This window comes from Chiloscyllium plagiosum, unplaced genomic scaffold (assembly GCF_037043375.1).
Source record: "Chiloscyllium plagiosum isolate Xiang-an unplaced genomic scaffold, Cpla_swu_hap1 HiC_scaffold_11, whole genome shotgun sequence".
NCBI lineage: Eukaryota > Metazoa > Chordata > Chondrichthyes > Orectolobiformes > Hemiscylliidae > Chiloscyllium > Chiloscyllium plagiosum.
Window position 1 is genome coordinate 61,389,747 of NW_028270149.1, and position 72,089 is coordinate 61,461,835.

Here is a 72,089-nt window from a genome sequence, read left to right on the forward strand (position 1 = left end):
AATCCGGAAGATTCACCCCTACCTCAGCTTGCAAAAGCTGTAATTTAGAAAATTTAATTAGTCTGTGGCACCGAATAAAGGACCCTAGCCAACCATTAATCCTCCATAATACTTGTCTAGATAACAGTAGTGGGAGCATTCTTATGGGATATAACAGTCAGGGAAGGACATTCATCTTGATCAGCGCTATTTGGCTCAATGATGTTAACGATAATCCCGCTCATCACTGCAAGTCCTGTTTTATCCTCTCTAGTAATTATACAAAGTTAGCCTTATATAGCAGGTGGAAGGAAGGGGTAATAAGAATACTGAAATACAAATATAGAAAACCTTTTGGTGACCACCTAAACATGAATTGCATTTTATCCTTCCAGTTAGGCAACTCACTAAGCCTCCTACCGGCATGGCTTCCGATTTTGTGAAATTGATCCTATAACCCAAAAAACTACCATATGAATTAATTGTTTGGATCAGCCAGGGAATAGACTTCTCCCATTCGACCAAGAATAAAAGGACGTCATCAGCATATAGGGTAATCTTATGTTCCTCCATTCCACCTTTGGCGCTACTGTTTCAAAGTCTCTTCTAATAGCTCTGGCTAATGGTTCAATCACCAAGGTAAATAGTAGCGGTGATAAAGGACACCCCTGTCGACTACCTCTTTTAATATTAAAATTGCTTGACTTAATGCTGTTTGTAATGACTGCTGCCTTCGGATCCTTATACAGGACTGCCTCCCATTTGGCAAAGGATTCCCCCCAAAGCAAAACGCTCTAGAACCTCAAATAGACATGGCCATTCTATCTGATCAAAGGCTTTTTCTGCATCGAAGGAGACCACGAATCCTGGAATCAATCTTTGTTGACATACCTGTACTGTACTCAGTACTCTCCTAATATTGTTAGAGGAACTTCAGCCCTTAATAAAAACCTGTTTGGTCTTCTTTTATAATATGGGACAAAACCTTCTCCAACCTCAGAGCCACCATATTCGATAAAATTTTGAAATGTATATTCAGTAGCGAGAGTGGTCTAAATGAAGTACAATCTTCAGGGTCTTTCCCTTTCTATAAAATAAGGGAGGTATTAGCTTCCCTAAGAGTAGACAGCAGACAATCCTGTATAAGAGTATTTGTACATCCCCAGAAGTGGCTCCATGAACATGTTTATGAATTCCTTATAAAATTCAGTTGGGAATCCATCTGACCCCAGTGCTTTGCCATCTTGGAGATGTCTTATTGCTTCTTGCACTTCCTGTACTGTTAGAGGCACATTCAAAAGGGAAGCCTGCTCCTTACTCACATTGGGGAGGTCCAGATTTTCAAAGAAGGACTGCATTCCCATTGTACTATGTTCACTCCCCTCCGACCAATATAGCTCTTCAAAATATTCCCTAAACATAGCTTTGATCTTTTTCAAATCACGGGTAAACATACCAGTCTTCTCCATAACAGAGGAAATAGATTGGGAGGCATTTTTCTTCCTAGCTAAATAAGCCAGATATTTACCAGGCTAATCTCCAAATTCGAACAGTCTTTGTTTAGCAAAGGAGGCCTCTTTTTTAGCCACTTGTGAGTATATTGAGTCGAGGGCAGCCGGAGAGCTGTGACCCGCTGAAGTTTAACCAATGATAGTTTATCATAATGCGTTGTCTCAGCTACCTTCAGTCGGGCCTCCAGCATCTCCTGCTGCTCCTCCCTTTTTCTAATTGCCGAATATGAAATAATCAGACCTTGTAAACATTCCTTCGTGGTCTCCCAAAGTATTGCCCAGATTATTAGCCGTACCTGAATTAATATCCCAAAAGGTCCTGAATTCCCTTTTAATATATTCAATAAATTTACGATCCCCTAGCGAAAATGAATCCATGCGCCAGTGACGTGCATTTGCTCCACCGCCCTTGGCTTTAATATGTAAGTGTACTGGCGCATGATCCGAAACAGCTATATTCCATATTTTACATGTAAATATTCTGTCCAGACCATCAGATGGCATAAAAAACATATCAATTCGGGTATGACATTTGTGTGGGTTGGAATAGAACATGAAATCTCTTCCATTAGGGTGGAGATACACATCCACTAATCCCAACTCATCACACATGTCCACCAACTGTTTAGACTGCATGGGCGTACCTGCCAGGTCCTTTGGCACCCTGTCAATCTTTGGATCTATAAGGCAATTGAAATATCCTCCAATAATCGTATGATGAACCCCAAGATTCATTAATCAAAGTTATATACCATTCCCGCATGGGTGAGACGCAAGTTGGCCGGGTACCTCATGGAGTAGTGGATGTTTAAGTTCCTTAATTCTTCTTTAACATCATCAAATGTTCTTCTCCTCTTGACCAGGGCTCCTGAAAAATCTTGAAAAAACATTATCTTTGAACCTTTATACATTAAGACTGGTGAATTCTTTCCCAATCTTCTTGCTGCTTCCACTATTAACTGTTTTTCTTTATAATACAGGAACTGCGCTAGGACGACACGGTGACGCTGTTCCAGCCCAGACCTGCATGTTGTGATCCAGTCGGCCTGCTCCACATTTACCAGGCCTGACTCCAACTCTAACTGCAGAAACCTCGAGACCCATCCCTGCAGGAATCCAGCGAGATCCTCGCCTTCTTCACGTTCCGGGAGGTCCATGATCCGTAAGTTTTTTCTTCCATTTTTATTTTCTAGATTATCGACTTGATCCTGAAGGTCCCGAACCTAGCGTCTGGGTCCTTCCTACCGAGACCTCAGCCAGGGTCTCCGATGCCACGGTCCCTTCGTCCACTGCCTCCAGTCTTCGTTCCAGGAGCTGGATTTCCTGCTCATGCTTTTTTAACATGGCAGGAAGTGGCTCTACTGTTGCTTGAATCCACTCTCGGAGTTTAGCAAACTCTGAGACTAAGTATTGCTGTTCTGCTAGATCCAAAGGGGCTATCTCAGGAAACTGCGTACTGGCTGCAGGCTCCCCCCAAGTAGTAGGGGAGTGCCTTGTCTGCTGTCCTCCTTTAGGCCCCTTTCCTTTACCGGTCTTCAGCAGCTCAAAATAATCAGTAAGTTTAAATTAATACTTTTTTCTCTTTGGTGTGGTTAAAAAGGCAGGGTAAAGGTCCGCTTTGCCCTAGGGTATGGCAGAGAGCCCAGCACAGCAGACCACTCAAACTGCCACCATCTTGGATCCCCTTGTTTCTTTTCAATGCATTCATTGTATGTGTGGGTCAACATTTATTGTTGATCCCAAATTGCCTTTGACAAGGTAGTAGTGAGCCACCATTAAATTGCTGCAGTCCCAGTGATGAAAGTGCTCCCATAAGGCTATAAAGTAGGGAGTTACAGAATTTTGACCCAATAATGAAGAAGGAATGGTGATATATTTCCAAGTCAGGATGATGTACGGTTTCAAGATGGTTGTAGTACCATCTTCCCTTGCCCTTCTCAGTTAGAAAGGTTGCAGATATTGGAGGTGATACTGCATCTTATACCATCTTATCACAATGATAATCACTGCAGCTATGGTGTGTCAATGGTGGGGAAAGAGAAATGTGAGGACAGTGGATGGACTGTCAATCAAGTGATGCTTTGTCTTGGATGATGTTGGGCTGACTAAATATCTTTGGAGTTGTATTCATTTCGGCAACTTGAGAGTATTACTTCACATTCCTGACTTATGCTTTGAAGATATTGGAAAAGGTTTAGGGAAGTCAAAGTGAGTCACTCAATACAGAATATCCAGCCTCTGATCTAGTGTTTTGTAACCTATAGTAGCATTTATCTGGCGGATCCAGATAAGTCTGATCAATGGTGACTCCCATGATGTTGATGGTAGATGATGTGAGAACAGTAATGCCAATGAGAGTACAGACAACAAGATTTCTCCTCATTGTCTGATGGCAAATGTCTGGTACTTATGCAGAATGAATATTCTTTTCAAATTATTCATTTCGGTATGTGATCATTGCTGATAGTGCGACCTTTTATTACTCATCACCGCACAGCTCAGTGACATGCTATTCATTTTCAGATAACCATATTTCTGTGCATTTGCTGGAGTCATCTATAATGCAGATTGACTAAACAGTCTCAGATTGTCTTTTCCAAATAACATTCATCAACAAAATAATTTAAAATCACAACCTGGCAGTTTCACCGTCATCAATATTGACAATCAATTTTTAATGTCATATTTATTTGATTAAAAGAACTTGAAATTCCCAGTTGTCACCGTGGAATTTGAGTTAATGTAATGCAGTTCTCCAGGCTACTAAACATGGGAAGATGATGCATAGTAGTGATGTTACTGGACTCATAAACCAGAGGCTTCAGGGACTTGGGTTCAAATCCCAACATGGCAGCTGGTAGAAATTATATTCAACTAACAAATCTGGAATATAAACCATGTCTCGATGTTGATGACCATAATAATTGTGATTGCTGTAAAACTCATCTGGTATACCAATATATTTTGAGAAAGGGATTCAGCAATCAAGACAATACCTGGCATAATTTTGACTCCAGACACACAGTAGTGTGGTCAACTCTTTAACCATTGAGCTCAAGAGAAATTAGAGGTGGGCACCAAATCCTTACCTCATTAAACAAACCCACTTCCCACGAATGATTAAAAAAAAAACTAAAACCACGATACTAATATAACTCAATTAGTTGCCCCAAATCTCTTTCAACCTTGCTGCATGTAGGCACTATGTTACTGGAACTTGCACTGTGCACCATTTGCTGAACATCTTTTTGACCATATGACAGAAAGAACAAATGAAGCAACTAAAGAAGAATAGACTTAGGATAGCGCCCAAAGAAATTCTGCAGTGAGCCCTGGGGCTGGGATGATTGGTGTCCAGCAACCACCACAATACTTTTCTTTTGCAGTAAATAAAAGTCCAACCAGTGGACAGCATTCCTCAATTCTCACACCTTCACATGCAATGCCCTCAACCATTTCCAGCACTTTTGATGTAATTCCACCAAACATTTTCTTATTTTCCAACTGCCCAATGTCATTGCAGCATTCTGAAGAGAATTCCAAGTCACAATGGTCCACATGTTAATGATACAACTTTAAGGAGAGGAGCCCACCCAACAGAAGAACAGCTAGCCCAATTGAATGTTGGCATATACACCACTTAGTGACAAGATGTCCTTCCATAGAGAGCTGCTAGTCAGTAGTAGCCTCCTCAGTAGTAGCTTTGCTTACCAGGAGGATTGACCAGCATGAGTACTGCAGTCAGATAGCGATCCACTTCTGAATTGCTCTGACCCAGCTGATGTTATTATTGGACGAGTCAGATTTGAGCCTGAAATCAGGCTTGAGAGATCACATTGCATTTTGTTTAGTTTTAGCAAGCAGTCTTTCATCAAAGCACGAATGTGCAATGCTGCATATTTGGGAATCTCAATAAAATAGAAGTATACTATGAGAAAGTAAAATATTTTCAAACAGAATAAACCAAACTATTAACATATAAACAAATATTTGAAGATTTGGTAAAAACATAATCCAGTTGGTAACCCATTATAGTATTCAAACATGAGAAATAATTATCTTCTTCTGGAATCATAGAGAACAGGAGCAGGAGGAGGCCATTCAACACTTTGAGCCTATCATGGCTGATCATCTAATTCAGTTTCTTGTTCCTATTTCATCTGCATTCACTTTGATCATTTTGATTCAGCAATTGGGCTCCAACTCCCTTCCATAACAGAGAATTCCACTGGCTCAACACTCCGTGGCCAGAGCAATGTTTCATCATTTTCAATCCCACATAAAGTTTGAATGAGCAGTGGGCTTCAATTCCGGTCATGAAAATCTGATCGCCTCTTCTTTGATTCATCATATAACCAACCTGAGAGCTTTCAGTTTAACATAATCTCTTCAGGGTTTTAACCAAAGAATTCTGGTCCAGAATTTGAAACTAAATTTCCTTAGACTAAATCTCCTTTCCTCAAGAGTAACTGTTTTGCACATTCAGCCTCAGCCAAGACTTCTGCAAAATTGCCCAACTGCAATCTCAAAACATTTTTTTTTAATGTTACGAGTTAACCTAAGCACCCTCTCACCCAAAAAAAATCCTGAATTTTCTGAAAGTCTAATACACTATACTGTTTAATTTGCTTTCTCGTAAATTTTCCCAGCGTAAGCAAGACACATTAATCTCAAATACTGTGTTTTAAAAGAGCCACCGTAGCTAGCAATATTTAATTATTAAATCCTTCAGGCGCATAGACCAGACTCTCTTGCCAGTGGTACAAAAACCTTGCTGACAGAATTACATTGCAAATGTTTTGAAATCTCACCGGTGCCAAGTAAGGGCCTTAGGAGCCTATTGAGTTGGAAGGACAACTTTAGCAGGATGGTGACCCCTGGGAGAGTCTTCTGATGAATCTGGTTAAGAAGGGATCATCAAGGCGTGCCATGTGCTTCCAGCTGGCTGTTTTGTTGAGACTCTCCCAGTACTGTTTTGATTCCAAAATTGAGTTTGGTGACTTTTGACAGAATTGGTCAAAGAGTTAGACTTGTCTCTCAAGTTATAGTTTCCCTTGGGTTCAGTAATAGACAAATAAATGGATAAGAGTTGAAAAGTGTGGTGCTGGAAAAGCACAGAATGGCAGGCAGCATCTGAGGAGCAGGACAGTCGACGATTCAGGCATAAGGAATGTAGAGGGGGAAGGGGACTGCGAGATAAATAGAGGGGTGGGGGGTTGAGGGTAAATGGGATGGGGTTGGTGTGGGGCTTGCCCAGCCCCCTATTTATCTCTCAGCTCCCTTCTCCCTGCACATGCCTGATGAAGGGCTTATGCCCGAAATGTCAACTCCCCTGCTCCTCGGATGCTGCCTGACCTGCTGTGCTTTTCGAGCGCCACATTTTCCAACACTGACTCTCCAGCATCTGCAGTCAGAGTGACACATGGAATGGTTAGAAGCTGGTGTGTGGGTAGGGCAGCCACTGGGCAGGGTGGCAGGTAGGCAGGGTATTAAAGTCATTTAGGATGGTGAGGTGAGTAGTCAGTTTGGAAGAGCACCATGTGAGTAGGAAGGAACCAGGGTAGAGGTGGTGGTGAACAGTGAGTCAATCATCAGTCAGAAAAAAACATATCATGCTTTAAGGCCATGTCATACTTTTATGCATTGCCTTGAACAGATTGTCAACTATCTTTAAAATATAGGTGACAATTATGGGTTACTCATTCACTTAAGGAAGATAAAGACATCAACCACTATTAACCTCTGTCCATATATCACCTACTGTAATTATCAGCCATAAGGTTATATGTAGCTTCACCTATCTCAGAAATATTGCCTCCAAAAGTGTTTGCTTCAACAGCAGGGTGAAAAATTGAATTACCAGAGCAAACTCAGCATTGGTACAGTTCTGCAAGAGACTGTGGAGGAAATGAGGTTTCACACTTCTAAATAAGTTCTCTTCATAAAAAAATTGTCCTGATATCTATTCCTCTCCATACCTGGAAGCTGGTCCCGGGAGAGGGAGGCACAAAACGTATAAGACACGAGGCCTCTGTTCAAGGAGATGCATAAAAGTATGACAAGTCAGGTAGACTGCTGAGAAATCTTTCTCACAAATCAATAAAAATAAATCTTCTGGCTTTTCTGACTGATGATTGACTCACTGTTCACCATCACCTCTACCCTTCCTACTCACACGGTGCTCTTCCAAACTGACTACTCACCTCACCATCCTAAATAACTTTAATATGCTCTAGCAGTGCACTGGTGCAAGCTAATACTTTCCACACATAGAAGATTGGCAAATTGTCCTTGTCTATGTGAAAAGTTGCTACCGTGTATCATTAGGTAACTGTTCCTTGCATAACGTCCACCCGTACTTCCTAGGACCTACAATTGATTTCCTCTGCCAATGACAAGTGGATATGAATGGCAAAGTGTCATATAGCAACAGGGAAACTGCATCTGATTGATGTGAGGCTTTGGCTCTCTTTTGGTCTATGGCATTGTCTATCGATTGAAAATGTGCATAGAATTGTTTGGAATCACACAACTGTTAAATGGACAGGTAGAACAGAAAACATTAGCTGAGGGTGGTGCCATACTGTACTGTGGTAGTGGGAGGCAGTGACAGAGCTGAAGAAGTCCATCGTGAAAAACAGAGTACATTGTGTGCAGTATAATCCTGTTCTATGCCCTCGTGCCCCATTGTTTTGCTGTATGCACTAGGAAGGCAAAATGTAACTAAACAAACATTGACAAATCCAGCTAGTTCACCTTTGGACTTTAAGGATTCAAGATGCAGATTCTGGAATTTACAGAGGGATCATATTTGATCTGCTATTTTCATCTCAAATTCCTCATGTCGTTGGATGAATTGTTTATTTGATCTTTGAGTATTTGGAAAGAATAAACAGGTATTTATTTACCATAGTCATGCCAAAATGATTTCATGTTTGTGCTCAACACCATTTGTCAAATTGTAATTAATTTGAATTAAGTTGCTTGCATTAAACAAAACTTAAAGCTTTTACATTTATTTGCTGTGAGTTTTGCAATAAGTTAATTGACAGTTAATTGAACAAGTTGGTCACACTGTAGGTTGAGATTGTCTTTAAAGCTATAAATGTAGTCACATTTGTATTGTGTCTTATATTCCAATAATTTGGAAGTATATTTTGAAGTCACATCTGGGGTTTAATGAATATGTAGTTAGGTCTCTGGATACAAACTGTGATATCACTGTAACCTCAATAGTGCAATCTCCACTAGGAGGTAGAATCTGTACAGCCCAGAGCATGCTGCTCTGTAACCTTATAACCAAGAATTAATAAACATTGGTTAACATTAATTTCAACATCTGGCTTCACTTTGCATAAGAGTCCCAAAGAAAACTTTTACAAGACCGCAGCAGCACTGGAGACACCAGTTATGGGAAATGACCATTTTTTCTCAGAGGAATTTGAATTATGAGGGAAGTTGTAGCCCAAGGCAAAAAAAAAACACAAAATAATTCCTGTACATAGTATTTAGAAGACTTATTATGAATGAGGTAAAGATACGCATTCACTGAAGCGCCAACATGTTTCTGCCAGGAAAGTAGCCTTTACATTTTTTTCTCCCCAATGCTGTCAGAAGACAGTTACAGGGACTTAGATGGGAGCTGTGAAAGATAAATGAATATTGCAGAGTAAATCGTGCAGAAGTAGTATGGGTCTGCATTTGAAGAAGCAACAAATGCAGATCTGACACCAAAGAGCCTACTTGTATTACACCACATGACTTTGTTTATGAATATCTAGTGCAAAGCGAATTAGTGATATTATCACTAGACTATTAAGTTCAAGTCCTAACACAGAAGATGGTTGAATTTAAATTAAAAAGTATTATTATGGCTAATCATGACCATGAAACTGTTGCTGATTATTAGAAAACCTATTTGGTTCACTAATTTCTTTAGGGAAGGAAACTGCCATTCTTACCTGGTCTGGCCTACATATGGCTCCAGACCCACAGCAAAGTACTGCCCTGGGCAATTAGGGATAGTCAATAAATGCTGACCTAGCCAGTGATGCCCACAATCTATGAATGAATAAAAGCTAAAGAGCTTTTGAAACTACTCACTGAGGGATTGAAGACAGAATGAGGAAGTCTACATCACAGAGTTCTGAGAGAGATTCTCACAAGACTATGAAATGACCTACAGAACAACTGAAAATCTCCCAAATACTGATGAAACAAAATGCAGCCAAGCATGAAATGACCTGAAACTTTCAGCCAGGACACTTGAGAAATGCACTTAGAGCAGCTGAAAGTCCCTTTCTGGAAAATACAGCCACCTGATCTAATGGTCAATCTTGCGAAGAATGCATCCGCTAAGGCTTAGATGATCTATGTAGGACACAAAGTGGGTCAAGGATACACACTGCCAGAGTGGAACGCTAAAAGCAGTAGCACATTTTATCATTCCCATCACAAGACAAGAACTTACGAGGTTCTTGGGAATGTGTAGAAGTCCATCCTGAGTTTTAATGCAATGCTCATGCCACTGACAGACCTAGTCCAGAAAAAATACACATGGGTAATTTGGACTGAGAATTTCCAAACATTTTTTTGAAAATCTGAAGGTCATTTTAACAAGTTCACCTGTATTTGCAGCTTCAAACTTAAACAAAAAAATTAAATTAGAGACATGGCCTCAGGTTAGTGGCTGCGTTCATTGAGGAGGATTAATTTTGAACACTGAGACCAATCTGGTGCTTCTCCAAGACAACCGAACAAGAATCAGAGATGGCGATAGAATACTCCCTCCTGCATGGATGAGTGCAGCTCCAATAACACTCAAGAAACTTAACACAATCCAGTAGATAGAAGCCTGTTTGGTTGTTTATGGATGGTGATACCATTCACTCTCTACCGTTAACAGTCAGCAGCTGTGAGTACAATTTACATGGTGCACTGCAGAAATTCATTAAAACTCCTTCCAAATCCTCAGCCACTTCTATCTAGGAGGACAAGTGCAGCAAACACAAGCACACCACAGCCTGCAAGTTTCCCTCCAAGTCACTCACCATCCTGAATTGGAAATATATCACCGTTCCCTCACCGTTCCTTCAAGGTCAAATCCTTCAGCTCCCTCCCCAACATTTTTGGGGGTCTACATAGCAAATTACCTACAGCAAATAGGCTGCAGTGGTTCAAGGAGGCAGCTCACCACTATCTTCCCCAGGGCAACTAGGGATAGGCAGTAAACGCTGAGCCAGCTAGCAATGCCCAAATTCCATCAATGAATTAAACAAAAAAATCAACCCAGCAATGAGGAAAATTGCCCAGGCATGTCATATCCTCAAAAGAATAACAAGATACATCCAATCCAGTCAATTACAGCCCTATCAGTCTACTCACAAACTAATGAGTGGAGTAATTGATAGCTCTCCAAAGCAATAGTTGCTCAACAATAACATGTCCACTGATGAGTAGCTTGTGCTTCACTAGATCCATTCAATTCCTGATCTCATTACAGCCATCGCCCAAACATGGACAAGAGAACTGAATTCCAAAGGAGAAGTGAAAGTGACTGACCTTGATGTCAAGGCAGTATTTGACCAATTGAGTCAATGAACCTAAGCAAAACTGGAGTCAATGGGAATCAGCAAGAGAAAATCTCTGCTGATTCTAGCCATTCCTTGCACAAGAGAAGACAACTGCGAGTTTTGGAGATCAATCTCTGAGTCCCTGGACATCACTGCAGGAGTTCCTCAAGATAATGTCCTAGGTCAAACTATCTGCTTCATTAACCATTTTTTCCCCTTCATAAGGTCTGAGATGGGTTGACTACTGGATTATTGTGTAACATTCAGTACCATTCGTGATTCTGTGGAATACTGAAGCAGTCCATGTACATATACAACAAAACCTGGATAACAGCCATGCTCGGGCAGATAAGTGGAAAGTAACATGGATGTTACACAAGTGTGGAGCAATGTGCATCACCAAGAAGACAGAATTGAACCATTACCCTTCACCAGATACAGAATTGGACTAGCCATATTAATACAGCAGTATGGTGACAGGTCAGAGACTAGGAATTCTGCAGCAAGTAACTGAACTCCCACTTCCTCAAATCCTGTCTACAAGAATCAAGTCAGCAGTGTGTTCAAATACTTTCTATTTGCCTGGATGAGTGTAGCTCCAACAATACTTAAGAAGCTTGAAACCATCCAAGATAGAACAGCTTGTATCCCAATGATTGACATCCAATCTAAATCAATAGTTACTCCCTCCATCACTGATGCACACTACAGTATTGTGTACCACTTATAAGAAGGTCTGCAACAACTTACTAAAGGTCATTCAATACTAATTTCCAAACCTGCAAACTCTACCACCTAACAGAAGCAGATATTTAAAAACATCAGCAACTAAGAGCGCCCTGCCAAGCCACATGCAGTCCTAACTTGGAATGATAATTATCATTCCTTCACTGCAACGGAATGAAACTAACAGCACTCTCTTCTAATAGCATTGTTGGAATACCTATATCATATGGACTGCAACAGTTTCAAAGGTGGCAGTTCACCACCACCATATTTCAAAGTGCAATTAGAAATAGGCAATAAATCCAGGCATAGCCAGAGATGTCTACATCTCATGAATGAATAAGAAAAAAAGTTAAACATTTCAGCTAATTTTAGGATAATAATTTGAATTAATAATGTTGAAAACCGAAGAATTTTGGGGAGATCTATTCAGAGGCTTTGTTGTAGAAGTTGATAAACCTCTGCAGTAAGCACACCAAAGTTGGGCAACATTGAGGAATAGTGGGAAATCATCAAAAGAGGAATTAAGGAAAGTGCAGAAGGCACAATCAAGCAGATGAAAGAATCAAAGAAGAACAATGGATTACTGATGCAACATGGGTATTGATTGGTGAGACACAACTGGTAGAGAGATCAGGAAAACATGATCAAGCGAAGATGATGAGATGAAGACCAGTACGTAGCTAAGGCCATGAAGAGGAATGTGCAGAGAGACAAATGAGGAAGGGTAGAGTTAGAGGATATAAATGCGTAAGAGGAAGGAAATCGTAATGATTGTAAGTCAGTGAACAGAATTGCAAAGAAACTGTCTAGTACAAGACTCATTACCACTCTACCCTTCAGGCAGGATGGTAGACCACTACTGATGGAGGAAGATCAGGACATAACGTAGGTAGAACACTTTTGGGACCTCCTCAACCAGCTACATTCCCTAATCCAGTGACTGCAGCTTGGCAACTAAACACCAAACTGGGAGAAATTGCTAGATCAGAGATCCAAAGAGTCAACAAGATACCAGCAAAACTATTGAAGCATGACAAGGACACCATCACATTAGAGCTCTCAAACCTGTTTAGCAGGGCCTTACTTGATAGGATGTCTGGATGATTGAAGATGAGGAGCAATCATTAGGCTGCCAAAGCCAGCTGTTAATGCTGCAAACTCAGCGGCATAAAGAGCATGCACACTGAAAGACGTACTGTACATAATTCTTAAGCAACAGCCAGTCTCAAAGATGTATTGCTGGAAGATCTGAGAGAATACTTTCAGCCAGATATTATGTGTTTTCCAGTACTTGGGGAGGCCAGAGATAAACTCCCCACTCTTCCTGCTGCTTTACATTGTGTTGAAATTGTCAGAATGTATGGTACATTATGAAGGATTCCTGTCCAATCAGACAACAATATCTCAAATAGAATATAGACTGGGATATTAAATACACTATCGCTTTGCTAGCCAAAGCAGCACCAAGGTTAGTCTATACCTCAGCTATAGTAAGATGAAGGCACTGATGATTGGAAGGCAAAATAGGCCTCCCAACCAGCATCAAACAACAGAACACTGAAGATGTTGATCACTTGTCCTACCTCAGGAAAATATCTCTCAAGAACATGACATAGAGGTAATATAGATTCCTGAAGAAGGGCTTATGCCCGAAACGTCGATTCTCCTGTTCCTTGGATGCTGCCTGACAGCTGCGCTTTTCCAGCAACACATTTTCAGCATAGAGGTAATATAGCAGTGTCTATCTTCCAGCATCTTCACATGGTGTGGGTATCCAACATCATCAACATTTTAGGAGCAAGTTACTGCAGATGCTGGAATCTGTAGTGAAAACAACCAATGCTGGAGATCATAGTGGGTTAGACAGCATCCACGGAGAGAGATTAAGCTAATGTTTCAAGTCTAGATGAAGAGTCTGATGAAGAGTCATCTAGACTCAAAACGTTAGCTTGCTCTCTCTCTCCATGGATGCTTTCTGATCCACTGTGATTTCCAGCATTTGTTGTTTTCAGTATCATCAACACTGTTATGCAACTCTGCATTTCTTTTGCAACATAAACTTCAATCTGAACTGCTCATGCAACATGCGACAGCAAAGAAGTCACATAAGTTGTACTTTTCCATCAGTGTTGCCTGTGAAAGAACCTGGGCATTACTTGAAGAGAAAGCATTAATGGATAAGTAATATTTAGGTCTGGTCAGAGATATCTACAGGACATTGTGACAGAGGGCTCACTGTGACTGGAAGAATATGGGTTTCATGAACTTCAAGCAGTGGAGTCACCGGGGCGGCAGTGTGGCTCAGTGGTTAGCACTGCTGTCTCAAAGCACCAGGGTCCCAGGTTCGATTCCGGCCTCAGGCGACTATCTGTGTGGAATTTGCACATTCTCGCCGTTTCCTCTCACAATGCAAAGATGTGCAAGTCAGGTGAATTGGCCATACTAAAGTGCCCATAGTGTTAGGTGCTTCATTCAGAGGGAAATGGGTCTGGGTGGGTTACTCTTTGGAGGGTTGGTGTGGACTGGTTGGGCCGAAGGGCCTGTTTCCACACTGTAGAGAATCTAATCTAATCAGAATGGACACCACTTGATGGCAAAAACATAACAAGGTCAGTTAAAGAACCGCCTAAATATATTTGATACAGATCTTCAAGGACAACTGTCACTTGGTTGAATGAAAGAGATCGGATGGATTGGGACTGGTGGCAGAGTCCAGCTGCTCATTGACTCACATGGAAGTGAAGCAACTATATCTAAGTAAGACTCATTGAACATTTGTTGCCAAACTTTCTAATGTAAGGCTTTTGCAGCTTGTGTTAGCCAACATTATCATTCTCTTTGAAAGCTTGTAAGCAGTTCACAGCTCAGTGCGCATTGTTAAATGATTGAGGTTTGGAAACTGGCCATGCATGCTCATGCCTCTTCCATCTGGTTCATTGTGCTTTGTGGCACAAATTATTTTATAGCTTGTCCTTAGCATATCCTCAGAGGGATACAATCAGGACTGTTACTGCTTGAAGGATCAGCAGAGAGGAAACAGTAATTGCTTTGGGATAAGGAAAAGAGCAGGAGCTGTTCAGGGAGTGGTAATAACGAAGGAAGGAGAACCTGAAACTCAGAGCAGGATCTCTAACCTATTAATTGTGATTATTTTTGTGATAAAGCTGTGGGGTCTAGAAACAGCCTCAGGCTGTGGAGACCTGCAGTCAGGTTCAAATATAAATTCCACACAAAAAATATGAGCCATTTTAAAAATGTGCATTCTTTTCTTCCTATACTTTGTATAACTGTATGTCAAGTAGAAACTCTTGCTGCATAATATAGAGGGTGTAACAAGTTTGGGAATCTCTGGTACAGGTAATGTCTGTCTTCAACCACATAACGTGGTGATAGGTCACCAATTAACTGAAAATGCTCTGCAATGTTGCGCCTAGTAATGCCAATTCCACTCACAATCAAGTAGTCAACTGCTGTTCTTTTTTTTGAAGTATGTGATGTTAGAAGGAGCCAAACAAAATAATGATGAACAATGTAGAGCACAAGCAATAATGCATTCCTATCCCCTTATTTCATTTGGCCACAGAATAACTCCCATGGGTCCTCTAGATCTGCTTACATGCCTGTTAGCACGGGTACCACCGGCACTTAATTGGCTGCATTCTGCTTCTACTGTCTCTCACCACACAAAGCATCTTCCACATAAAATACTACTTGAAGAACAAAATACAATATTTGTAACTTTTGCTACAGCCGGTTTGATTCTAAAGCTAAAAGTTTAATCATTTTCAAAGCAATTATAATATTTCAAGCAATTTAACTTTATTCATTCATCACAAAGCTTGCAATAATGTCATGTTAGAACACAAGGACATTAAAACAATTATTAAGCAAAGAGTCTTTCAATTGAATTAGCATTCTCTTTTTACTAAACAGACACAATGTGCACTGTCATGATTTATGTCAAACACAATTAATCTCTTGAGGGTACTGAACGCTATCATAAAATTTCTCAAACACCAAAACCTTGAGAGTTTACTCCCTGACCTTGATGAGAATTTATGTCTGCAGGATACCAACACATAATTACAATAGATCTTATTTCTCACTCTTGAATAGTTGAATTCCATACATGATGATTTCATTGACCTGACTTCGAAACTACCCATCAGTTCCCCAATATTTCTTGCACGCTTTTTCAACAAAAACAATTTTCATTTAAAGTTTTTAATAAACGTTAGGCACAGAAGTCAGGAAAACATCAATTCCCAATTTGCACTCTGGCAGTAGGACAATAGAATTGATGATGCATTGCATTTTTCAAAATCAAAAGAATGGGGAGATATACTTACGCACTGAAATACCATAAATTATCCTTGATTTAAAATACAATAGTGCAATCACTCAACTACAATCATAAATGTTAATTACAAAGTTAGAATTTTACACATCTCCATCAACCATACAATCCAAGCTACAATGTTATGCCTAGTTTCCAGTAATGTAAATGATTATAAGTTTCTGTTGGTTCCAAAATATTTATACTCATGGCCTTTCAACTTTAAGACTACATCCAATGACTGAGGATTAAATGCTGACGTACAAAGTCTTAACCAAGTATTCCAGCATATAACTCTAACTTTATTAGTTGTTTTGATTATCCTAATAATAAAATCATGACTCGATTCAAAGCATGGAGCGATACCAGTCAACATGAATCATAAGTTAACATCAACCCAAAACTTAGACATTGTGAAATGTATACCCAAAGTAAAACACCTTACATTGCTTGATTATATAACACAGCAATACAGAGGAACCTCGATTATCCGAATATCAGTTATCTGAATTTTGGATTATCCAAAGAAGATCTCAAGGTCCCAAAGAAACATTGCATCAAAGAGGTGTTTCCAACACTGATCATGTCTTTTGTTTACAATGATTAAAAATGAATTTGGCTTACTGAAATGCTGCTGAGAACAGTCCTGGATATCGATGGGAGCCCAGGCACTGCCTCCAAGTGACTGACCGCCCGTGCTCTCTCTCTCCCCACCCTGGAGTTCTACACAAGGGTATACCCTAAACATCCCTTCCCCAGATAATCTCTCCAACATTGTCCTATGCAGGCAAAGGTGGAACTTGTCAAAATGTTGCAGTGAAAAGTTTTGTGTGTGCGTGTGCATGCACGTGCTATTTTGAGACTCACCCCCCCAAATGCAGCAGCAGTCTTGCTGTTGGTGTCTAGTCCAGCTGCCCTGGAGGGGGGAGCGGACAGTGGTTGGGGGCGGACAGGGGGTGGTTGGACAGGGTTGGGGGGTGGATGGGGGAGCAGGTGTGGGGACGGATAGGGGGAGAGATGGGGTGGGGACAGATGAGGAGGTGGGGGTTCATGCACGGTGTGCTGCTGCCTTGTCTCCTGAATGGGGAGCAGACTTAGCAAGCACTCATTGTATAAATCCCATTGAACTGATTGGGGTAGTGGTGAGAGAGACTTCAGCAATGCTACAGGTCCCTTACATACAAGTGTGTGTCTGCTCAGAAACAAACCCTGAGACAGAGAGAGGGAACAAGACAGGCAGAGCAAGAAAAAAGGAAACTTCTGAAAACTCCAAGCCCCAGCGGAGAGGCATTGAATCAATTAATTAAATAATCAATTACCTGAACGAAATAGTGCCCGCCCATCTCGTTTGGATAATCGAAATTCCTCTGTACACATAAAAATCATCTTATCTGAAACAAACAAATCCAGACATCATATGTAGGTTAGAGTGTGGCAAGTGAACCATTCCAAAGCACAGTATTTTCCATTCCTGAGCATACTAGTCCATTTTCTCCATGGGGTGTTTGGTTGTGGATTGGTCTATTTTCTCCAAGGGGGTATTTGACTGTGAAATGACAATTATGAAATTATTAAAAAAGGTTAACAGAAAGGATATTTGCAACCAATTACACACCAAACACAGCATATCATGTTATATAAATTGAAAAAATAACCAAAGGATGGGTGAAACATAAAATAATTGAATGTCTTTTGCATTGGTGGAATCCAATTATTGTATGTATCAGAAAGATGTGGCTGGTGAGGAGGTGCTTATAAAGTAGATATTGGTAAATAATTGATTGCTTTTGACACACACATCTGAATCATAGCATCAAGAGTTTTGACATCATGGAAGCTACATATTTGGTTATCTGTGCATCACTCAGGAAGCAGACCCTCAATGAATGACTAAATGGAAGGAATTCATGTCATCAGATAATATGTAGAGCCTTCCTGTAGATGCACCACTAACTAGGTATTAATATAATGCAAAGAATATGCTGTCCACAGTCACTGCCCACTGTTCTTTCAAAGCCATTTAAAATGTAAATCTGACAAGGGAAGCTAATTTGTGTCAATGTCATAACATTTTGTAGGACATTTGGTCTGCTTAACTCCAGTCAAATTGTGAAAGAATCACATAAATTGCCCTCAATGATGAAGATTATTTCATATTCCAATGATTGACAGGTTCATCTAGCTGAAGTAATTCTTATGAACAAGTAATAGTGGTTGAACTGAGAAAGTACATTTTAAGTATTCAAGATATCGGGAAATTCAATCTTCAAACCTAAAAACTTGAAGTCAAGATACTAATTGTAAACATTATACATGTGCTCAAATACAAGCCAAATACACAAATCTGAGATTGCTGCATGAGAGGTAGTTATAATAAGGACCTTGTTCAGTGGCAAAACTAATTCCATTGACAATTGCACACCACTTGGTAGAGGCGAGCTGTGCATACAAAAAAAGCCAAATGATGTTTTAGTAAAAATTGCAGTTTTAATGTTATACAATATATTCAGGTTTGTAATATTGCAACACTGAAAAGCAATATTATATTGTGGCACTGCTTCCCATTCCTCTAGACTATGGGGACTGCACCGACCTGGGTGGTGACCCAGCTGTCAGAATCTGATGTCATTGCCTTCTCTGCTGGCCATTTGGCAAGATGACATTTCTCCTTTGCACCACCTCCACAGGTTCTCTGTCTTCTTCTGTTTGACATCTTCTAATTGAATATCTCTCACCAAGCAAGAAGCCAATGTTCAGTGGAGTGGACATGGCATGGAGCCAGGGATGTTAGTCTTTCAATGGATATTTCGTAACTGGTGAGTTATTCCGGAATGTCTTGTGATAAGGTGGGCCTAGAATTGAGTCTTGGAGGTGCAATAAGATGAGGTGAATGAAGTGGATTTGGTAAGATATAGAGAGAGAGAGATCTTGCTACGCGTCATGGTGCAAAAACCTTCAAATACTTACACAGCTGATGCTTAGCCAAAATAAACTTTAGACTCTGCACGTTGATATTAATTGTGATTAGTTCAAGCCCCAACACTGATCCCTGTGACACTGCACTCATTTTATCTTACCAATTGATAATGGCCCATTTACACCTAACGCCCTCATTCGTGTTAGCTAACCAATCCTCTAGTCATGTCAATATGCTACACCCAATGACATGAGCCCTTGGGGCTTAATGAAGTAACCTTTGAAACAGCACCTTGTTAATGCATCCTGGAAACATAAGTAAAGCAGATTTATAGCTTCCTCTTTATTCACATTGTTTGTTCCTTCCAAATCATAAGTAATTAGGAAAACATGGTTTCACTTTCACAAAACCATAGTAACTTTGCCTGACCATATTGAGAATTTCTAAGTGCCTTATTATAATTTCTTTAATAATAATTTCTGGCATAATTGTTTTGACATGCTAAATTAACTCATCTCTTCATGCTTTCATGCTTCCTGACTCCCTCATTTATTCAATAGAGGGTATATATATTAATTGTTTTCCAATCTGATGGGACCTTTCCAGGATCAAGAATTTGGAAAGTTAAAAGCAATGAATTTTTTATTTAATAGTCACTTCTTTAAAGAAAATACAATGAAAACCTTACAATTAGAACCTAGGGATGTATCAACATTTATTTCTAATGTTTTTCCATACCCTTTCCTCAGTGACTGCAATTGGTTTAAGTTCTTCAATCCGTTTCACATTTTGACTTACAATTATTTCTGGGATGTTATTAACCAATACAATTAAACAGGTACAAATTATCTGTTCAATTCATACACTATTTCCTTACTTTCCGTTATTAATTCTCCGATTTCACTATCTAGGGGACCACTTACTTCACTTAGCCTTTTCCTTTTTTAATGCCTGCAGAAAGTCTTCTTACATATTTATATGTTTCGAGTTAGATTGCTTTCTAATCTAATTCCCCTTTGTTTTAGTCATAATTTGCTACTACTATTGATAGTCTGTCCAATTTTCTGACCTCAGTCGGGACGAAGTGTAGCCACAGTAGCTGTGGGAGTGAATGGTTCTATTTGGTGTTGGTCTATCTCCCGAAACAGAGACAATGAAATTGAAAACAAGGAAGAGTCAGAGATGGGCCATGTGAAGGTCAAGCATGTTGTATTAGACAATAATTATAAAAATATGTTGCAGACTGCATTAAACTCTACCCAATCAGATGATACAATACCAATTTGGTGGGGATGTGGCAGAACATATCAGAATTTCAGACAGTAAAGCCTTGATCATGTCATAGTTTTAGTTACAATATATAATGGACTAAAGCAATATGTATCCATTTGTTATAAACCATGCCTGAGCTTGCAGCTGGTTCTTCTTGTAATACTAATCCACAGGGTATAAGGTGGTGAAAGTTTCTAACCACTAAAAAGTCGTCAGTGTATATGAGTAATTAGAGGTAGCTTTTTTTACATATTTGTAAGATAAAAAGGTCACAAAACCTTAAGACTCGTTAATTCCATTCATATTTGAAAAGGAAACATGCCTCCTAGAGATTGTAACTCGGTTTATGTTACCTGTTTGTGCACTATAGAATAAACAATTAACAACAAAAGAAGAAAGTGAGGGCTGCAGATACTGGAGAGTCAGAGTCAAAAAGTGTGGTGCTGGAAAAGCACAGCAGGTTAGGCAGCATCTGAGGAGCAGGAGAGTCGACGTTTCAGGCATTAACCCTTCATCAGGAATTTGGGATGGGGAAGGGGGCTGAGAGATGAATAGGAGGGGTGTCGGGTAGGGCTGGGGGCAAGGTAACTGGGATGGCTAACAACAACACGCAAACAGCTCAACCCAACAACAGTCAGTTGTACATCAGTGGGTAGAGGTGTTCCAAAGCTTCTGAGCTAACTCTTTCAGTTGAACTGTCTTATACAACATCTTCTGCTTTTGTCGTTTAGTTAACCAGTTACATAATTACTTTTAAAAAGTACAAATGTTGGTTATCCCCTTTAATTGCTATTCATGCAAATTATCCTGATGTGTGCAAAATGAAAAGCTTTGATAAATTGTGTCTTTTTGCAGCAATACTCAAGAGGTGTAAAACCTGTGCCCACACCTCCCCCCTCACCTCTGTCCAAGGCCCCAAAGGATCCTTTCACACCTGGCAGAGATTTTCCTGCACATCCAAACTCTTCATCTATTGAGTCCATTGGTCTCAATGTGGTCTTCTCTACATCGGGGAGACAGAACACCAACTTGTGGAGCATTTCAGGGAACATGGCTGGGACACACGCACCCAACAATCCTACTGGCCTGTGGCCAGCCATTTCAACTCGTCCATCCATTGCACTCAGGACTTGCAATCCCTCTACTGCCAAATCTAAGCCAATGCCATTACAAAATCGGACTCATACCCAACTCCGAGATTGGAGGACTGTATTGAGAAATTTGGACAAGCCAATTACATCACGGCACGGTGGCACAGTGGTTAGCACTGCTGCCTCACAGCGCCAGAGACCCGGGTTCAATTCCCGCCTAAGGCGACTGACTGTGTGGAGTTTGCACGTTCTCTCCGTATCTGCGTGGGTTTCCTCCGGGTGCTCCGGTTTCCTCCCACCATCCAAAGATGTGCAGGGTCAGGTGAATTGGCCATAATAAATTGCCCGTAGTGTTAGGTAAGGGGTAAATGTAGGGGTATGGGTGGGTTTCGCTTTGGCGGGTCGGTGTGGACTTGTTGGGCCGAAGGGCCTGTTTCCACACTGTAATCTAATCTAATCTAATCTAATCTAATCACCAGGTTGGACTTAATGCATGGTTATTGGCAGGAACCTTTATTAGATTCAGTGGAAGGAATTTCTGCATTTGTAACCCCAAATGGGCTATATTAGTTTAAAGTGATGCACTTTGGAATGAAGCACACACCTGTCACACTCCAAAGACTCACGTACAGAGTTGTACAAAGTTAAAAATCACACAACACCAGGTTATAATCCAACAGGTTTAATTGGAAGCACACTAGCTTCCGGAACATTGCTCCTTCATCAGGTGGTAGTGGAGGGCTCAATCCTAACACACAGAATTTATAGCAAAAATATACAGTGTGATGTAACTGAAATTATACATTGAAAAATTGATTGTCTGTTAAGCCTTTCATCTGTTGGAATACCATGACAGTTTCACTTCTTTCATGTGTAAATCACAAAACCTTTTTTTTTAAAAAGTTGCATTCTCAGGTTAGCTGTTAACAATGGTGATAGCTAGACAATATGTTGAAGGTGTTAGCCCCCGTGTTCTCTGTCTATGCCATGATGTTTAGATTGTTTCTATTCTTAAAAATGAGATAACAGTTTTACATGAATGCATGCAGTTTTTGAGCAAAGTACAATGTAACCCTGCAAGTACAAATTCACCCCACAAAATATATGTGTGCATGTGGGTCTTTGTCTGTCTGTGTGTGTCTGTCTGTCTGGCTTGGGGGTTGTGAGTGTGAGAAAGTGTATGTGTGTGTGTAGTAGTGAGTACAGAGTGTCTTAAGTCTGTGAGGGGGTGCATGTGGGAGTGTGTGTGTCTGTAAGGGTGTGTGTGGGTGTCTGTGTGTGCGTCTGTGTATATGTGTGTCCGTGTGTATAGGAGTGCCTGTGTGTGTGTAGAAGTATCTGTGTGTGTGTATCGTGCAATAATAGTCACTTGTAATGTGACATGAACCCAAGGTCCCGGTTGAGGCCCTCCCTATGGGTACCGACCTTAGCTATCTGATATCGAAGAAAGAGGTGCTTCGATTCTTAGACTCAACAGATTCTATCGAAAGTTTGTTCCAAACATCAGCACCGTTAACCGATTTGCTGAAGAAGAACACAAGTTTCGGTGAAATCAATATTAACCACCAAATCAGTTTTAGCTACACCAAACTTTTCAAAAACATTTAAAGTTGCCATCGATGCTAGTGACTTTGGAGTTGGAGCTGTACTCTTGCAGGAAGATGAGGATTGGATTGAACTGCCAGTTGGTTACTCCACAATCGAAAAAGAACTATTGAGTTTGGTACTGGCCTTACAGCATTTTAATGTGTATGTCACAAACAATGTGTCAGAGATGTTTGTGTATGCGGACCACAATCTTGTTACATTCTTTGAACGAGTTAAAAACAAGAATATGAGACTATTTGGTTGGAGTCTTATGGTTACAGACTTTTAATTTAAAAACTGCATATGTTGCGGATTGGAAGATTGTAATCGCAGATGCATTATCGCAGATTTAACTGATAGAGGTTAGAGGATGTTTGAGTTTATTTAATGTTATAAATGTATATATATATATATATATATATATATACAAGTATATGAAAAGAAGTTAAGGTGAACTTATACTGACATTATCTGTGTTTAAAAAGTAGAGAAAAGAAATGAAGCCATTTTTTCATTAAGATGGTTCATTTTTTTCTCAAGGGGGAGATGTTATGAAGATGTGAGTGTACTGTACCTTTAAGAGAGTTAAAAGCTGGTAGAGCTACCTGACAGCACCAAGTGTTCTCAATAAGATACAATGTTACACTTGGTCAAAAGCTAAATTAGGTGTTTGCCTGGAAACAACAAAACAGATTTGAATTAAGCCAATCAGTTTAAATTATACTCCAAAAAATATCAAACTCCAATCTAGTTTGAATTAATATATTGTCAATCTTAAAAAACAAAGACACAATCCGATGCTTTGGGGTATTACACTGGGGAAAATTAAACAGTTCGGAGGAGAACTGCCACCAAACCAATAGCTGTAGACTGCTAGTTAGAACTCTGTGAGAGGTACCTGTATAGAGAAGAAGTTTGCACAGAGAAAACCCCCGACAGTGACTTGGAGAGACAATCTACCGACAAAGATAAAGAGAAGATTCGACCGCTGGCTGGTTTTCTAATTTGAATTTTCCAGTAAACCTTAATTTGGAGTTTTTATCTGACTCGTATTATAGAAGGGAAGGTAAAGATAGGCTAGAGAAAGGAGGTGTAAATAGTTGTTAGTTAATTATTCTCTGTCATACTTTAAAAAATAAAGTTGTTAATTTTTAATTTAAGTAGTTCTTGGCCACTCGAATTTTTACAGATTACTGCACAGGATAAATCTTTTCTGTGTTGCTGATTTTAAATTAAGCAGGAGAATTTACCCCTTGTTGTAACAGCACAATATTCCAAATGTGGCCTAACCAATGTCCTGTATAGCCGTAACATCTCCTAACTCCTGCAATAGAATTGGACATTGCTTTTATTTGAATTTATTTTTGTATTACACATCTTGGATAGTGATGTCACATATTAAAAAAAGATTTGAACACTCTCTATATTGCTCTATGTGTTTGAATGGAATTTGTGTATCTTATTAAATTGGTAGGGCTGATACTCTTCTGTGCATGATAATGTTTGTATTTTTTTTCTATATCACAGCTTCTAACACAATTTTGATTATCTCTTTCAGCATGAGCTCTTCCTTTGACTGTTAAAACTAAAGGAGATAAATCACTGATTCCAATGACAATCCTGTCTCTAATTAATTATAAGACCATAAGACCATAAGACATAGGAGCGGAAGTAAGGCCATTCGGCCCATCGAGTCCACTCCGCCATTCAATCATGGCTGATGGGCATTTCAACTCCACTTACCCGCATTCTCCCCGTAGCTCTTAATTCCTTGTGACATCAAGAATTTATCAATCTCTGCCTTGAAGACATTTAGCGTCCCAGCCTCCACTGCACTCTGTGGCATTGAATTCCACAGGCCCACCACTCTCTGGCTGAAGAAATGTCTCCGCATTTCTGTTCTGAATTTACCCCCTCTAATTCTAAGGCTGTGTCCACGGGTCCTAGTATCCACGCCTAAAGGAAACAATTTCCTAGCGTCCAGCCTCTCCAAGCCATATATTATCTTGTAAGTTTCTATTAGATCTCCCCTTAATCTCCTAAACTCCAATGAATACAATCCCAGGATCCTCAGCCGTTCCTCATATGTTAGACCTACCATTCCAGGGATCATCCGTGTGAATCTCCGCTGGACACGCTCCAGTGTCAGTATGTCCTTCCTGAGGTGTGGGGACCAAAACTGGACACAGTACTCCAAATGGGCCCTAACCAGAGCTTTATAAAGTCTCAGTAGCATAACGGTGCTTTTATATTCCAATCCCCTTGAGATAATTGACAACATTGCATTCTTAATCACGGACTCAACCTGCATGTTTACCTTTAGAGAATCCTCAACTAGCACTCCCAGATCCCTCTGTACTTTGGCTTTACGAATTTTCTCACCATTTAGAAAGTAGTCCATGCTTATATTCTTTTTTCCAAAGTGCAAGACCTCGCATTTGCTCACATTGAATTCCATCAGCCATTTCCTGGACCACTCTTCCAAACTGTCTAGATCCTTCTGCAGCCTCCCCACTTCCTCAGTACTACCTGCCTGTCCACCTAACTTTGTATCATCAGCAAACTTCGCTAGAATGCCCCCAGTCCCTTCATCCAGATCATTAATATATAATGTGAACAGCTGCGGCCCCAACACTGAACCCTGCGGGACACCGCTTGTCACCGGCTGCCATTCGAAAAAGAACCTTTTATCCCAACTCTCTGCATTCTGTTAGATAGCCAATCCTCAATCCATACCAATAGCTCACCTCAAAAACCATGGACCTTCACCTTGCTCAGCAGCCTCCCGTGGCACCTTATCAAAGGCCTTTTGGAAGTCTAGGTAGATAACATCCACTGGGTTTCCCTGGTCTAACCTACTTGTCACCTCTTCAAAGAACTCCAACAGGTTTGTCAGGCACGACCTCCCCTTACTAAATCCATGTTGACTTGTTCTAATCCGACCCTGCTCTTCTAAGAATTTAGAAACCTCATCCTTAATGATGGATTCTAGAATTTTACCAACAACCGAGGTTAGGCTAATTGGCCTATAATTTTAAATCTTTTGCCTTGATCCTTTCTTGAACAAGGGGGTTACAACAGTGATCTTCCAGCGATCTTCTTATGGTTGTAATGTTTTACAATCACAAAATTCAGATAGTGTATAAAATGAATTAATGAAGTTGTCAACAGGTTTTCCTGGAAAGTGTTTATTTTATTGAATCTTGTTCTTTATATAATATGATTGGTTCTTAAAATGACATAGTTGTCACATACTCTTAGGACATCATCACATCTTCCGTACTTTTTGTCTATTATGTACATGGTTTGCTAAAGTCCCACAGAATAAAGCAGTATATTGATTTGTGCTACTTGTGATTTGGTGTGTAGACCTGAAGCAATTCAATAACTCAATAATTATTTCTTCCATATTGAGCAATTTATTTCTCTTTCATAATATCTGTTACTTTGACTCTACCTGGAGGTATAATACCTTCCTAAGCCTTTTCTGTTTCAATTAACTTGCTCACTTTTAAATCAGAAACTCTTTAAAATTATTTAAGTTCTGCTATATCTTTGGCTATTTTTTTCTATTAAGTTTGTATGTGGCTTCAGTTCAATTGTCATAATGTTTGTCTGAGACTCTCCAGGTTTCAGACCTTTTGTTTTGAAATTATAATATAAATTTCATTTACTGATAAAGCATTGTAAAATTTTCTCATAAAGCCTTGAATTATAATGGATTGTTGCTTTAGACAGTTTTAAAACAACTTTCTTCAATTCTTCCTATTTGGAAATGTTTCTGTATTTTAAATTGTTGCCGATTTTTAAACTCCAAATTGTGGAGGTGGTGACATATGGCTATGTTGCCAGATTAGCAATCGAGAACTGTAGGCTCTAAAGTTCTGGGGTATGGGTTAAATCTAGCAATAGTAAATGGAGTTTTAGTTTAATAAAGAAAAAATCTTGAAATTAAAATGTACCCTAATGGTGTCCATGTAAGCATTGTCATATATAACTCCAGACCACACAAGTGTAATAGACACATAAGTACACTCTGAAGAGGCCTGGCGTGCCATTGAGATCCAGCATAGCCAGCAACAGGCAGAAATGACAAAAGAAATCTTTAAATTGTAAATGTACTCCTTCAATTATGCCTTCAATCTATTCAAATCATTAAAAACTGAAGAATTACATTTTTGAACTGAAGGATTAAAATGGAAAATTTAAGTCAAATTTGCTCTACATGTTGGCTGATTTTCCCACCTTTCTGAGCAGGATTCACATCATTTCTCCTTCTTCCCTAACTGCTGAGAGAATGACGTCATGTGCTGTTTCACATACTCCAATAACTTTCATATTGCAATAAAATTGTCTATGTTTTGCCTCTAAGCTACTTACTTTATTGAAACCTTCTTCTGCCTTTAACTTCCAGCTTCTAATTTTACTAACAATGTTTCTGACTTTTTTTTAAAAAATACCTCATTTTGAAGATTTGTTCTGCTATATATAATAAACATTGATCACAATGATGCTGAATCTTGTTTCAGTAGGTTTTCCTGAATTCTGCTTTTTCTCAGCTTCCCAACCTAATAGTACTGTACAAGAATGCTTTCTAACCTTCCTTCTAGGGACTCAGCCCGGAGCCTGCTGTCCATTTTTGCTTTGCTGGTTCATAACATCAATCCACTCCTAATTACATATAGTTCTATTTAAATAGTTATATACTGCCCTCTTGAATGCCTTGTTTGAATCTGCCTCCACCACATGTCTAGGCAGTGCCTCCCAAACCTGAATCGCCTGCTGGACTGTGACAATTCCTGAGATGAAAGTCAGAGTCATAACTGGATGATTCTAGCTTGCCTCACCTCCTTTGGTATACCACCTTTGACACCAGACACCAACATTATGGTGGGGGGTGCGTGGCACATTCCATGGACAACAATTGAATGTATTCCCAACCACCCCATATCGCCATTGGCAAACTAGAAAACAAATTTCCCTCTATCCACCATATCTGTGGGAATTGACAGAAACTGTGCAGGGCAGCTCCAAAGATCCAGCCCCTAACATGGCGCATGGCGAGGCTTCAAAGCAGGTATCCTGGGACGGCCCAGCAGTGGTCAATACTTCTCCGATGGGTGGGTGAGTACACAATGGATTGCTACAATGATGTGATACACAGATTATGAGGCGAGTTTGGGAAGATGGCATGAAAAAACTCCCTAGAGCTAAGAGAAACCTGCCCAAACTGACACTTTGCCAATCATCGTAGAATCCCCACAATGTGGAAACGGGCCCTTTGGCCCAACAAGTCCCCATCAATCCCCTGAAGAGTAACCCATCCAAAGTCATTCCACTACATTTGCCCCTGACTAATACACCTAACCTACATAGCCCTGAACACTATTGGCAATTTAGCACAGACATTTCACATAACCCACACATCTTTGTTTTAGGGGAGTAAACCAGAGCACCTGGAGGAAACCCATGCAGACACAGGGCGAATCTGCAAACTCTACATAGATAGTCACCCAAGGCTGGAATTGAAACCGGGTCACTGGTGCTGTGAGGCAGCAGTGCTAGCCACTGAGCCACCGTGCCACCCAAATAAACAAAGGCTGGAGTGGTGAGGAAATGCTCTTTTCGCCAAAACCCGGGATTGAACCAGGGACCTTTAGGTAAAATTTAGCTTCATGATTTAAAGCTTCTATACTTGCTTCATCAAATTGTGCAATTATATCTGCTGCAATGTAAACCATTTTGGTGTGCTTTCCTTAGGTTAATTATAAGAAAATCCTGAAATAAACATTTACTAACACACTTTTATGCAACAGCAGACATAATTGGCAATTTTATTACACGATTTTTGTTGCATGCATCCATTCATAAGTTTATTAGTTATCAAAAGATAGTCTAATGTAATCAACTCTTACATTGCTCTTTTATTGAGGATGCTTCGTTGAAATCTATGCAGGTCGATTAGAAAGAAGAACCAACACTTTAATGGTTGTAACCATGCATTTATTTTAAACCAATTCACCAATGCTACAAAAATGCTCAGAACATATTACAATTTCACTGAATTTACAGACTTGTTTATAAAACTCTGTACTTGGCATTTTCTGTGCATGAAGAGTATGTGATACTACATAGGAATGTCTGTAACATCACATATTGCATTAACTCTATTACCTTAACAACAAGAAAGATCAAAGCTTTTAGGTCAATGTTTTGAGATTCTACACCTGATTTTTGTGATGGAACTGCTTTTTCAATGTTGAAGTTGAGCTTCATTTGGTCCTGAATTTTAATGCAGCCTCTCATAATAGACCTCACAATCAACCATCCAATTGGGCAGATATAGAAGATTGACTTCTGTGCATTTCAAGAAATGTTATCTACAATTCTATTTCCTACAAGTCTTGTTTACAGTTCCTATGTATTTATAGCAAGAAAATAGTTAGTTTGAGATTCTTTTGGAAGATTGTCATCTTGTATATATTCCTTTTATGAATGCTACAATAACTGATAGTTTAAGCCAATAATTTACCTCATCTGTTTTACATCAACTGAGAACCACTTTCAGCCATTTTATGCTGCTTCAGCCGTGAGCAGCTCTAACATGACCATGTGGGCATAGGATTCTCAGGAGAGCAATGGACATGTTGCCAGTTCAGAAGTGTAACATAGCTTAAATGTCAATAACCTTCTTTCCTTCATTCTTGCTGATAATCTGATTTGATGACCTTTTAATATTTTGTTTTGGTCATTGGTCCAAATATTGCTTTGTATGTGTTAGTTTTGTTTTATAGTACTCCTTTGAAGTTCCTTAGGATGTTTTATTAGATTACAGGTTTTGTATGAATACAGGTTATGTTGGTTTTATTAGAATAAGATGAGAGAGGAAACAAGCAGATACAAAAGAATTGTAACTAAGAATGCGGCTGCACCTGTCACTGTCAGACAACTACTTTCATTAAAGGTACCACTTTTGCAAATCTGTGATTCTCAACAAATCATCCTGGATTGCTGTTGTTAGTGTGTCTGAAATGATGGGGGACGATTGTAGTTTCACCTCTTTTCACGACTTGCTCTAAACTTTTGTCGATTCTTAGAAACTGAACTTCATTTCTTTTTACCTGCACATAGTTTAGCATAGTTTGTGGAGAGTTGTGTTTCCAGTATAAGAGCTTCAATTTTACAAGAATGAGTATAGCAATGAGTTACAATTATGCCATCCAAGGTAATAGTAGGAATCTCTGGTCCTTTGAAGACAGTGCCAAGAGATGGAGATTGAATTTGAAGGAATCACAAGACTAGTCCTGATCTTTGTGACATTCTGGGCTGAAAGCAAACATTTTACTGTTAGGAATCAGATGAGGGGTTGCAGTTTGTCTTTTGAGGATTAAAACAATGTTATAGATGTTAATCCATACTGAGCAGGTGTTAGCTGAGTAGAGGCTGGGAGCCTTGAGCTCATTCTGTTGTTCAGTGAGATCATGCCTGATCTGTGTTCTGATTCAACTCCAAATATCCAATTTTCTACCAAATCCCTTTGTATCTTTGGTTTGTAAAATTTATCAACTTGACTTTTAAATTTAATAATTAACTATATCTCAATTCCCATTTGTAAGAGAGCATGTTAAACCTCTACCATCCTTTGCACATAAAAATTTTCCCTAACTTTATTTCGGCAAAGCCTGATTCTAATTTTTAAATAAGATCTCCTCGCTTTAAGCTCCCCAAACTGTGGAAATTATTTATCTCCAGCTACCATACACCCAGGTTTTGAATGTATTTCCATAAAATATTCTCTCAAGAATAGTTAAAAGAAAGTCATACACCCTCTTTACTTTCATTAAGAATATGAGGGTATTCTACTGTATTGGACCACATTGAATAGTTGAATTTATTTTTAACATTCTTTCATCAAATGTGAGTTTTGTTGGCAAGGCCATCATTTTTTGTTCATTCCTAATTGTCCTCGAGAAGGTGATTATGACTTGTCTTCTTGAACTGCTGCAGTCCATCTGGTATATTTACACCAATAGTGACACTTCAGTGTTTATTCCAATGCAATGCTGAAGTGTTTTTGATTAGACCAATGCCTTTAGTTTTAATTTAAGTGTTTAATTTGAAGTGCATAAATATTGTACTATTAAATGTAATGGCTATCTTTTTAACTAATGGCGTATTCACTACAACAGAATGTCTGCAGTATATTGTGATGTACAGGAGAGGAATGCAGCTTAGCATTCATACCACAGTATAAGACAACAAGTACACTTCGAATCCTCTGAGGAAACCAGTTACTATATTTATGCATTCCGTCAGATATCGACTCAGAGTCTTTGCAAGTCTGAAAGAAGTAGTCCATTGGTATGGAATGCATATATTTGTGCATGGAGATCTAACAGTTCAGCAATTAATGCTTACGCTGATGAAAGCTGCTGTCATTACAACACAGATACTTGCATAGTAATATTAGATGACAGGCTGATGAAATGCTCACAAAGCTGATTCATATTAATTCTTCATATTCTTTTCCAAACATGCATTGTGATTTTGACAGCCTGTGCAATTTTAGATTTTATTTCAATGTTCAACTACAACAATGAAAACAACAAGCCCCATAACCGCAGGTCTACTGTCACATAATGCCTTAAGCAATATAATTGCATGCAACAGAAAAAAAAACAAGTTTTATAGGGATGGCCTCGAGCGGTTACTAAGTTCTTGACTGTAAAATTTTGCATAAATATTACATTAGAAATGTACACTGTATGAAATAATTAAAGTAGTTTATGACCAGTCAAGTAATGTGGTAAAGGAAGGTATAATCTCCTAATTAAAGTTGGGCCATTTAGCAACAAATAAGCAATTTTTACATAAATAATTGAATAAGTCATTCTAAAGAAATGAATGTTGTGTAAGAGATTCCGTGATTTGATATTATACAATATTTGTAATTATGAGAAATGATAAGCAAATGTGTAACTTTGAGGCAGACACTAGTCACGATCTAAGTTAATTTTGGTACAAGCATGAGGATCTGACAGACAAACATGAGGAGCTGAATGACCTGTTTCTATTTTCCTACAGTTTCTATATTGGGGTGGTATGGTGGCTCAGTGGTTAGCACTGCTACCTCACAGTGATAGGGACCCAGGTATGATTCTAGCCTTGGGTGACTGCAGTGATTCAATGATTCTAATAAATCAGTTTATCATAACTGTTTATTTGACATTGCATTGTAAATTTATTTGATAGTTAACAATTACTAAATTTAGTTCTCTTGGCCATGAATATGAGCTGGTACCTATTCATAGCAGGCCCTGTATCATGATTTTGGTGCAGAAATGAATCCTTAGCCTCAGATTTAACCACTGATCCTCAAGTCTGACAACCAAAGGCTTTCAAGTGTAAAAATGCATAAACAACAAAAGTTGCTTATACTTTTGACCACGTTTGTGTTGATAGCTAGTTTTGTCCATGAATCAATCATAGAATCCCTACAGTGTAGAAGCAGACCATTCGACCTATTGAGTCCACACCAGCCCTCTAAAGAGCGTTGTAACTAAACCTACCCCTCCTACACTAACTCTGTAACTCTGCTAAAGCACCTAGCCTGCACATTCATGGACACTATGGGCAATTTAACATGGCGAAACTGAGGACTGCAGATGTTGGAGATCGTAGTCAAGATTAGAGTGGTGCTGGAAAAGCACAGCAGGTCAGGCAGCATTCGAGGAGCAGGAAAATCGATGTTTTGGGCAAGATCCCTTCATCAGGAATCAGGTTCCAGATGAAGGGCTCCTACCCAAAACGGCAATTTAGCATAGCCAATTCATCTCAACTGCACATCTTTGAACTGTGGGATGAAACCAGAGCACCAGAAGGAAACTCACGCAGACATGGGGAGAATTTGCAAGCTCCACACAAATAATTGCTTAATGTGAAAGCTAGGTTCCTGGCACTGTGAGGCAGCATTGCTACCCACTGTGCCACCATACTGCACCAAACTGTCCATGTTTGCTGGAAGTGGTCTTCAGCCTTGTACATACATGTATAGGGAACAGGAGAATCGACGTTTCGGGCATAAGCCCTTCTTCAGGCTTATGCCCGAAACGTCGATTCTCCTGTTCCCTGGATGCTGCCTGACCTGCTGCGCTTTTCCAGCAACACATTTTCAGCTCTGATCTCCAGCATCTGCAGACCTCACTTTCTCCACATACATGTATATACAGGTTTGATATACTCAGTCAACATGAAACTTTGTGGTGTGGTTAATAACAAGGAGGAAAGCCTCAGTGGACAGGATGATTTAGATGAGCTGGTCAGTGGGTAGATAAATAGCAAATGGAATTTAATCCAGAAAAATGTGAGGTGACACAATTTGGGATGATTAACAGGCAAGGGAGTGTACAATGATTAAGTGGACTCTAAAAAGTTAAGATGATCAGGGGAATCTTGGTGTGCATATTTTCAGTTCCTTGAAAGGAGCAATTCAGATAGATAAGCTGATTAAAAAAGCATGTGCAGTTCTTTACTTCATTAGTTGAGGTATTGAATGCAAGAGCAGGGAAGTGGTGATGGAACAGTGTAAAACATTAGTGCACAGAGTACTGTCCATAGTAGTTCTTGCTGTCACGCTATCAGAAGGATGTAGTTACACTAGCAAGATTGCAAAGGAGATCTTCTCGGATGACACCCAGACTAGAACGGTTCCATTTTGAAGAGAGACTAGGTAAGCTTGGTTTGTTTTCCTTCGAGCTGAGAAGGCTGAGACACTTTTATTTTCTGCTGAGTACAAGAGGCAATATTCAGGGACTGTAGTTTCAAGAGAAGAGACAGAAGATTTAGAAGGGATTTGAGAAAATGATTATTCACCCAGAGGAGTGAAGTTTTCTGGAGCTCACTGAATGGAAAGGTGGTATCAGCAGGCACCCTGAGAACATCACCACCTCTGCCCTGGATGCAAATCTCACACTTGGCTCTGCTGCTGTCACCACGTGAAGAATACACTTGTTTAGGAATTGAGGTGTTTGCTGAGCAGTAACTGTGGTGTAGCCTGAGCCTGTTCCTTAATCACCTTGTGACACAAGGACACAGTCTTCAATGTAGAAAGAGCAAAAGAGAAAAAAAGTCAGTGCTTTGAAGTTATAATCCACTTATCACCATAGCAATATTGCTGATGTAACAGGAGAAGTAATTACAAATTGCTGCAGACTTCCTTTATCCCTTGTGTTTATCAGTGATTTTGCACAGGTACATGTGATGTACGAGTTCTGTTACATTGCTGGAACATGGCTGGTTCAACAAAACAGAAATGGCTCTTCCCTGAATTAGAATTGTGAGTACGAGAGAAAAACATGATATTTCTCATCCCCAGCCACAACAGACCATTGGCAAGTTTGCTGTTACCTAGACTTTTACATTTGTATTAATTGCAATGCAGACTGAGTTACATTTTTGTTCATTTAACTTAGTACTCTCCAGATTTTTTAATGATTCAGTTTTTCAATTTATAATTCTGACAGTTAATAGTTAGTTGCTCTTATTTAATTTTTCTCATTGTTCTTACCACCACACATCTGATTCCACTCGCTCTGCAACCTATACCTAACCCCAAAAGATAGTTCATATTTGTCAATGCAGCTACAAAAATATAACATTCCAAATCGTATTGTCTGTACTTAAAAATAAAGTACATGACACAAAGTACTTCAGATGAGAAATTTCATTTACTTTTGTATCTTCTTTGTGACAATGAATTTCGCTTGGACTTCAAATTGTTCCCCAGTTTGTGATTGAATTTGTTACTTTTCTTCCAGATTCACAGTTGGATATTTGTCCTCAGACCCTGCCAACCAAGGAAGAAATGGTTAGAAAGTTATTGCTTCATCAATTATAACATTAGCATTTTTGCTGAAGTAGGTGCTTTTCTCAAAAGGTTCAACCATACTATTTCTATTATTGTTATTGTCTCAAGATTATCTGCATATCAGATGGGTTTTCGGAGCCATCAAATCCTGAATTTTAATCACTTAGTCGGTGAAGCTCACTTTTTTGTTTTGTTTTTGACGGTAAAATTAATGGAACTTTGAGTTATATAGCTGTAAAGTGAAGGCCAGGGATTGAAACTAGTCTTGGCTAGCTGCTGCTATCTATTTTTTAACGTAAAGTTGCATTGCAACTGTGCAGAAAAGTGGAGAAATCGATCCCAAAAGGAAAGTAATAAAAATATTTATTTGTTGGCTGCTTCTAATTGTCAGAATCTAAATATGAAAATTCAGTCACAGGGTAACAGAGACATATTAAAGTGAACAGTTATCAACTTTATGCAACCTTGAGGATCTTGAAAGAGCTAATTGGAACACAAGGTAAGACAGAAAAGGGCAGTCAATTAATGTATCTGCTGATGTGGTTCCAACAAAATCCCTGAAGCACTGCCAGTTTGAACTCACAAATGTACAAGTACCATTAAGAATCTTAAGTTTATTTCAAATGAGGCCTAAGCTACATAATGCATTGGAATGCCAGGCAACCTTTTTCACCAGTCAATGCCCAAATGGCTAATGTTACAGAACATCAGCTATCTGCCCAAGATTTATGTAATGTTTCATCCCGGCAATTATCTTCCTGTACGACCTTATTTGGGTTCTGCTACACGTTCTGCATCTCCAAAGGCTAATCATTGAAAGGCATTGCTGCTGTCTCGATAACTGTGGTAGGACAATATTACAAGCGCTGTTCAGGACCAGTCCTTTTGCTGCTACCTGAATCACTTTAATCTTAAAGTGGTTCCCAGAGTTTGAAGCCTTAGGCACCAAGTGCACTGCACAATTTTGGGTGAAAGCTGACCTTGTGTTATGGATGCAAATTTGAGAAGTACCTTCACATGCAGTGCTGTCAACACCAGCCAATCAGACTCCTAGCACTGGCCTGCTTTGGAAGTGCATTACTTCTTAGGATTCGCTTTCATTTGCAGAGGTTTTCTTTTTAAAATTTGCTAACAACGTAATAATACATCATCACATTCGTTCATCAGATACCTTTAGCACTGGAGTTAAATTTAGCAGAGCTGAATCAAATAAACCTCAGAATTTCACAAACTCCTGGTCTCACTAAAACAGAAAAAGGTTTTCAACAATTATCATGTTGTTCATGTTCAATACACAGTGAATATGGAACAAAAGCCTTGAACACTTCTAATAGGTAACAAAATGCACATCATATTGGCTATATCTCTCTAAGATCAGATTACTTATTGATTTGAAAGGATACACGTTCATTGAGTATTTCCTTTAATCCGAGGTTCAGACATATTCAAAGGGCAGAACTGTGATCTGAATTGATATTTACAGAAGACACATTGTAAGTGTATACATGAGATTTGACATTGCTACAGACACTAAGAGATTTAAATTGGATAAACCCCAAAATAAGTATTTAGATAATGGTACTGAATTACCTTGAGGGCAATTGTGGTAGAGTGGTTGTGTACCTACCTCAGGGTTCACATCCCATGTGCCACAGAGATATATCATAACATTTCTGAACAAATTGATTTAAAATATTTACTTGATTAACCTGTGCCATCTCATTACATTAAGGACAGCATATTAAATTAGTGCTGCCAGCTGTTTTATATGATCGCTGTATATATCACAAGGAGGTCTGGTAACATTGCTAAAAAGCAGCTTGTGCTTCCAAAAGTGGAGGAACATTGTAACTGCAAAAAAAAAGTGCAACTTCTTTTTTTCAAAGGTCAAGATCGCGTCAGTCTTCAATTCCAATATGTAAAGAACCTTCCAGGCTGCAGCCAGTGACGTTGTTAACATTTCAGTTTGCCATGAATTATTATATTAGGGAGAACATAGAGATCCAGCATGTAAATGAAGGGAACTCAGAATTGCAGGATTCCAATAATCCAGAAGGTTATAAAAGTGGAACAAAAGAGCAGATGCTGCAAATCAGAAACAGAAACGGAAATTGCTGGAAAAGCACTGCAAATTTAGCATCATCAGTGGAGAGATATCAGAGTTAAAATTTTGGGTCCAGTTACCCTTCTTCAGAACTGATGGTTGCTCAGAAAAAGTTGTTTCTTATGCAGAAGATAGCGTGGTGGATAGGGGGTGAGGAGTAAACGATAGATGGAGGTAAAGTCCAACGAGAGAGAAAAACAGTTGGACAAAGAAAGGAATGTATAACAGTCAGCCTAGGAGAATGAATAGATACTAATTAGGACTACTTGGGGCTAAAAGTGTGCTGTGTGTAATAGCAGACCAAGTGATAACAAGGCCTAGTGGTGTGTGGGTGTAGGGGTAAGGATATGGAAGAAGGTGCCTCAAGACCTAAAATTGTTGATGACATAGGAAGTGCCAAATTGTTGTCCATACTAATCGTAATCCTGAACTAAACTAATCCCACCTGTCTGCACATGGCCTATATCCCTCCAAACATTTCTTATTCATGTACTTACCTAAGTGCTTTTTTAAACGTTATAAATGTACCCACTTCCTCTGGAAGGTTATTTCACAGACAAACAATTCTCTGTGTAAAGAAGTTGTCCCATGTCTTTTTCAAATCTTTCATCTCTCACCTTAAAAATATGCCCGCTTGTCTTGAAAAATCCCACTCTAGGGAAAAGACACCTGCCATTCACCTTATCTATACCCCTCATGATTTTATAAACCTCTATAAGATCACCCTCAACCTCCTACACTCCTCAGAAAAAGGTCCCAGCTTATCCAGTCTCTCCTTATTACCCAAACCCTTCTTCCCAGTCTTGCAGGTTCCCAACTTTTACCAACCTTTAGACAGGGAGTTCCAGATACCCATTATCCCTTGGGTGAAAATATTTCCCCAAGTTCCTTCTAAACATCCTGCACTTTACCTATGCCTCCTGGCCTTGACTCCTCTACTTAGGGGAAATGTTTTTCTCCAACTACTCTATCTATGTCCCTCATAACCCTGTACACATCAATCAGATGTCTATTGCTGACACCCCCATACCCTATCTTCACAGCTTTCTGTGCTCTAAAATGAAAAAAAGGTCCTGCTTACCGAGTATCTCTTTATAACTGAATCACTCTAGCCCAGGTAGTATTTTGGTTAATCTCTTCTGTACCCTCTCTAATGCAATTGCATCCTTTCTATCATGTGACAACCAGTACTCCAACTGTAGCCAATCAACTTTTTATATAGCTCCATCATAGCCTCCTTGCTCTCATATTGAAAACCTCAGCTAATAAAGACAAGTATCACATCTTAACAATCTTATCTACTTGTCCTGCTGCCTTCAAGGATCTACAGACATTCACAGTAAGTCCCTTTGATCCTCTTTACTCCCTAGGGTCCATCCATTCAATGCAATTTAGTCTTAACCATGATCCTGGAGATCTGGAATACTTGTCTAGTGCCATTCCACTATGCACCATCTCCCCAGTATCTTTAGTGTTGGGCTGTACATTGCAGTCATGTTGGTGAGCAGGCAGTGTGAAGTTTTTTGCTGTCTGAATGTTGATGGGTATGGATGAACCAATCTCCATTCTCAAAAGCCAGCACCATTAGGTTTTTAGCACAATGTGCTTCATGAGGAGAATGTTCTATTTCCCACTTACAGCCGCTACTTACATGAGCACAAAAAATTCCACCAAGGCCATTTTTCTTTGTAGTTAGAATTATTATTGCTATGAATAATTGACCTGTACAAAATAACAAAAGTTTGGATTTACGTCTACTATGTGCCAGCAGATGTATTACCACTCTGGTGTTAAAAGCCAGATTCTTTTATCTCAGTGTGCAGCTTCTATTCTGGACACTAAATTATCTGTCACTGAATGTTCTCTCAGGTGGAGTTGTTTGAACAGAGTCATGGCCAACACAAACACCCAGCAGAAATATATATATAATGATTTTTTTCTTAACAAAGGATATTGTGCTGTGCAAAGGCATAAAAGCTTCCTGCAAGCATATATCTATGATGTGAGATTATCTTGAATGCTGCAGGTGGTGAGAGCAGTACAGTACAAACGGTACAGAGAACATACTGAGAGCTAAAACATTTGCCACATTTATCGAAAACAGCAGGGCAGGAAAATTAAACAAATCAGATATAAATAACCATTCTTCCAAAGCTGTTTCTAAGTTTGGTGCTCATTTTATCTGCCATAATTGCGTGGCTGAATACTTCATGAATGGAGAGAAATTCTGTAGAGTGAGGCCCATTGGAGGCATCAAAAGATGATGGGTGTAAAGAGATAATGGGAGGGAGTGAAGAGAATAGTGCAGTAGAGAGCTGGCTGGAGAGAGAGAGAGAGAGAGAGAGAGAGATGGAGTGCAGAGCCTGGGGGAAGGAATAATGATTTTTAATGGACCACTAAAAGAACTCATTCCTCAGATTTCTGAGGGATTTCATAAACCATGCTTTATGTAGCCACCTCTTGTTCTTTGGCAGACAGAGAACAATGTTGCCTCCAAGAGGTGGAGGGATCAGATCAGTTGCAAGATGAAAGCTTCATGGCAGCTCCCTAGAAATCTTGCATACATTTATATTTTTTTTCATGCATTCACAGGATGTGGGCATTGCTGACAGGTTCACCAGTTAATGCCCAGAGAGCAGTTAAGAATCAATTACGTTGCTGTGGGTCTGGAGACACACATCAGCTAGACCAGGTAAGGATGGCAGCTTCCTTCCCTAAAGCATATTAGTGAACCAGATGTCTTCTTCCTGACAACCAGCAATGGTTTCATGGTCATCATGAGACTCTTAATTCCAAACTTTTAATCAATTTAAATTCCGCCATTTTCCATGGCAGGATTCAAAGCCATGTCCCTAGAACATTAGCCAGGCCTCTGGATTAATAATCTAATGATAATACCAGTAGGCCATCACTTCTCCATGATTGTTGCAATCCAACTACACATTGATAGTGTGACAGCCCTCGTGCTTGAGAAGCAGTGCACTGAGGTGAGTACTGGGTGCTCTGTTTGCCATATTTCACCGTCAATTGTCCCTTCCACTTTGGGAAGCCAACAAGAGCTAAGCACCCACTCATGCTGAATGGCACTATCACAATTCCTGGTGAAAAAGGAGTTTTTGTCATTTGTGGTCTGACAGCTGTAGGGAGCTTGCAAATGGCTCTGACAAAACTGTGTAAGGATCCTGAGTCATTGCATTTGTAGATGGTCCTAGGTTTGACAGCCAATGGGAAATCAGAACATTAAGTTCCAGTTAGCAGCAGGACACATTCCAGGGAGTTGCAATGGTTGCCAGTGAGACAGTAGCCTCCATATGAAAATAAATACTGTTATTTGAAATGTTGACTAAATTACTATCATGCTTTATGTGCTGAGAATCGTTCATTTTCTGCTCAAACTTGCTGAATGCATTATTATGTGTTTGTCATTTTTTTTCCCAGATAGAGCTATCAAAGTGATTAAAGCCACACAGCAGAGTTTTCCTTTTCTTTTTTAATGAAAATGGTTTGTCAAGTGAGATTCATGGAGCCCTGTCTACCATGGCTCATAGTACCTTTTCTCACATGAGCTGTTGCTCTTCACCTATTAATTATACTATCAATCTCCTCAGTGTCTGTCTTGTGGAATCATGCAGCAGAAGAGGTGCTAGTGCTCCCCACTGTCAGGACCTTATGATATTCATGCCATTGGTGCCATATTTAAATCTTGAGCTGCACACCACTTCAGAAGCTGCAGGCCAAGAACTGTCCCTCACAGTGGTGCTTGACCATTATCTTTGAGGCCATAATGCTGAAAGACAAGTCAGTTCCCTATTTTATGCTGGTGGATACTATGGTGGAGAAAAGGGCCATCTTTTTTTAAGGCTGTTAAAAGAGACCACCACATCGCTGGAAATGGCCAGCCTGGACAATGAGAATGGATCTATACCTGTGCTAACCAGGTTAAATGCAGGGAAAGGTCAATGATCTTCTGTGCTCCAAGGATAAGTGTCATTGTTTTCTCTCTTCTACTTAACACTCATAGTGCCACCAATTCTGTCACTGCAGACATGTCTCAGCCGGGTTAATTGACTACAACTCTCAGGATTGCTTGCATCATATGTACTCAACAGTTTGCATCCACAACATCCTCCTAAACTAATAACACATCCTGCCTTCTGTGCTACCTACTCACTCACTGAACATGTCTCAGTAGCTTTCCTGTACCTGCATCACCCTGAATGAATAGTGCTTCCATTCACTTCCCCCATACTCAATCCCTCCTTTTGTCTCATTGCAGGAAACATTGGGCCATAATCAGACAGAGAGGTCCAAGACCAGCAGGAATGGGTGGTAGGGGGAATAGAAGGTGAATACTCGTGTGGGATATTGTACTATAGGTCTTTTTACTAATGCACTCACAAGTGATTTATATTTACTCATTAGTAAAGTAACTCCTTTACTAATGCAGTCACAAGCGAACACCGTGTTTCCATTTCATTCATTCTTAACTCCCTACTATAACATGGTTTCATTTATTCATGCATAAAACCGTGGTTCTGTAGTATATTTTACTGTTACAATATAGGCAAAATTAAAACAACCCTTTCAACCCATTACTAATCAAAACAACTCTTTCAACCCATTACTGCTTTATTGCACCTTCAATCCTTATCAGCCCTTGCTACAAGCAATGTTTAGGCCTAGTTACCTCTGAGTAAGTGTAACATATTCAGAACAATACCATTCCCATCATCCTATCTCCACAAAAGATTATAATATTAATTAGCCCTTACCGACTGTCTATCAGATGTTAATAGATTGCAGAAAACCAAACAGTTTCCCCAATTAGTATGTATTATTTAAGAATATTTTAACTGGGTCAATCACCCCTTAAGAAACTAACTACGAAAATAGTGCTTATGTGATGTTGCATGAATGAATGAAACTCACATTGGCAAATAGTAAACAAATCTCACAACCCAGTAATCAGTTTAATACCCTTTATTCTTTTATTAAGTACAGGTATAATTTCTAACTTGTTTAGAATATATAGGCCTAGTATTTTAACTAACATTTACTAACTTAAAAGACAAAAGGACTAACAGCTCTTAATTATGGAAGCAGATCTGGCAGACACTCTTCATCCCATCAGAAGGAGCAGCTACCATTTAACGGATGTTTAACCCATCTGCTGTCTCACCAGAACAAAGGTCCCTCAAACCTTTGTGTACTGTAGGTACACAATGTACAATGTAACAGCATAGTGGTGGAGTTTTAATATATTTAAGAACTGTGTATAATGAGGCTACTGTAAGAACTGTATTTTGAGGTTCTATTGTTGCGTAAAATTTTTGCTGCTGCGGTTGTTGAATAAAGAGGCTACTCACTGATTCCAATCATTAATTGAACACAATCCCACACTAGGTTCCTCGTTCCTTTGGAGGAGAAGATATTGGATTTGACCAGAGAAGAGCAGGACCGCTCACCTTGGGGATGTGAAGATTTCAATGGCCAATCCATCCAATATTGCACTGTACTGCAATGCTGTCCCATTAATACCAGGGCTAACTCATTCGTAATCTGTCCACGTTTTTACCTCTCCAATAATTCCCTCTCCTCTCTTTTTCAGACATTAGCAGCCCCCAACAGCCCTCAACTAAGAAGAGTCAGAGATGGCACGGTGGCTCAGTGGTTAGCACTGCTGCCTCACAGCACCAGGGTCCAAGGTTCGATTCCAGCCTGGGGTGACTGTGTGGAGTTTGCGCATCATCCCCGTGTCTGCATAGGTTTCCTGCAGGTACTCCGATTTCCTCCCACACTCCAAAGATGTGCAGGTCAGGTGAATTGGCCATTCTAAATTGCCCATAGTGTTAGGTGCATTAGTCTGAGAGGAATGGTTCTGGGTGGGTTACTCTTCAGAGGATCGATGTGGACTTGTTGGGCTAAAGGGCCTAATTCCACACTGTAGGGAACCTAATCTAAACCCTTTGCACCTGATCTATCCCTGAGAAGAAAGCCCCTGAGCCCTCAGAGAATTTACTGGCAACGCTTCACCTGCACTATCCACCAGCTCTGGGACTTGCACCTCGGTAAGTTCGCTCGCAGGGCTAAACTCGGCAGCACAACCTCATGAGAATGTTACTGATATGTCTCCATAATTGGTTGATAAAGTAATGCCCCAGGTCACTGATACTCAGAGGAACTGGTTCAGCCCAGACAGGAGAGGGCCTCATGGTTTCGATAATTAATAATATCATCAAACTAGGGGTGGCACGGTAGCTCAGTGTTTATCATGCTGCCTCTCAGAGTCAGGGCCCCGGGTTCAATTCCACCCTTGAGCAATTATCTGTGTGGGTTTCTTCTGGATGCTCTAGTTTCCTGCCACAGTCCGAAGATGCACAGATTAGGTGGACTGGCCATGGTAAATTGCTCATAGCGTCCAGGGATGTGTAGGTTAGGTGGAAATGCAGGGTTACAGGAGTGGGGCTGGGTCTGTGTCAGATGCTTTTTGGATGAAAGGTGTGGATGTAATGGGCTGAATGGTCTGCTTCCATACTATAGGGACTCTATGGTCTATGGTCAAAATATCTAGACAGGCACAAGAACAGCAGGCAAGTTTGTCGTAAACTGCATCAAAGAGATTAGCAGTACTGTGTTAGCTCTACCTTTCTCCACTTGATGATGACCATGGAGTGTCAGCTCCAGAAAACTCACTCTCTACCACTGCACACACCATTGTTCTAGCCATACTGGCTGTGTGGCAGAGATGTGGCAGTCCAGTCCAGAGGTACTTGGTCCCTCCACCTGTCTGTAATGCTAAAGTATGCAATGGTTTCAACCAGGAATGATAAGCCTGCATCTGCACAGGACAATTGCAGCTCCTCTGGGCCCTCTAGGTCAGGCACGAGTGCGCAAATGTTTTTCAGACCATCAGGGCCAACTACAGAGAAGGCGCCCACTTCTCCACTTGTGGAATGCACATTGTGGTAAGGATTGAAACCATATAAAAACATACTGGGAGCATATAGTTGGCATGGATGACATATAATTGTAAAATACACACCTATGTGAAAGATAAGCAGCCTCTTCACAGATCACAAAGATGAAAGCAATTGTAATGGCCAAGCACTACTCATCTCTCACAAGTAGCTAACTCCTTGACTGCAGATCGACTCAGATATCTGGCATCCTTGAATTTTGATGTTGATGACAGCAGCCAAAGCACTGCACTCTAACATGGAAAATGCTGAAATTAAACACACCGTGTATTAAGCCTGACCTACACACTTATGCCCATCCTTTGAGTGAGAGTACAGATTCAGTGTAATTCTACACATTCCCTGGAAGGAAAGGTTAATTGTATGTATAAGCTGTTCAAGGGAGTGTATTGCTAATCAAGGTTGGAGATGTATCAAGGGAGCTCACACATCCACTCTCCATAGTTGGTAAGTCTGCTGAGAAAAGCGGCACAAAGCACTGCCTCTCACAAGTTCAATATGCCTTTATAGGATGCTCAAGCATTTCAGAGAAATGTATCAGTTTTCACACATGCCGAAATGTTGACTAGTTATTTGTGATAGAAGGATCAAAAGGAGATCCACTAGGATTACTCTCAACTTGCTGACTACTATGAAAGATTTCCCTGCAAAACTCTGATACAAAATGCTGATGTAGACTTAAAAACTACTCAGCCTTTGTGTAATGTGAATTTACTCCAGCCTCTCATTGACTACTGTGTTTTTTTTCTAACAGTTAATAGGACATATAGTGTGTGGATGGTTGAAAGTGGGGTCATCTAAAGATATCAAAGGTGCAATCAGATAGAAAATGAGAAACGTATTGAGCAACAGTGAGCTGGTAGCAGCATGCATATCATTTGCATCTTTGAGTTTTAAACTAAATTGCTGAATGGTTAAATCGGTATGTGAATTGGTCTGAGAGCAGAAATGTTCGGGTGGCTCGCTAAATAAAGGGTTAAAGAGGATGATGGTCAGATGAAGTATTTGGTGAGCTGAGGAAAGTTGACACCACGAAGTTGGTGCCTAATATGTGACAGTGACCATTCTTTCCTTCATCACAAAATCACGACTCAGTATGTTTGCTGACGATGGTCAGTACCATTCCAAAGCCCTTAGATATTGAAACAGTTCATTCATGCAAGCAGCAAGACCAAGGCAGCATTCAATCTTGGGGTAACAAATGGCAAGTAATATTTGATGTGGAGGTACCGGTGTTGGACTGGGGTGGACAAAGTTTAAAAAAATTGCACAAAACCAGGGCATAGTCCAAATAAACCTGTTGGAAGATAACATGTATTGTGTGACTTTTTACTCAAGTAATAGTTGCAACACAGGAATGCCAGAGAACATCTGTGTAATACAGAAATTTAAAAGAAGTTTCATAAGTTGATGGAGTGGGTGGATTAGTAGAAAATGAGGTTGAGTGCAGGGAAGTGTAAGTTGATATATTTTTTCAGATCAGGCTCACAATATGACCCAAGTGCAAGTACTGGAAGTGTACATATATACACTAATACAACAGGCCTGCTCTTTGTAGACAGAAAAAAAATACACACTGCACCTGTCTCAAATCAAGAACCTGACATTTAAATTGTTAATCAATATTAACTGGTACATTCTCCATGGCAATGCCATTACAAATCTGAGCCAACAACTCAACACATTCCTGCCATGTGTTTCTGCTTTCATGTAACCTGTAATCCAATTGCAAGTTGCAAGCATTTTTACAAATGATCTTCTCTGGTTGGTCAACTACTTCATTCTCATTGTATCCTAGAATGACCAAGATCAGAGAAGGGAAGGCATTGCCTAATGGTATTGTCACTGGACTGTTAATCCAGAGACCCTAATAATGTTCCACAGACCTGGTTATGAATCCCTTCATGGCAGATGATGCAACTTGAATTCAATAAATATCTGGAAGTAAAAGTCTAATGATAATGAATCTTGTGTTGATTGTCGGAAAAAACATTTGGTTCACTAATATCCTTTAGGGAAAGAAATTGCTATCCTTACCTGGTCTGGTCTTCATGTAACTTCAGACCCACAGTAATGTGGTTGCCTCTGGGCAATTAGGGATGGACAATAAATGCTGATCTAGCCAGCAATCCCCTCATCCTGTGAATGAATAAAAAAAGATAAGTCTTGATTTTTTATTGTCTAGCAGATTGTATGTTCTAATGTACCAGTCGGTACTCTGCAGAATGATCTACTAGACAATTACAATTATTCCAGTGCAGTGAGACAGTTCCATTGGATTAGATTTGCTAATGATTTGATAAAGCTCTTGGTACTTACAAGTTTTCCTGAGGTTCTTGGTTGGATGGTTTATCATAGAGTCAGCATTTTAAAGTGAAATGTTCAGCATCTTCCAGACTACTGTCCAACAACGTGACAATGGAAACCTAAGTGATTGTACATTCAAACTATCCTGCAAAGTCGGAGAAATATTTTTTGATTTACAGCAGTTCTTTTAGCAAATCAATGTTATTGACCTATTCGCTTCTATACATTGCCAGAACTGTCATTTCGGAATTAAGACTCAAACGGAGAAGTAATCCTATTAGGACTTAAGTGGAGCATCATGACCTGTACTTTTGCAGCAGAAAAGATGATTATAATGTTACTGATTAAACTAATCCTGCTGCTGGAAGGTGCTTAAGTTAAGAGGAATTCTGTGCTGTACTTCTCTATGTTCTAAGTTCTCATTGCATGAAGGATAGGGCAGAGATTCTTTAATATTTAAAAGAAAATGATTAAGTGAGCAATATGTGAAGCTGCATATATAATTATTGCATATTTAAGACATTGTAATGATTTAATTGTAAGTGCCATCCGATGCCTCAGTCAAGTGGTCAAATCTCAAAATCTGAGCCTTGACACTGAGTAGCAAGATCCATTAAAACTAAGACTACAGCTCTCCTGAATAGACACCAATACACTAAAGACTTGGATTGCTGCACAGCAAATAACTGTTTGCATTGGTCACATTTTCGACCCTCTGACCCTGGGCATGAAGATCAACTTGAGCGCCTCTGTAGCTCCTTCAGGTTATATCAGATAAATGGAGATAGATCTTAGGTCAAACACAAGATCTTTCCTGTGTGTATAATTCAACTGCTCACTTCAGCACTTTTCTCAGCTCAAACCAGATCTGCCAGTTTTAGACATCCAAATAAACACACAAAAGCTTTGCATTGATTGTATCAGCATCTGTCAAGTTTTAATAGTTGCACATTGGATGTTGGACGTATTTTCTTACTAATTATTCACATTTATATTCTTCCTGCATAGTTTCTGTCTTCTCTTTCAAACAAGTGGATGATTTTTTTTGTATGACCCAAATACATAAGTGAAAACATAATAATAGGTGGACAGAAGCAATGAGAAAGTTAGCACAGGCTAATCGACACTTCCATATGATATAATCCACTCAGGCAGAAAGTGGACTGCTGGCTAACTGTAAAATCTTTATAATCTTTAATTAATCATATACTGAATGTCATTGTCCAGCAATCAGATATAGTGCACAATCAGACTGTATAAATGGATAAATTGAATAAAATGTCTGCATATTAAAGAATGCAGGGAAAGGGCAGAAAAATTGACAGTTCTAGTGAAAGAATTAGTAGTTACTGTACACTGGATTCCCACTGGCTACATTTGTATAATTCCATTGTGCTTATAGTATCTTTCCATAATATATATTAAAATTATAATGAAGGGCTTATGCTCTATTAAAAATGCTGGCTAAATATTTCCTGTGAAAATTGATGTTTTGCTTATAACTACGACTCTGTTATTTGAATGCAGATAGTGAAATTTGAATATGTGGTCTGTATATTTTCCAATGCATCAGAAACAGCTAGTTGAACTGCTGATTTTTTTTGTAAGTTTTTGTTAGTCTTTTTCTGTTATTCTTTCAGAACAATTTAGGCAAAAATAATAGTAGATAAGTTTCAAGCATTTTATTCTGGATAAATTTATACTCTATAAGTCAGGAAATGGTGTATGTGTATAACTGCAAATAAATGTGATTAATTAGAAAGGAGAAACTACTGACTGTACACTTGTTTTTATTTTGTATGCTTAAAAATGTTAGAAAGCATAGTAAGCTGACAGAGAGACAGCCAGCACTTCATTCCTTATAATTGGTGCTCATTTTTCAACAAGCTGAAAGCGTATAAAATACCCAGGTTTTATTGACTAAAATAAATCTAATCAACACATAAGGCAGAAAGTGCGACAGACCACCACACATAGAGATAGATGAGTGGATTGGGAAATCTTTTCTTGCCCTAAAGTGTGCATTTTTTTTAAAAAAAGAAGTAAAGACAAGCATGTTGAATTCTGAAAGCAAATAAAGCCAACTTTAGGGAAATACATGAGAGAGGAGAGTAGAAGGCAAGGTGATTGTTGGAGGATTAATGATAAACTGACAGTTGGAAGAATGGAATTGTTGAGGAAAAATACTGTCGATGTACCTATCTGTTCTTCATTTTCTCTCACAAATTTCAGTAACTCTTTTTAGTAAATAACAAAAAAAAGTGATAGGTGAGATCTAGTGATTATAAACTGTCATTTATGTTAAATAACAAGTTAGGTTGAGGAGCAATTTTAAAATAAGTGTAGACAAGATGCAGGTTTCTGGTTTTCTCTCTCTACACTCAACTTTGTCTGGGCGAAGTCTAAAGAATAATTTAGTTTCAGACTTTCTCCCCAGAGCGTAGGAGACTGAGGGGTGACGTTCTAAAGATCTATAAAATCATGAGAGGCATAGATAAGGTAGATAGCCAGCAGCTTTTCCCCATGTAAGGGGAGTCTAAAGCTAGAGGGCATAGGTTTAAGATGAGAGGGGAAAGATACAAAAGGGTCCAGAGGGGCTATGTTTTCACACAGAGGTTGGTGAGTGTCCGGTATGGGCTGCCAAAGATAGTGGTGGAAGTGAGTACAATTTTGTCATTTGAAAAACATTTAGACAGGTGCATGTAAGGGATACAGATGGAGGGATATGGACCAAACACAGGCAAATGAGACTAGTTTAATTGTGAAAACTGAGAGATATGGGAAAGATAGATTGAAGGCCCTGTTTCCATGCTGTAGACCAAAAAGGGGAAAAAAGAAAACAGATCATTCATTGAAATGTTCAAATATATTAGTTCTTTTCAATCTTTCCTAAATATTTATAATTTAACTGTGACATTTGTAAATAATTTTGCCTGTATGATTTTCCATTTTTTCTTAGCGATTGCTAGACTTCCTCTTACATCCTTGCTTTTGGCTAACTGTGGCTGCACTCTCTGACCTTTTTTCACTTTTATTTTGTCGTACAGTTAATGCAAAATCATGTACTTTCATCTTGCCAGTTATCATTGAGATCAGTGAATACAAAGCTAAGTGAGCTGTTTCCCCAAGTGTAATGTGTTGTGTGGTCCATATTGCTTTCCTAAAGCCTCATTTACACTACAGCCACATACTTCCCTTAGTTGGATATTTGTAGCCAAATCACTTCACCCAGTGAATAATAAATATTGCAGTTATTTATTCTTATAATAGCTAGAGGAAAACATTCCTGTTTGAACTCAGAGATGGCTTGGCTTCTGAATCAGACTGTTGCGAATCCAGGTACACTAATTTAAATCCCCTGAGAATAAAGTGAATCAAAATAACTTCAACTAGGTACCATAGGCCTGAAATGGAGTGAGCAGTGTAAGATTTTATCCTGCTTGAATCAGACCAATCCTACAGTGAATGAATCTCTGCAGGACACAAAGCTCAAATAAACTAATTATATATTGAAAAAGCTTCTCATAAAATGCAAATTCTCATGAGAGAAACATGATATAAATCAGGAATTGAACACATTTTATGCATACTTGTTAGAGTTGGGCTTGAGGGTTTGAAGTCAGACTTTGTTTCATCTTCATGACAGGGCCAACAATAAAATAGCTGCTGTAATATAAGCATACAAATTGAAATAATACCTTTAGATAAACCATAGTGACTTTTGATCAAACTAAAGATGATTAATTGACATTCTTCATTTAATGGCCAAGGAATTCCACATATTGTTAAAATGATGAGAAATTTAGCATATCATTATGATTAATGTGGTTAATGATTTTTGTCATCATAAGCACTGTTCACACACTACCTTGCAAAACAAAACATTTAACTGAATATGAGAAAAGGTATTTTATTGACAATACTTGTTAACCAAGGTTGGATCCAGGTATGGCAACATTTTGCTTTTAAAATTCTTATCCTTGATTTCAAATCCCTCCATTACCACATCCACCACAACATTCCCCTCCCCACCCCCCACCCCCTCACCAACCCCTATTATTGTTATCCTCTGCAGCCTTGCAACTTTTTAAAATCACTTAGTACCTCCAATTCTGGCTACTTGTGCATTTTTAATTTCATTACCATGGGTTATTGTGTCCTAAGCTGCTGAGACCCGAGGATCTGGAAGTACCTCCAGAGACCTTTCTGCTTATCCAGCCTTTCAGAGGCTCCTTCAATCTTACCAGTTTGATCAAGCTTAGTCACTGTTCTAAGATCTTTGCATCTGGGCTGACATCATATTTTGTTGGATAATATGCCTGAGATATTTAGTGGTGACATTGGAATGCAAATTGCGTATTAGATTTTTAGCGATTGATTGTTTTCAGCAAACACCTCAGAATAGGCGTCCACACACCTGAATTGAGAGCAGCGAGTCAGGAAAATCCCAACTTCGCAGATTTCACTCGGCAGAAAGAGCCCCTGATATTTGATTTCCGTTCCAAGAATTTGAGTGGGGAAAAGGTTGAGTCGGTGTGAGAGGGATGTTGAGTGTTAACAACAGTTGGGCCTACAGCCACTGGAAAGTGGTTAAATGCATTGCCAGAGAATATTAAGTGTTGTGGTAGGCTATTCAAAAGATCTATGCTGATACTCGGGGACATTGTCCAAGCTATAAATACTGCACTAAACCCATTAATATCCCCTTAGCCCTCATATTCCCCTTAGCACTCCCAATAACCAGTCCAAGCTAACTCATGCTACATATTACCCCCCTCCTCCATTCCCCATCCTCCTCTTCATAGCCTACCTGGTAATCTATGTTCCTATTCTGATCCCATGACTCTGTATAATTCCAAAACCAATTTAATACACACTAATGCAAATCCATGCATTACCATCATTTGCATTTATACTTTCCACATCAAATCATCCACTACCAGCAGATCTCAAGAGAAAAGTTGAAATTAAATATAATAAAGTTCTAAATGTCTATTGCTAATTTCCCTGTTTATTTTTCAAACAAAAAACACTCTACATCAACACCTGTTCAATCTATTGAAATTCTTTCACACACATAATCCCTTATAAAAACAGACAAGGCCTTCTGATACTTGAACTCTAATGAAATCAAATATTTATTTTCACAGCTCCATATCAAACGCTTTATAGCTATCAATCAACTGACTATCAATCAATCCTTTCCCACCCCAACAGATGATAGATTGTGGAATCAATCATGTAGGACTAATCCTATAATAATAATCCTCAAGTTTATGTCACAGACAGTTAATAAACTTAAAGGATTCTTTTAAAAAAATCTGATTCATTTTGAAAAGCAAATTTAAATAGCTATTGGGTTAAAGGCCCATTGACAGAGCCACAGATGATATCCTCTTCTTTCACACGCTCATACAGAATTTATTTTTAACAAGCGAAAAGGCATCTTTCTTCTCCCAAAGAGCACTTTAACTCTCCCAAAGGAGTAACTTAGCTCTTCAGATAAATTCAACATTACACCTTTTGCTCAGATGTTACAAGCCCATGAATTGGGTTCTGGACATTCCACTACGTAGAAGTTCACCATTTTGAAAGGAGCTCATGTGTACTTGCTTCTATGAACTATGGTATTACAAGCTACAACCAGCCTCATTCCGCCCACCCAGCAACAGATGGTGGTTGCCATGTGTGAGGGAGTGACTTCTGAAATCAAGGTTCTGGCATCAGTTTAGCTAAGGCACGGAGGCCTTCCAGCTTTGCAAAAACCTTGGGTCAATCTTTTCAATGCTAATGCCCAAGTCCAATTTATTTAAGACTCCTAGCTGAGAATGCTCTGAATGCAGTGCCTAGAAACACTGCTTATTTAATGCTTCTCAAACTGCTTCACATCCCAAAACCTAACACAAGCATAACTTCTGTCTCTCTAATATAACTAAAGATAGGAACAAATTTCCATGGAGCAGAATGCACTTAAAATTTATTACTGTACAAAGAACATGCCATTTCCTATTAAAATATACTGTTTATTAAGATTTTAGATTTTACTTCATCCAATGAATATGTCAAATAATTGCTTCTTTCCTAATTGTCAGGAGTCAGGTAGGATCTGAAAACAGTTAAAACTAAAACATCGTAAGTACGTCCTTTGGAAAATAAATTGGCCCAAGTAGGCCAATGGCCAGACAGTTCCTTTTGCAGCATGGACTGGAGTTGTACATCTGGACCCTGCAGAATTCAAGAAGCAGCTGCCTCTGAGAAAATTGCCTGGTAGCGTGAAAATTCTGACAAGCAATCCTGTTGCATTTAGAATGTTCTGAAAAATCACCTTAAAGTCAGAGAATTCTTGGGCTTTCAACTCACTTAAATTTAATAGCTACTGGTAGGAGTTAGAGGATTGCCAAACTTGCTGTAACCCTCGGGTAATAATTGGACTGAATGTCTGACACACCACACATCACACCCAACTACACTGCCAACACAATATATCCCTGACTGGACCCTTCCCACCTAACACTCCTAAAGACAAAACCCAGCCTGCAAACTGATCCACACCTATCAACCTCCATCCACCCCTTCCCCCTCCTCCCCCCCACCCAATTCTGAAATCCCCTCTTCTCCTACACGGTGGCTAACCAAAGACTCTCCCTTCGGCTGGACTAGACATCATCTACCTGACAGACTCAACCCCTGACCTACCTTCAGCATTCACCCATTTAACCAGATGGTGGTCTTCACCCATCTTCTATCTTCCTGTTTACTGAGCTGGCACATAATACTTTGACCTACATACCTATCACCTTACCCTCATACTTACTTTAACCACCTTTCCTTTGTCACTGACAAACTGGCTTTGGAATGTTTGAACAATTTAATCTCTGAAATGCAAGAGCAAGTGCTGTTATAGAAGGGAGTGTGACTTGACCTGCAACACTGCTCCTGCACTGAGTGGAGTTCTTCCCAATTTCCATCTATGGAGATAATTGGGACAGAGCAGACTCAGAATCCTGGCTGGAAAAATTGTCAGCAGGTAAGGATATAAAGTTAAAGATGCTTGCCATTGATAAATTTTGTTCCAAACCTAATCAGATAATCTGAACCTTTATTTGTTCATTTAAGCTATAAAAAAGCTACATACTAAAAATGAACTAATGTCATGTTCATGTAAATTGTTTACTTATGTTTTGTCCTCGAGAAAGCCTATACCAAAATACAAAGTTAAAAATCACACAACACCAGATTTTTAACTTTGTATACCCCAGTCCAACACCGGCATCTCCAAATCATGTATACCAAAATACAGCAATGTAAGATTAGCATTGCAACCTGCTAATGAAAGAACATTTCTCCTTTTTCTGTTAAATTATCAACAGTTTTTAAATACAAGGAAATGATTTGCCATTTCACCGCATGTTTTAATCCTTCATATTTCACATTTCGCACCAAACAACTGCAGTCTTCACAGCTTGCTCTGAACATGGTCAAATGAGTTGAATATCAGAGGTGAGAATGGCTGGCATTGAAATCATTGCAGTATTAACCTGACTGTGAGATCATTGAGTCCTAGTGAAAATGAAGCCATTTCCAAACTGGAGGGGAAAGTTCTCCACTGATTAGAGTCATACCTTTCACAAAGTGAAGAGGATTGTTGATGTTAGAGATCAAATATCTTAGCCACAATGCATTGAGTGGTCATATCTCAGCTCTAACTATTTACAGGCTCCATCATCAGAAGTGCAGTACTCTTGAGGGTTGTATCATGTTTAGCTCTATTGACAACTTTTCACATGATGGAACAACTCATGCCAAAATGTGGCACAACTTGGGAACATTCAGGTATTACCCATCTCCAAGAAGACAGTTTAATGACCTCCACTAGACACAGTGCAAAATTATTAATTTTTTAAATCCTTACCATCAATATTCTGAGGGAGACCTCATTGATCAAAACTATAATGTACACATCACATAAGTCTGTGGCTAAAAAAGCTAATACTAAAGCTCAGATGGTGAATGGTTCACCTCAGGATTATCGCAGTCGTTCAGTCATCTACAACACAAGATGGCAGGAGTGTGAAAGAATGCTCTTCATTTTCTGAAATGGGCACAGCTCCAATAACACACAGGAACCTCAACACCATTCAGGAAAAAAACAGCCTGTTTGATGGGGAAGTCTCTTAGTACTGCTGCACGACATTTGTACTTTGTACCATTAACGGGATGCACATCAGTGACAGTCTGCCTTCTTTCTCAGCACCATCGAAATCTACAATAGCTTTTACCAAGAAGGACAGTCAGCTCCAGCTGTATACTAACAGCACCACCAGCTATAAGCTTCCACCACATTACACACCATCCTGACTTGGAAGATTAGCATAATGGTACAGTACTTTATTGTTGATGCAGCCTTCTAAAGGACACCCAAATGATGAGAATGAATAAATAAATCATTGTGTATATTTTTGTAATGCAACACTGGGAGAAATACTGCAATCAATTTTCTACTGTCTGAGTTCACTGCAGGTTGAGAATCTAATTTATTGAAGCTTCCTTGTTATATATCTTCATCATATTGTTGAATTATCAGAAGCATGCTTTTCAACGGAAAGAGTTGATAAATAAGATGTTAAATGAATACAAGACCTTGCAGTTGAAGAACTGCACAATTTTGATCAGTTTGTATCACATCAACTTGTTGTTTTAATCAAACAGGTGACACTCTTATACTTACCCTGAACTTGTGCAGGAAGCCCTTCCTCTAGTGTTGCATTGCAAACAAACTGAGTCATGTTTAATTTCTTATCATCATTATCTGACAGGCTACAAAAAGCACTCAGGAAAGGCACACAATGTATGCAACCGAGTTCAGAGTAACGCCTTGTTCATATTCATGGGCAGAAAACACACACCATTGATATTCTTGAATTCAGATGGAATGGGTCTTGATCGTGAAGTTGTTCTATTTTGGTGATGCGTGTTTTAAGACTGTTGGTTAGGCCACTTTTGGAATATTGTTCGCAGTTCTGGTCTCCCTCCTACAGGAAGGATGTTGTGAAATTTGAAAGGGTTCCAAAAAGATCTACAAAGATGTTGCCAGGATTGGAGCATTTGAGCTATAGGGAGAGACTGAGTAGGCTGGGGCTGTTTTCCCTGGACCGTCAGAGGCTGAAGGTGACCTTACAGAGGTTTGTAAAATCATGAGGGGCATGGACATGGTAAATATACAAGGTCTTTTCCCTGGGGTGGGTGAGTCCAGAATTAGAGTACATAGGTTTAGGGTGAGAAGGGAAAAATTTAAAAGGGACCCTAAGGGACAATGTTTTCACGCAAAGGATGTTGCGTGTATGGAATGAGCTGCTAGAGGAAGTGATGGAGGTTGGTACAATTACAACATTCAAAAGGCAACTGGATGGATATATGAATAGGTTCTGAATTAGTGGTGCTGGAAGAGCACAACAGTTCAGGCAGCATCCGAGGAGCAGTAAAATCGACGTTTCGGGCAGGAGGGGTTTAGAGTGATCTGGACCAAGTGCTGGCAAATGGGACTAGATTAGGTTGGGATATCAGATTGGCATGGACGAGTTGGTTCGAACGGTCTGTTTCCATGCTGTACATCTCTATGACTCTATGATTCTATGACTCTATGACCAAGATATTGGTGGGCTATGTATGAAAATAAGCCAATGAGTTCAGGGCTGATAGATAAATTGGACTTGCTTTGGTTAGCATGCACACAGAGGTGTTTTAGATGGTGTCAAATTAATTAAAGAGTTAAAGCTAAGGTGCCAGCCAGATGAGCATTGGAGTATCAATTCTGGCAAATAATCCAGAAATATAATATCAGATGTGGGAGTAGAACCAAACAGATTATGTCACCATTAAAAAATAATGTGTTGATTCGTTTTTTGAATGTGACAATGTATGTGACTGTACTTATTGTCCACTCCTTGCAGCCCTTGAGAAAAATGTCAGTGTGTCCCCTTTCTGAACTAATACTGCCTAGGGATATGGTGATCCCACAGTGCTGTTAGCGAGGAAATTCCAGGAATTTTCTCTAGCAATAACCAAGCTGTCATATTTGTCCACACCAGAGTAGTGGGTGACTTATAGAGTCATAGAATCATAGAGCTGTACAGCATGGAAACACACCCTTCAGTCCAACTCGTCCATGTTGACCCAGATATCTTATACAAATCTAGTCCCGTTTGCCAATATTTGGCCCATATCCCTCTAAACCCTTCTGATTCATATTCCCATCCAGATGCCTTTTAAATGTTAATTGTATCAGCCTCCACCACTTTCTCTGACAGCTCATTCCATCAATGCACCACCTTCTGTGTGAAAACGTTGCCCCTTAGGTCCCTTTAAAATCATTTCCCTCTCACCTTAAACCTATGTCCTCTAGTTTTGGACTCCCCCACTCCAGGCAAACATCAAATATTGGTGTTCCCTTGTTTTTGTTAAGATTTTATTTCCAGAGAATAGAGTTAATGGGTTTGGGAAATGCTTTTGTAAAAACCTTACTGAGTTCCTGAAGCACTCCTTATAATGGTGCACACTGTAGCAATGTGCATGCTTTGTCTTTAGATGGTATAAAGTTTCAAGTGTTGTTAGAGGCACATTCACTGACTTCAACTCAACCTAACCCAAACCGAATTCTTTTCCCATTGCATGTTCTTGCCCATCACCACAAACCCCCTCCCCACCACAAGGACCACCCCTAATTCCTGATCTTCTCCCTAACCTCTAAGCTTCTGGTCTTCTCTCTCTTCTGAGGTCCTGTCCTTTTCCAGGCAAGCAGAAGACTGGCAAAAAGTGGCCAGTGGATGGAAAACATGCCTTAATCTCTGAATTCCACATATTCCAGCTGTGACACTGGGCAGTTATCATGAAAGTAAGTACAGCTGTACACATTGACATTGTTAGTAATTGCAGCATCATTATTACCATGCTCATAACATTGTCAAAGCATGGATTTATTTATTGGAAATAAATAACTTTTGCCATCCACTAAAAGTCATCTGTCTTTTAAATTTATGATATCGAGTAGCATATAATTTTACTGTGGCAAATAATGTTGTAGTTTCTGGTAATTTGACACAATATACCTTCTTGGCTATAAAGGGCTTTAAAATTTCAGTTTGTTAAAAAAAACTATATAAATATAAATTCATTTTTCTTTTCTTTTCACAATCTCTTATCTTTTAAAAGATTAGTTTATTTGCAAAATATTTTCATATTTAGATTAACAAAATTGCTAATTGAATCTTTCACATTATTGTTAAAAGTCTTTGCACATAACTGAACATTTTGAAAATCCTGAGTTTTTTACCTTTTATCTACTTGCCAGCTCAAGCCTGTCACTTATTTCACTATATTTTAAAAAATAATTCTTTCCATTTGACAATCAGCCACTTAGGCTGGGTTAAAATTAAACAGGTAATTGTAGCTTGTCAGCCCCTTCTTTGGTGAGGTGCTTTTTCAGTATTATTATACAAATAAATAATATTCAATATTATCTTAAGAACCTGGTTCATGTACATTATTTCTTTCGTTAAGAAAAAGAACCACTCATAAAACAAACTTTTAAAGACTTATCATGTCATATAACATGGCTAAAAATAACTGACATGTTTCACCCTGAACCAAAGACAGAGGCTGATCATGTCCCGGGGGAGTGAATCAATAAGGGTGGGCTGGTTTGTGGTGGCAAACTTAAAGGTGGTATGGAGGAAAGAAATATAGAAGCAAACATCTGTTCCATTGTTATGCATTACATTGGTTCCCTTTGGGTTACATATCTTCAATAAATATGCATGCCAACTATCAGTATTTCAAAGATTCACCACTACCTCTATTACAACAATGCAGGAAGAATTTGCTATGAAAATTTTAAGCATTTATATGCTAATATCACATAATTTCAGGATCTAGTCTCTCTCATGCTCTGACCTTGGACCTTAAGACTGCTGATTTGGGCAACTCCCTTGTTTAGAATGTGCATATTGAAAGAAAGAAGCTGGTTGAAACAAATGCAAACTTTGAATATTTTTTCTACCAAAAAAGAAACAACCTTCTCCCACATTTGTCAATGTTTTATTTAAGCAGCCAGTCAAAACAATACAAGATTGAATCTTGCCATGTTATTTTTTGTCAACTTGATCGAGTTTCAAACAGGGTTTTTCTGTGAGGCACTGTGAGGCATCCCGAACTCACCTCATTAGCAACTTATCCCAGCCATATGGTGTCACACTTGTCCAATGCTATCCCGATTCTACCACATGCTGGGAGGCCTCACCACTATTGGGTATTCCACAATAGAACATCATCCTTGGTCTGGTGCCATCTTTAATAGGATGTTATGAACCTGGGTCAAGTTCTGTCAGTGAAGAGTATGGTGACTGACATTTGCCCTGGACATGACAGAAGTTGATGCCTTGTTTTGTGGCCAAGGATCTAAAGGTCCTCACAGTTGGGGTGATGCAGAAAAGGGCTGTCCTATTCCTTCATAACACCAGATCCTGCAGCTTGGGCTGAGATTGTCAGCCAGGGCAGTCAATTGGAGGAATGAACAGCCATGTAGGAAGACGGTCAATGCCCTTTTCCATTCTGCCAGGATAAGAGTCACCCTCTTCTCTCTGCCACCTTACACTCACTCTATCTCTACTGCTGCACACAACAGGTATCAAGAATTATGCTCAACCACCCTCATTGTGTGAAACATCTCTTGTTTGTTTTTACCTGCCCAATATCTGACACCACCAACACTTTGTGCCATCAGTGCTACCTACTCACTCACTTGGGACAACCCACCACTTCTCCCCCACCTGCACCAGTACTAACAGCCATGCCACCCATTTTCATCTCATTCAATCCTTCCTTTTCTTTGATTCCAGGGAAAAAATGTAAAATCCCAAGATGGGGCAGAAAAAGCCAAGATGGGTGGTGGGCTGCATGACATTCAACTCCTACCTCTGTATGAGGGGATGGTTCTGACTCTGACTGCACTGAGTGTGTCACTGGCTCTGATAGTGTCTCTGCCTCTGGTCTGAAATCATAGGCTGCCTGGCAAGAGTCTAACCTTGACAGCTGGAACTCTGTTTGAAAATGCAATGAGTTACTCCCAAGGTCAGAAAAAGGCCTCACTCGACTTATCACATGATGCTCCCAGATTTGTTTCTATAGCCCACATCATTCAGGCCCCTATGCTATTCTGCCTGTAGAGTGTAGTATTGTTATTTTTCAAGTTGTGGATTTTTAGTTCTTTCTACACAGTGACTTACTGTTATCTTCATGATAAAATGTATTAGCAATAAAACCCATCCATTCATCCCACTGTCTGCAATTACATCCAACAATTTTTAATGCTTGAACTCCAAAATCCTATAAGTTACTGTTGCTAATTGTTATCATTCTGTACCTGAATAGCCAGGTAGAAAAAAAAGTTTCGAAACATCAGTCTATTTCTTAAAAGTAGGTAGCTATTATTTTGAATAAAAGGATTGCAAATTATATTGTTACCTGATTAACTGTCCACAATGTTCCTTAGGCTCCAGAAAAAGATATTGTTTCTATATTTCCATCTCACTCCATCAACATCCATTACTTACTCCAGTGACTGTGGCTGTGGCAGTCGGTGAACCCATTGAGGTGAGATACATTGACTTTCATTGAGACCCACCGATTGCAGAAATGACTATCAACACTGAGGAAGCAATTTTCATAAATACTAAAAAGATTGGTCCAAAGTGTTGACAGGCTGATTGTAAAATTATTCAGTTCAGTAGTCAGAGGATATGCTTCGCAATTCCACCTCTGTGAAATTTGAAACAAGTCAGAGTGGCAGACTTTCACATTAATGCCAACTTGGTTAATTACTTGCCCTACTCCTGCCATCACAAACTCCCCCAGGTTTACTGCTGGATGACACCACCAGGCACAATTTTGACTGGAATTATGATTTGAGCAGTTTCTGAGCCAAGATTGTTCTGGAAGGCTAAGGAGGAAATTTGTTGTATAACAGCTCAAGTTAATGTCTGATACACTTTAGGAATACAACATGTTTTTCATGGTTTTAACACAAGGAATTAAAGTAATACCATAAGCAAAAGAACCAATGGTTAATGGCAGATTCATGTCATTTCATCTCTGAGCAAAATTACCACCTTGGAACACAATGGAGACTGGGTCATTCAACATACAGATTCACTAGTATTTACAATCACTTAGTATCTTTATCCATTAGCAGAGGAATTATACAGGCAAGCAACTAATATGCTTCTGTGTTCAAATCAGATGATTTCAACAAAGTGTAATGATATTCTGTGGATTGGAACAATATTTTCAGGCTATGTGTCGCTGAATGAGTGAACACCGCAGCTTGCATATAGTAACAGGCATCAAAGTTTAATATGGGTAGTTTGGGTCATGAGATTTTTTTTCCTCAAGAATCATCATAGTCAGAATTGAATAAGCCAAATCCAAACCAAAATAAATTAATTATGTTGAAATATATATTTTCATACATAATCAAGTTTATGCAGCAATGTTGCTATTGATGGAGGTGCTGTTCTATGGCCCCAGTGTGTATCTCAGAGATGTTAATTTCTACTTATGAATAACAGGTCCAATTTCTTCTTTAATTATAATATATTTTCCTTTCTGCCTAATTGGGAAGATAAACTATTTCAACCCGACTTTGCAGTTCAGAATCATTATTATTTTCTCAATAAGTTCCAGTTTTGTCAACACTCTTCAATCAATGCACTAATATATGGACCACATACTTCCTGTTGAAGCATTGACATTAGGCTCCATTGAATGAACAAACTTAGATTTCTTTTGTCGTCCATGAGATTGAACTTCTAATCTTTACTTTATGAGGATAACAAATAGATATTTCAGAGACATGAAAAAGCATAAAGGAAATTTTCAATAGACTACTCGTGAATATCTCTGAATGTCAAGGCGTTGTGTTTGACATTATGTCAATTCACTGTTCCTCCTGTAGCATGAGGGACAGTAATAGTTAGAGTGCAACTACAGTGCTGTCAGATCACACAGAACTGGGCCCTAAGGAAAGCCAATGCTAATAGGATCTTGTTAAAATTATGCCTATGTAAATAATGTAAATATTCAATAAATGTTCATTGGTTTAAGTAAATAGCATGATTTAAAGCACCCATCTGTCAAAATTACCCAGAACTCAGTCATAATACTTATAGATCTCTTAACAGCATCACATGTGACTTTAGCAAGGCAAAAAGAGAAACAGACAAAGGAAATTTGGATACTACTTTACCTTCAAACAATTGAACATTTGGTCATTTTTAATTGTACAGTAGCCTCAGTGGTTAATATGCTACAAACTAAAAATGAGTTGTAGACGGCAAAACTATTTTTAAATTAAGCAGAATTTCGATTAGCCCTCATGTACAAAAGTCTTTTTTTCAAATAAAATAGTTCCACTTTTGTATGACAAACATTTGCATGTTATTTCCTAACAAAGCTTTTGAATGTGTGATCTGGTCTTTATGTCCATAATAGGACATGTTTTATTATTTCATGGTATATGCATATACTTGCCCATCCCAAGTTGCTCTTGACATGAATAGCATTCTCAGCTAATTCAGAGAGAAATCACTTTAGTGCTATTGCTCTGGAGTCCAGACCATGTATGAATGGCAATTTCCATTCCTAACGAATCTAAGTGACCAGATGGATTTTTACAACAAGCGATGACATTTGCCATGCTCACCATCATTGCAACAGGCTTAATGTTACAACTTATATTGACTTTATATTAATATTATAGTAATTGAAGTCAAATTCTAACAGTTACCATATTAGGATTTGATCCTGTGTTCCTTGGACTTCAGGTTGGACATTGAAATTACTGGTCCTGAGACATTATTACTGTGCTACAGACTACAATTTGTGCACAACACTTACAGAAAAATTACAAGAAAGGAAAATGCAACACTGCATCTGAGCTGACTCATCTTTTTACAGGCTGTTGATTCAGGATGTCAATGATCTTTATCATTTTCTGACTTGGTTTGTTCTGTTCCATTGTGATCTAATAGAGACTACTTCCCCATTTCACATGAAAAAAACTGTCCTCTCCATGATCAAAAGCATCCATTCTAGTCATCAGTTGAAGAGTTATATTGACAAGCACAAGTATTTATCATTGTATGCTATTTTCTTCAGTTATGCAGATATGTAGATTAAAACCAAGAGTTTAAATTTGATTTAAAAAAAAAGACTGATAGCTAACAAAAACAAGGGAAAATTAAGAAACAAATGATTAAAAAATTTAAATAGCAAATATAAAAACATATGAAACCAATAGAAAGGAATATCAACATGCATCAAAAACAGAATGATTTTACACATTGTCTGAAGCTACAATCAACAGATTCACAAATATCCAAAAGAAATCAAGACAAGGCATTGTCAAATAAATCAACAGCTTTAATTTGTCTAATTCTAAAGATCAATTGCACAAGTTGTATGCAGATATAAGATAGGACACACTTTAAAATCCCTCACTCAATCTGTATTGATGTAGCCTTTGAACATGTCATAGCAAATAAATTGAAAAATGCTAAAGAAAGGGAAGAGCCAAGCATACAAAACACAAGTACCAGGAAATCGGGAAGAACTCTTTGTATAAATTATGCATCACAGAGGTCCGGCCTGCACGACTGGATCCACATTGGACCCTTGAGGCTTAACAATTCAGTTCTCAAAAAGAAGGCAACTCAATGGTGTTAGTGCTTATTTATTATTTTCCTGTTCATTCCTTTTGGTTTTTTGTGGGCCTGAAGGCTCACAAAGTATTATTAATCATATGGTTGCCTTATTAATGATTCAAAACTGAATCAGGATAGCAGGATTTGCTAGTGTCAACTGCTGAAATATGGGTGAATTAAACAGAATAAGTGCTTAACTTTTATGAGGTAGACTTTAATTTCCACCACGCACCACTAAACCAGTGGTAGCTTAACCATTGAAGACAATAAACAGAGAAATCCAATATAGTGTTTAAAAGACGGCTGATCTGCAACACTGATCTAAAATGTACCCCTTTATGTGTCTAGTCAAGCTTATATGAGTGTTTTGAGGGGTGATGGGAAGAAGAAGATGGGAAATCTGTAATTGAGCTTTGAGGGTCAAATAAAATGATGTGTTCTACGGCCTTTTAGCATTTAAAGATATTAGGAGTGTGATGTTACTTGATAATGACCACAGCTTTGGGAATTTTAAACAGTAAACCAGAATGACAAGTAACGGTGTAGGCAAATTTCATTTCTGTGTTACATATGGTCTAGTTCTGAGGCTATATGTTATTGCTATCTAATTATAATTTACTGTGTTGATGGATGTTATCATTCAACAGACATAGTCACATTATCATTGTTCCTTCCATATTAATAAACATTGTAACCATCACTTCTTTTGGTATCATAGTTGGATCACAAGTGCAATAAATCTGTCTGGATCATTCAGTTAGTCAATTTTGTTTCCACTTGTAAATCTCATAAATTGCCTTTTTAATAGATACATTATAATTAACCAGGGATTCATGTAGACATGGAATGATTCACTGAAACGATGGCACCAACATTCAAGTACTTATGTGTGGTTTTGTTTATGCAAGTGTCCCAGGTGATAAATTAATATCATTTCTCCCTTTTTTTTGATTTCCACAGATGCTAATAGAACTCTTAAATAGTTTCTGTGCACCACAAACAAAAATCTATGGGGCATATCAGAAGGGATCTCTTATACCTGCGACTACTAGCACATGGATCATGAGTGTTGGCTGAATGTATGAAGAACACACAGACCACGATATCGAGTGTTGTGCAATTTTGATTTGACACTAGTGGTGCCAATATGAAGCTCAATGCTCCTGCTAACTCCTTTACATAAAAGCATATGTAGCTGAAGATGGGTTTAACAGCTGAAGATGGGTGAAACAGCTGAAAGAATGCCCCTTCCTCACACCATCATCAACTATTTACAGCTTAATTGCTAGATCATATATTCCAACTATTTCTTTGATTCTGTAAGTGTTTAGGGTTTTTTTATACTTGTTTAAGGATGCCAAAATCTACAGGGAGTGGTATGGAAGGTGCTGAATGAGCTGGCTTCAAAGATTCTGCATAAATCTATTACTCCCAGCATGGAGTCACTGTAGATGCTCCCCTTGGAATACTGCAGGATTTGAAGAATAAGTGAAGGCTCCAAAGAATAAGAATGTTTGTGAGAAGAGGAAGGAGGTGTCAGAGAAGGCCTCCCTACAAGAGGCCATATCCACTTATGGTGTTCAGATTATTATCGCTGAGCTGAAACTCAGTAAGAACCAATTTGAGAGATGTCTGTGCTGCATTGGAAATGATCTCGTGGAAGCAGACACCTGTTGCAGTTACAACTTAAACTTCAAACTAGAGGAAAGACTGCATTGTCAGGTAACTATGACGATTGACTAATATGTGTCTGGCTCCTAGAGGCAGGAGGTGGAAATATTTTGCAGCGCTGTTGTTTACTTTCTCTACTTAGTGGGAGGTTAGCTACATTTCATTGTGGCTTGTCAAAGAAAAGAAGCCAGAGCAGCATGCAGCTTAACACGACTTTCTAGCTTCCTTATGATGCTGTATGTTGTTGATTCCACTTAGTGGATTGCTCACATCAGTTCTGGTCCTATTTTGGAATTAGTCGTATTCCATCTCCATGAAGTCTAGCCATTGTGTATATTGCCTCCCAGAATGGGGATAGGAACTGGCAGAGCTCCAAGCCCCAATGTGATAGGTTCATGATTCTAATGATCAAAGTTCAATAACAAAGTCTGACTTGAATTTCCCAGTTGACCTACAGGTTCCAGAGGCAGCAGCAGTCTCCCAACATCAGGACATCACCTCCATCCTGAAGAGCCATCTCACTCACTTACTTACCGTCCATGACAGCTTCAGCTTTCAGGCTGCATGGTCTCTGACTGGCCCTCCAGCTTCATCCATAATTGGAGAACAAGTCCACATGATGATAGTTAATTGGCCACTTTGGGGAAAATTGTTGTGAGTGTTTGTTTCCCAAGGGGTTTCTCATACCCCTTTGCCCCTGACAGCCAGATTCAAATGTGCAAGGTAAATCCTGCTCAACGTTTTCAGTGCCTTGACAGTGCTGGTTGACTTGAGCAGTATGCGGCAGGTTGGTTGTAAATCTTTGCTCCTGTGAGGGGACACGACGTGGTCAACAGTTATGCAGTGAGCAGTTTTGATAAAAAGAGCTTGCGGAGGATGATGAGGAAGAAGAAGGTACAATACAATGCAAATCTAATGTTGTGGCTAGACAAGGAAGTCATCCGTCCATAACATGAGAAACAAATCTTAATCTAAATTTGGGGTGGCATGGTGGCTCAGTGGTTAGCACTGCTGCCTCACAGCGCTAGGGACCAGCGTTTGATTCCAGTCTCGGGCGACTATCTGTGTGGAGTTTGCATATTCTCCCTAAGTTTGAGTGGGTTTCCTCCAGGTGCTCTGGTTTCCTCCCACATTCCGAAAGCTGTGCAGGTCAGGTGAATTGGCCATGCTAAATTGCCCATAATGTTAGATGCATTAGTCAGAGAGAAATATAGGAAATGAGTCTGAGTGGGTTACTCTTCAGAGGGTCGATGTGGACTTGTTGGGCCAAAGGGCCTGTTTCCACCAATAAGCCTTCACCTTAAAGCTGATCATCACAGTATCCACTAGACCACATTACAAAAACAAAAACTATTAATATATTCCAAACTAAATTTATAAATCAAACCATACCAAAAGGCGTACAACAGCCAATCAATTTCTCTAATTATTTCTATCTACTGCGTTGTATTTTGGCTGTCTTTTATTTGTCTTTGCTGGTCCCAGTGTTCCTCTCGCTTCAGCACTTTGAAAGTGAGGTAAGCTTTTGCTGCAGTGCCATCAAATATTCTGCATTGGTTAGATCCACAATCACTAAACTGGAGTTAGCTATCTGTTCTGTATTGAACTGGATAGGCCCTAACATGGAACACACTGTCTCTGAGGATAGTGGAAGCAGAGATGATAAATGAATTCAAAAGGAATTTGGATGGGCACTTGAAGGAAATAACTTCAAAAGGCAACAGGTATAGAATTGGGGGAATGTGACTGTCTAGCTTGCTCTATAGGTGGATGCATGGACTCAATGAGCTGAATCGCTTCATTCTGTGCCATAATAACTTTGAGATTCTGACACTCATTCCTCCATTTTATATTGTTACAGGAGATGACAACATAGAACAGAGCAGCATAAGGTGTGTGTGTGTGTCTGATTGTGTGTGTGTGTTATTGTACACGTGTGTGTGTGTGCGTGCGCGCGTGTGTGTGTTCATGCGTGTCTGTCAATTGAAAAGTTGTCCAGCAATTGAATTATGCAGTCATAAAGACATACAGCATGGAAACAGACCCTTCAATCCAACTAATCCATGCTGACCATAATCCAAAACTAAACTACTCCCATCTGTGTATGTCCCTCCAGACATTTCTTATTCATGTACTTATCCAAATATCTTTGAAACGCTGTACCCGCATCCACCAGTTCCTCTGAAAGTTCATTCCACTCTCGGATCACTTTCTATGTAAAGAAATTGCCCCTTATGTGTTTTTAAAATATTTCTTCTCTCATTTCAAAAATATGCACCCCCCCAGCTTGCCCCTCTCCACCCCCCCACCCCACCCCCAACAGTCTTGAAATCCCCCAGCCGAGGGAAAAAGCACCTGCCTCCTATGCAGAGCGTATCCTTTGCTTCACAGGTCAAGACCAGGATAGCATCTAAGGGAAGAGGAAAATAATTCAATCCACTGCCAAGCAATTAAATACCACTCTGCATTCCACTGCCTCTCTCCCATAAAACATGCTGCCTGTCTCATTAATTGCATACCATTTCTATCCACGAGCCACAACACCATCTCTCTCTTGTGTCTTGCGAGAAGAAATGCTCAGCTCCACCAGAAGCCACGTCCTGGATTTCTGAGGATGAGGGTACTGAGGACTCATGGGAAGGATCAGCAAGGCTGCCTCCCCCCCACAACAAGCTCAAATACTGATACCGAGATGGGAATGTTAAGGCTGGAGACCATGGGACCACAAGCTGGTGAGCACTTCCCTGCCAAAGCTCTGCAGCTACCAGAGGAAGAAACATGCTATGCCCCAAGCGCTCAGAGGACTGTCGGACATCAGGCACCTGCGCAATCTCAGGCAGGAGAAGAGCAGGACGGCATGGTGGCTCTGTGTTTAGCACTGCTGCCTCACAGCACCAGGGACCCAGATCCGATTCTAACCTTGGGCAACTGTCTGTGTGGTTCACACATTCTCCCCGTGTCTGCGTGAGTTTCCACTAGGCGCTCCAGTTTCACCCCACAGTTCAAAGATGTGCAGGTTAGATGGATTAGCCATAATAAATTGTCCATAGTGTCCAGGAATGTGTAGGTAAGGTGGAATAGCTATGGGGAATGCAGGGTTCCAGGGATAGGGTGGGGGGCTGGGCCTGGGTGGAATGCTCTGCGGCGGGTTGGTGTGGACTCACTAGGCTGAATGGCCTGCTTCCACAACACAGGGATTCTATGTTTCCATGACCTTGTGATGTCAGCAGTCAGGGACATCCTTCACATACACAGGAAAGAACAGAAGTAGCAGACAGGACTGTGTGACATGATGGTCCTCACTACATCAATACAGCCAATCATGCTACAGTTTATCTACTTCCATGGACAGGTTGGTGCCTGTCATGCAGAAACCGTGCCAATTTGCATTTCCTTCAGTGTCTGCTAGAGAATCGAGAAGAAAGCTTATGGTCGCATGAGCAACAATAGCTTGTACATGACTCTAGCTTATGAATAAATTTGTGTGCTTTAACAATGTAAATGGTTGTTATTATCTCTATATAGGCTCAAAACAAATTGTTACATTATCCAGCAGCATTTCATGGACACAGTCAAGGATCAATGGATACAGTCCTGCACTCAGAACCTCCTGCACCATCTGGAAGCAAGGGAACAACATGTGCACATGACACTGGGTCTTGCAAACATCTTTGGTGCTTTTTGCCTAACATCACTCTCAATACAAAAGTGCAGTTGCCAATGCATTATCCAGCAGTAGCTATGCTAGAATGTGCAACATACAAGGAGGGAAAAGATATATGCTGGCCAGGGAGTAGGCAGCCTGCATGCCTCTGAGCTATACAGTACAGAGGTCTGTGATCAGTGTTCTTTCCCATTAAAAACCCTATGACTGGTGATTGCTGCAGCCTCCTCCCTCATAAAATTTTTCACTTATTCCACCTACTCCAATGTTGAGACAGAACTTTGAGAATTTCCATCTGATTCTGCTTCATAACTCACTATAGCCCACGTTGGTCAGACCTCTCTAAGATTCTGCCCTAGTTTTATCAACAATGTGCAAGGCACACTTAGCCAGCTGGATGCAGTATCTGTGCACATGCATTAATCCTCCAAGCAGGTGTACCTAACTGTGTCTAATAATCTCTTTCAAACATGGTCTGTACAACATTCTCACACAAAACAAATTCTGGGATATAGGTTTAACACTTATGCTTAGAATGGGGATTTCCTGAACGTCAAACCAAAAACAAAACTATACACAATCCATGTCTCCCAATTTTTGCCACCAGAAATTAGAAGTAATGTGGCAGGGAGCAATTCAGGATGATGAATATGTGATTTCCATCTCCACTTAATGAAGACACAAGCAAAATGATATAATATGACAGGAAGAATGAAGAAAGACAATGGGTGAAATCTTATTGGAGCCTGAACAGCATGACAAATGGCAAAATCAGTGTCAGCTTTGCATGAAAGGTCCAGGAAGACCCTTCTCAATGTCAAGAGGAACTCACTGTATATTTTAATTATCTGCTGAACAACGAGACAGGATTATTGGTATCAGCCATGAGTTGTCTATTAAGTGGGATTGTAGGTTTTTTTAATGTCTTTTTAATGCTGAAACTTATCTCATTAATGTTCAGATTTCTATCTGAAAATAAATATGCCAAACAAGCTAGACATAAAGAATTTGTAGCGAGTTTTGAGAAGATTTGTAGCTCAGGTTGAGGTTTAGGATGTAGGTTTGCTTGATGAGCTGGAAGGTTCATTTCCAGACGTTTTGTCGCCCTACTAGGTAACATCTCCAGTGGGTCTCAGGCGAAGCACTGCTGATAATACCTGCTTTCTATTTCTATGTTTGGGTTTCTTTAGGTTGGTGGTGTCATTTCCTGTGGTGATGTCATTTCCTGTGGTGAAGTCACCTCCTGTTCCTTTTTTTAGGGGGTATTAGATGGGGTCTAACTCGATGTGTTCGTTGATAGAGTTCCAACTGAAATGTTTGAAAATGAACCTGCCAGCTCAGCGAGCAAACCTACATCCATGAAGAATTTGTGTCACGAAAGTTAAAGCAGGTATCTGGTAACTTCAGCTTAATGTTGGTTCCAAGGAACCTCCATGTTCGTCAACACCAAAGATCATCTCAGAGCATGATGCATTGGCACCATCTACTTGTGCATGGACATTGTGAGGAATTGGCAAATGGCACATCTCCAATCTCCCACCTTGGTGTCAGTACTTGAGCTTGTTGGGGGGGTTGCAGGAGGCAGCCTTGCTGATTCCAGAGTACACTGGCAATTAGCTTTGAAAGGTTATTCTAAGGAGTCTGTACTCACATGGACTAGACCAAGTTGTATCTCATGGCTGCTAGTTTGCTCTCGTGACATTCACTCACTTAATGCTGACCTGCATTCTCAAAATGTCCCTGTTTTGCCTTTCCTTGCTATGCTGTGCCATGTTTGTTGGCTTATTGTCATTTCAACTAGAGCCAAAATCTATGAACTGCCATTCCAACATGTACTTTTACATGATACGTAGACCGGATGCTGTCAGTATGAATTTGTTGAGGGGAAGGTGGACATCTTACTGGATAGTACATTTGAGACGAAAATTGTTGTGCTGGAAAAGCACAGCAGGTCAGGCAGCATCCAAGGAGCAGGAGAGTTGGCATTTTGGGCATAAGCCTTTTATCAGGAAAGACACATTGAGACATTAATCTAACACCTACAGCATGTAACAGCTGCCTGTACCCAAGCACACGGCCTAATGAGAAACTTGCCTTACAGCTCAGAAAATGCATAAAAGATGCAACGGGTTCCTCCCAACATTGCAAATTCATTTGGCCAGACTTCTTACGCGAACCTGACACAAATCTTGCTATTGCCCATGTTGTTCAGACACAGATAAGGTTTCACCCATTGTCTTCTTTCATTCATCCTCTCAAATGACCATGTCAGAAAATGGTCATGGCTAGCTCAGTTCAGCCAAAAAGGGGCCAATGTCCATCAGGAGTCTGGTACCCTGAGTTATGGGCACAGACTGCACAGAGTCCAAGGGCTTGACCAGGTCAGTTGGTCACTTACATAATTATATATAGGAATAGGAAAAGGGCAGTGATAAGTCCTGTAGAACCAGAACCAGCAATCTATAGAATTGCATCTCGGGGAGATGCAATTACTGGAGGCTGGGAGCTGGTTAGGCATGTCTAGGAGCTGTGTGTCAAAGTCAGTCAGAGGTCTGGGGCAACTACAGTCCATCTGTTAATCATTGAGGATTGAAAAATGGTGGAATGGTGAAAAATGGGTGAAAACCTATAGACACCAAAAGGGATGAGGAAGTCGGGGGGGGGGGGGAGGAGGAGCAAGGGTAAAATAGAGGCATGTGTAGATTTGGGGATGGTGACAGGGAAACTCAAAGTGAAATAGGGAGATAGATGGAAAAGTATCAGATGTATGGTCAGGTATGGGAGGGGTGTTATTAAAGAGGGGGAGCATAGAGGAGTAGGATGGGCAAAAATGCAGGATTTATGCTTATTGGATGCTTAGACATTGAAGAAGCAGACATGAAACAAGAATTTGCAAAATCCAGTTACATTTAATTTGCAATTTTTAAAAAATCTATTTGCAATGCATGGATACAAATTGTTATGACATGGCTTTGAACCCTTCTGCTAATTAAGCCAAACACCCAGAAAAGCTCACCTCACCTCACCTCATAATTTGTTAAGATATGAGTGACAGAGAACTCCCAAATTCCACGATTTAAAGAAAATAATCTCAACTTATTCGTTAACTCTAAAAGTGAACATTAAACAACTATTCACAATTCTAAGCCCCCCTTTCTCTTAGCAGCTAATTACCTGTCTCCAACTCTATAACAAAATATTGTTCCAACAAAACACTTACTAAAATTACATTAACTTAATTTCAAAACCCAACAGCAGCTATCATCTTCGGTGTCTGTCTGCTTCCGGCTGAAGATCTCCCTGGGTTGTCTTCTTTCTTTTTACTGTGAAGATGTTTCATATGAAAAGGTACCTTTGATAGAGAGTGTTTCTATGTCTTGGGTCTTTTTCTTGATTGCAGTTGCTCTGTCTGATTTTGCCTGCCTCTGTCAAAATGCCTGCCTTTTTCTATCCCTAACAGTGGATCAACTCATTGAATTTATTGTTTTGCCAACATCGAACCAAACTTGATTGGGTTTGGTATTCTAGGGCATTATTAGAACTGGTTGGTTAAATTCGAATTGTTGTCAAAACAGCAACCAACTCAGATATCTATTTCACAGCCAAATGTTACATATTTTCAATTTTCCAGTACACGCTGAAACTACTGTTATAAGGTCTCAGTGCAGAACACATTAACTCTCTTTTAAAGGTACAGTAGACAACTTCAACTTCATAATAAAATGCTGGTCAAAAGCTAATTGCATCATGCC

The 72,089-nt window shown here is 39.5% G+C and overlaps 1 long non-coding RNA gene across 1 annotated transcript; it reads left to right on the plus strand.

Moving 5' to 3' along the window:
- Window positions 1-34,810: 34,810 nt before the first annotated feature.
- LOC148148812 (uncharacterized) lies at window positions 34,811-43,407 on the plus strand. The gene is made up of 3 exons (XR_015758585.1): window positions 34,811-34,909; window positions 39,557-39,656; window positions 42,368-43,407. It is a non-coding gene; the product is annotated as an uncharacterized LOC148148812 (long non-coding RNA).
- The last annotated feature ends 28,682 nt before the right edge of the window (window positions 43,408-72,089 follow it).